Below are 72089 nucleotides of genomic sequence, written 5' to 3' on the forward strand. Positions count from 1 at the left end.
TGGTAGAACCATAATGTGGAAAATTGACTAGAGAGTTAGAAGGCTCAATGCTTGAAAAGCATCCCTAACTGTTTTCTATCTGATTCCGGGACGGAATCCTTTTAAGGAGGGGAGACTGTAATAACCCCAATTTTTGGAGATTTTTGAAACCCGGATGAATAGTAACTTTTGCTGACAATGCTGATTAAGAAAAATTATCAGACCACGATATATAGGAGTACTGTTATGGAAATTCTAAGATCGTATTAGTATTCCATAAAGAAAATAAGTGTATGTAAAAGCTGTCGGATTTTGAAAATGAGCACTTTTATTTTTCCCCGAGATTTCCACTAGACATTAAGGGATTTAAGGAATTAATATTAAAATGAAGGATTTTAAATTCAAGGATTATAAAGGAGAATTAATTTAGGTATTAAAAATACCAAGAAGATTTTATCAATAAAACCATTAAGGTATTTAACCAAACGATCAACGAGATTGAGTGATAACCGGACAAAGAAATGAATAACGACTCTTGTAAATACCTTTGCAAGTGGCAAGGCAAGTGAATGGTTGATCAAACAAGAAACCAAGTGATAGTTAGGAAGGAATGGCTAGTTAATTATATAGTTAACTAGGGATGATCTCATCTCACCACAAATCACCAACACATGGCAAATGGTGAGATCATCTTCCACTAACTCATTTGTTTATTATTAACCTAGCAAAATATCAAGACAACCCATCATTATCCACCACATTATTCCACCAACACAAGAAAGCAAAAGCATTTCCTCCCCCATTTCCATTGCTCTCGGCCAAAACAGAACCAGCACACTAAAACTGTTGTATCTCCTTCATTTCTCACTCAAATATTGTGTTCTATAGCTCATTGGAAAGGTATTGAGATGGCCTACAACTCTTGTTCACAAGTCTCATCCAAATAATCATGGTAAGACCCTCATTTTTACAGTTCTTTAAATCAGACTTTTAGAAACTTCAAAGCCTAACTTTGTGTTCTTGATTTCTTTGGAAAGATCAAGCTTGTAGGAGGCTCCCTAAGGCTTCCTAGCAACTTAACACCTCCCAAGGAAGGTATAAACTTCAAACCCTAGCCTTTACTTTATTTGTTAGTAAGTTTAATGGTTGGTTTTGTGAAACGAGAAGCATGGATTGTGATTATTAGTAGTTTGGTTTGATTTGGAAGTGTTTTGGTAATTGAAGCTTGATTATAGTTCATAGGTCTTGATTGTGGTTATTTGAGTTGAAAACCTTGGAGATTATGGACTGATGTGGTATGGTTTAGGTGAAGTTTTGTTGTATTGATGGTTATGAGTTGGTTGGTGGTTAATTGGAGTAGTTTAAACATTGGTAATCGCGTAAACATAGCCGTCGTAATGTCCGATTTACTTTAGACTTCTTTTGTTCATAACATTTGGACCCGAGAACTCCCTGCTATATTATGACCATTGCCATGTTTAGATAGTTCATGTTACGAGCTTCGTTTTGATATGTAGTTCGTTTGATTCCGATGTACGGTTTAGGAGAAACGACCATTTTAAGTAACGGCGTTTCGCGAACGAAACTTTTCCCCTCGCCTTACTTTGAAACATAGGTTAAAGACCAAAAAGGGTTAATTAGTGTATGAAACAATTATGGTAAGAGTGTTAGGCAGTTGGTAAGACACTCGCGAAGTAATCGCCTTAAAACTTGTAATGGTTAAATTATAAAAAATGGTGTTGCCGAGGGTACTCGAGTGACTTAAGAGAATCAGTAAGCGCAAAGCGAGCGTTAGAGTCTAAGGTAGTTAGAGTATAGATTTACAAGTGACTTTGGTTTAATTCCAACTTACTTGTTGTTTATAGGTTACCAGACTCGTCCCGAGCCTTTTATCACCCCCAGTCACTCAGGCAAGTTTTCTACCCGTTATACTGTTGTTGTGATGTATATATGTATTTGCATTATCTTGTGATAGATGCATGTTGGTTAATTAGCAAATTTTGCGATATATTGAAGCATGCTAATATGGTATATATATGCATGCCTGTTTTGTATTCTTGCCATATATATATCTGTTGGTTCAGTTGATAATACCTTTGCTAGAGAATATCGGTAATTTGCATATACCCTTAGTATAGGGACCCAAAGGTGAAAACATTTTCTAAACCCGGGAGTCGAGGATCCCGAGTAGATTTTATATATATATATATATATATATATATATGGTTATAGTTTTCAAAACTATTAATCGAATAAGGTTTATTCGATAACTTTATTTTATTAATGAATATTATCTTGAATATTCATTCGAGGACTTATGACTCCTTTATATTATTTATTGAATATTACTTGGATATTCATTTGAGGATGTATGACTCCTTTATTTTATTTAATGAATATTATTTATAATATTCATTCGAGGTATTATGACTCAGCTTATTATTTAATGAATATTATTTCGAATATTCATTCGAGGGCTTATGACTCAGCTTATTATTTAATTAATATTATTTCGAATATTCATTCGAGGGCTTATGACTCAGCTTATTTATTTATTGAATATTATTTCGAATATTCATTCGAGGGCTTATGACTCAGCTTATTTTATTTATTGAATATTATTTGAATATTCATTTGAGGATCTATGACTCCGATTATTTGCTGAGATATATTCTTTATTTTATTAAAGAATAAGGTGTCGATAATCAAACTCACTTTTGATTATTCAAATAAAGATAGTACTTTCGTATAGGTATATCTTTGGATATTTAATATTCATTTCAAGTATAAGTTTCAAAACTTCTACTTCAATTATTTTTATAAAGATTATTCTTTATGGAAATATTATTTAAATAATAATATTCAGATATTTTCTAATATATTGGGACTGATTTATTTTGTTAAATCAGCATCACTCCAAACATTCTTAAAAATGTTTTGCGAGTCTTCAAAATGATTTTTAAAAGTTAGAGCGGATCCCAAAACTCATTTTTATATTTAAGATCCTCCTTTCGAAGGGGATTTAAATACTCGCTCAAAATATGAGGGATCCGGCTCTGTGGTGTGTTTTATATTCGCAACAAGGTTGCTGTTTTGTTAAATGAATCGATTACTTACCCAACACTCGGGAAGTAAAATTCTTGGAACAAGTTAATTCATTAACAGGCATCGCCTGGGAAATATCGGTGAGTTCTCCTTTTCAAATAGATACGACTTCTTGGTGGATCCGTATCAACAAGTTTCTACTTGGGGAAAGGGGGAACGAGCTTTACATTTCAGAGTCATGGATTTCATCTGAACTAGGAGTGGCGTAAGTGGTCGAGTGGCGCCGGCCCAGCCTTATTATATTGGCCCAAATGGCCTGGAAGTTCCACTAAGGCGGTCCATTCCTTAGGAGTTCAGTGTTCGGTTGACAAGTAAATCCGACAGGTTCTCCTCTACATGTAGAAAATGGTGGGGTTGCACTACTATGACTGATCATCGTAAGTTGTCTTCCTGGCGCGGCAAACTCCCGTAATGAGTTCATCATCCAATTGGATATTTCTGCAACACTACCCAGAGTACTTCGATAGAAAGGCTACGGTTGGGCGATTGTTGAGTGTTGGCAGGGTCAAGTTTTCAAAATGATGTTTGCATCAAATGAAGTATCTCGTAACTTCATTTTATTTTGATGATATTTTAAAGATTTAATCTATTCAAATCTGGTCTTGTAGTCTCATCTACGTGATGAACTTTTGAAACTAATTATAACTTGAACGGTGGTAGTTCAAGTAGTATTTGGAAAAGATATAAGTATATTGGAGTATCTTGTAACTTCATCTTTTAAACATATATCTAGTAAATGATTATCTTATGCATGACAAAGATTTTCAGAAAAACGTTGAGACAAGGTTAGATATATGAGATCACCTTGCAACGATATTTTTATACAGTTATACACTGGAACTCTGTGTATATTATGCATGGAAGAGGACTTCCAAGATTTTGAAAAGTATATATGTATATATACTGAATATTTTGCGACTTCATCGCATTAAGATATCAAACTTGGTTAATTTCTTTTGACCAAGACTTTCATGAGTACTATGAGAAGGCTCATATATTGTAAATTATTATACATATTATTTTGGTGGGCTTGCTGCTCACCCTTGCTTTCTTCTTTCATCACACAACATCAGATAGACAAGATGAACAGGACCAAGCTCCCAATTTGCGAGCGGATAGGAAACGTTCTGCAGCTTCCTATATGCATTGAAGTCACTGTAGCTAAGGTGGGAACTACCAATAGACTAGGCTTCAACTTTTGATGTACCAGATTTATGTATACTTATGAATTGTAATAATGGCAAAGAAAATGTAAATTTATTCAGAAAACCTTTTAAGGTGTATTGGCAGATAATTGTGGAATAAAATGACTTGTGATTATTTTTGGATGTTCATCTCTGAGACTATAACGTGTGGTGTGTGTGTTTATTGTGGGGTCACAGTACAGAGTAGTTGATTAATTATTAAGATTGGGTGTTATTAAGGGAAATGGAACTCGTGACAACCCAGATCCCCGACCCCGGATTTGGGGGTGTTACACCTTAGTTTTGGGTCCCGGGGGTACTTTGTCCAATGAAGACGGGTCTTGGGAGGATATGGACCATTATTTTGTTCAGCATAGGAGAGACCCTAGGCCCCTAGGTTTTTATTACCGAGATTTATTTGAGGTATATGGGGGCCCAGAGGGCTTAGATGGGAGAGAGCCGTATGTTGAGGCAGCCATGTAGTTCTTTAACGCTCCGGGGACTAGGTATGAATGTGGCCCCGTGCAAAAGGAGATTGGGGAGAGGTATACTGACGCTAAGGTTGATAGTGCGCTTTGCATGCATTCAATCTCGGGGATGAGTATGAATGGAGGTGGTCGGAGGCCCACGAGAGAGTTTACCATAGGCCGGTAGGGGGTTATGTTGGGATACCACTAGAGCATCTCTGGGGTATGCGATTAGGATTACACCAGTTTACCAAGTCCCTCTGTCGGGATGTATATGGGATTCCCTTCACTCAGTTTGCCCCGAACTCTGTGAAGTGGATTAGTTGGTTTTTGGCTTTCTGTCATGCCAAAGATTATCTTCCCACCTATATATTCTTCCATCATCTTTTTAGGATCAAGAAATCTACTAGTAGATCGATATATGAACTACTTTTCTGGATTGAGGATTGTGGGTATCCATTTGACAATATGGTGTTCCCGGTGAGCATGCTGAATTCCCTGAAGGGTTGGAACCGGGAATTTATTTTTGTCCGGGGTGGGGATTTGGAGTTTATGCCACTCTATAAATTTAATTTGAAAACAGATAGGCTCGGACAAGGCGCTCTCGCAATGGTATCTACCTTCCGTGGGGCACTCCGAGGGCAGTGGACCCAGAATACTTTTAACAGTAATGTAAACATAAATATGGTCGGCTGTAAGTCCCTACTCCTTAACTTTTCCGTTGCATTTATTACTATTATTCTCTTCTTTTATCCGAGCGTAATGTTTTATTTGTTGTTATTTCAGGTATTCCGAAGTTGATACTGTATCCAAGTAACATGTCTGCACAATTGAAGGACTTGGCTGCGCGATGTAGGAAGATCGGGGGTCTGAACAGCTTGAAAGCTGGTAAGAAGAAGGTTGGTGAAGGTGAAGCTGGTGAAGCTGGTGATGCTGGGTCCGGATCAGGACAAACCATGGCTTCTCGCCCGGGGAGGACGACCATTAAAATCAACGAGCACTGGGTGAAGCTGGTGAAGGAAAAGGAGAAGGAGAAGGACAAGGCTCCAAGGAAGAGGAAGAATGCTCATGTGGAGAACGGGGAGGATGAAGCTGGGGGGTCCGGGAGCAGGGCTTCGAAGAAGGCTGCTACAGAGTTGGCTCCAGATACTCCGGAGACCCTTAAGGCACTGCTGGCTAGTTTTACTCCGGAAACTCGCCGGAAGGAGCTGTTTGAAAACTACGCCATGACTGCCGAGAGGAGGCGGTACCGGAGGGAGCCTCTCGAGGACTTTCTTGTTTTTAAGCCGGAGGACGTTACTGCTGTAAGTATTTGCCTTGTTTTTTTTGTACTTGTCTTTTTCTGTGTTTGTCTTTTGTAATTTTGACGCGTATTTGTTCACAGGCCAACTCCTGGATTGAGGCATTGTTGTTCGCGGGCCAAAGTTGATGTCGGGGAGGTTGCGAAAACGGAGGCAAAAAACTTAGCCAGGGAGCTGAAGGAAGCCAATATGAAGGAGACTGAGGCTCACAAGAAGCTCTTGGCTAACATCAGGGCACGACATGATCAGACCGAGGCTTCTGTCTGAGAGATGAGGGACGAGAACCGGAAGCTGAGGAAAGATTTTGCTACGAGGCCAACTGCATAAGAAGTCTTGGCCAGCTTCCGGGGAACTCCAGCCTATTTCGAGGAGTTGAATGAGAAAGCCCTAGAGAAGATCCAGATATGCTGGAGGGTTGCCTCCCAGTACCTAACTGATTATCCCGGCGGGACCATTGATGTCTTCCTGGAGAAGTACATTGAGAAGGAGACCCGGATGGAGAATAAAGCTAATGCCATCTTGGCAAGAGAATCCGGATTCAAGCCATCGACAATTGCTCCTCCTGTTCCCGTGTTTCCCCTAGCTCAGCAGCCACCGCTTTCACAGGAAGATCCCGAGCAGCCTCCTTCTCCTCCCTCCAAGCCCGCTGCCGAAGATTGATATGTTTGTCCTTCGTGCCATGTAATTTGAATTTGACGATTTTAAGTAATTCTGAACTAAGCCATCTGGATTTTTAAATTTGTATGTATATTGGATTCTTCAGGGGTTGGTTTCCTCGGATTCATTTATAATATGCTTTGTTTTCTCGCATTTACCTTGTAGGGATAAATTTTAATGTATTTGAAATTTTTTCCAAGTACATATTGTTTGTGTTTCTTTTTGACCCCGGGTTAGGGACAAAGGTTTTAGAAATTTTTGCAAGTACACATAGATTGTGACTTATTTTGACCCCGTGTTGGGGTAATTTTTTTTTTAAGAAGTACACACGGATTGTGACTTATTTTCGACCCCGGGTTAGAGTAAAATTTCATGTTTTAGAAATTTTTCCAAGTACACATGGATTGTGACTTATTCGGACCCCGGGTTGGGGTAAATTTTGACTTTTAAGAATTTTTTCAAGTACACATGAATTGTGATAAAATTTCGACCCCAGGTTGGGTTAAAATTTGATGTTTTAGAAATTTTTCCAAGTACACATGGATTGTGACTTATTTTGATCCCGGATTGGGGTAAAATTTCAGTTTTTAGAAATATTTTCAAGTACACATGAATTGTGACTTATTTTTTACCCCGGGTTGGGGTAAAATTTGATGTTTTTAGAGATTTTTTAAGTCATGTATTTATCTAAGTCATGCATTTGGGTGTGCACACAATAACAGTAATCAAACAAAAGAATAATATTGTTCTAAGCTATGGCATGCTCAAAATAAGGTTTTTTATTTAAATAGAATTAAGGTGGAGCTTACATCCCGGGTCGAATAGATACATATTTCAAATCACTTAATTGGGAGATAAAGATATAATAGTTCTAAGATAGAGATGATCCCGGAATGAGCACCTTTTAATCATTGGTAGAATTTCCTTAATCGAGCTCTGTGCCAGGTGTTCGGAACCTCAGTATCGTTAAGATAACATAGCTTGTATGTCCCAGGGCGCAACACCTCTTTGATTTTATAAGGCCCTTCCCAATTAGGCTGCAGTTTGCCTTGATTTGTTGAATTTGAAGCTTCAGTGTCCCCGAGTACCAGATCTCCCACTCCATATTCTATGATCTTGGCCTTCTTTGCAAAATAGAGTTTTGTCTTCTCTTTGTAGTTTTCCATCTTTTGCACATCCTAGTCTCTTACCTCATCTAAAAGCTCCAGGTTAGTTTTAAGGCCTTCAATGTTTGAGACTTCATCGAAATTGACAACTCCGTGGGAGGGTAATCCGGTTTCGACTGGTAGTCGAGCTTCGGTGCCGTAGGCAAGTTTGAAAGGAGTCTCCCCGATTCCTGTCCTGGGGTAGTCCTGTAGGACCATAAGACCTTCGGGAGTTCATCTGGCCAGGTCTTCTTGGACTCTTCCAATCTTTTCTCTAGGCCCCAGAGTATGGCCCTATTAGTTACTTCTACATGTCTGTTCCCCTGGGGGTGGGCCACAAATGCTCTTTTATGCTTGATGCTGAGCTCTTTCAAGTATGCTTCGAAATCTGATCTGAAAAATTGTGGTCCGTTATCTGAGATCAAAACCACCGGGATCCCGAACCTTATCATGATTGAATCCATGAATTTTATGCAATCTTGTTGATTGATGGTTCACATAGCTTTAGTCTCTGCCCATTTAGTCATGTAGTCAATCGCCACTAGGATGTAGCGTAAATCTTCTTTGGCCCGAGGGAAAGGACCCATGATGTCGATCCCCCAAACCGCGAAGGGAACTAGGGACAGTACTGACCCCAGAAGGCTTGGGCTCTGCTTCGGCACATTGCTGAACTTTTGGCATTTGCTGCACTTCTTCACATATGCCACTGCATCTGCGTGGATAGTTGGCCAGTAATATCCTTTTCTGATGACTTTGAAGGCTAATGCTTTGGCAGCTAAGTGATCTCCATAAATTCCTTCGTGAACCTCCCGGAGATAATATTTGGCTTCGTCCGGATCAACACAAAGTAGGCGTCGAGAAGGTTCGCCTATATAGTTGATTATCTTCAAGGAAGAAATGGGCAGCCTTATGTTTGAGGTAATGTGCCTTGTTCTGATCTTCTGGTAGGGTCCCATCTTTCAAGTAGGCTATGTAAGGATTCATCCAATTATCCGGGCTGCTAATGCACAAGATTTCGGCTCGATCTGTGCTCGGTGTCCTGAGCTTTTTAAAGTACACCGAACTGCTTAGATCTGAAGTGTTCTGTACAAGTTTGGAGAGCTCATCTACCTTGGAGTTTTCCTCTCTATTTATCTGCAGAATTGTTGTATCCAGGATGGTTTCCAGGATACTTTGCACATTGCTTGGTATTGTTCCAGCTTGGGGTCTTTTGCGATATATTCTTTATTGGTCTGTTTGACCACAATCTGGGAATCGCTGTGGATGATCAAGTTTGTTACCCCAAGAGATTTTTCTATCCTGAGTCCGGAGAATAATGTTTCATATTCAGCTTGATTGTTTGTTGCTTTGAACGTGAAAGTTATCGCTTGCTGGATTGTAAAGTCGTCTAGGCTCGACAGGATCAGGCCTGCCCCAGATTTGTTCGTTGTTGCCGATCCATCGACGTACAATGTCCACGTATTCTTCTCAAAAGTTTCTTGTTCGCCCTTGGATTGGTTTGTTGAGGCTGGTGGGGCTTCAGGGAAGGTGCATTACATGACAAATTCAGCCAAAGCCTAGGCTTTTATTATCGTCTGGGAGATAAACTTGATGTTGAATTGACTTAAATCTATTGCCCAGCCTGTAACGCCCTCCAAACCCATGTCAGAAGTTTGGGGCTCACAACACACACCACAATATTTAAACCTGTAAATAAAGTATTATATGCATTGACCCTTCTTTACACAACCACGGATCGCAACAGGTTAAAGTATGAAAACAAGCCACAACCTTAACTTTTATTACATCATACCAAATCCCAACTAGTTCAATGTACAATTGATAATGATATCGTTCGTACAATCTTGCATAACTTCTCTATAATATAAAGCTCCTGCTAGCTCGATTCAACTTAACCTGGAATCCTAGCTCACACACTGGACTGGGAATCCTCGTTACCAACAATTTCCTTTTCAACTGTTGAAAATATAAAAAGATTTGCAAGAGTGAGCTAACTAGCTCAGCAAGTCATAATAGTAATAAATGAGGTTAAACCATAACCAATTAAAATGATTCAGAAGAATCAAGTTTCGGAATAAACAATGATTAGAATTGGATATTCACTTTTCATTTTAAAAACCAAGGTTAGGCTGCTGATTAGTCACGCACTAACCCCAAGCAAGGCTCCCAGCTTTGCTCTATATACTGGATCCAATGCACGCATTAGCCTATTATGACCACGAATCTGGTCCATATTTATAAAACCATCCAATTTTAAAATAATGCAATACGATAACCAATGTAGATCAATAAGCTGAATCATAAACAATATTTATCTGGAAGCATAGGGTGATTCATAACACCATGAAGGCATAACAGGGAATTCGAAAAGATTGGGTTTCAATCAGGGAAAGATTCAAAAAGTAGAAGACCAAGGGTTCAAGGGTTCCAAGAATTGGTCTTCTGTTAAATAAGGAATAAGGGTTGGTATGTCAAGCAATACAATATCAGAAATCAGTATTGGTAGATATGTATTTGTGGAGTAGTATCGTATGTGTTTGGCTCGTATCTGAGAATTCAACAATCAATGGTTTATGAAGAATAAGGCTTATGGCTCAAGATCAATAAGAATCAGGGTTCAAGGTTGAATAGTTTAAAACGCTTGCAATATAAAACAGGATTTATTTTGAATACTAGCAGCATGTTATGAGAAATTTTGAAAATATTTGCAATATATCTTGAAGAAGGTTCAGGAGTACTTGCCTTATCATCGACGATTTCCACTTTACTTGTACTCATCTAACAGTTTTACTCATCAACCACTTTTTTTCTCTTTCTATGACTTGCTTCTATTTATCAATTACCAGTTTCCTTTTCTATGCCTCGCTGACTCTGCTAGGCATCACAAGTATCTATCAATTATTCATACTCATATTATTCTAATCGTCACATAGACGTCATAAGCTTTTATCTACCCTTCATTTCACCCAAATCCGATTTTTGGATTAAAAGTTATGACTAAAACAGTCAAACCATAACCACATAGGCATATGACACATCATCAGTTAGCACATAGCACGCAAGATATTCGATCAAAATAATTTTTCAAAGAAGATTCGGGGTCAAAATGATTTTCCAAGTATTTAATACGAATTTTTGAACATTTTTCAGAATTAAAACGGGTCTCCGAATCATTTTATAATTAAATAATAGGGTTTGAACACCCGAATCTGGCTTTAAAATAATTTTACAATAATTATCGAGCCTTGAAAATAATTTTAAATAATATTTTAAAGGTCGAAACTATTTTTCAGAATTTTTAAATCAAAAGAAATAATTAAATCTAATTATTAAATCAATTAAAATCAATTAATAATTAATTAAATTAATTAATCAATTAACATTAAATTAATTGATTAAGTGAAATAATTAAAAACTAATTAAAATTAATTAATAAAATAAATCAGATTTTATTTTTGAATTTATAAATAAATAACAAAATGATTTTTGGAATTTTAAATAATTAAAAACCATTTTATGAAATTAATATAAAAAGGAAATACTATTTGTGAAAAGATTTAAAACAACAATCCTGTTTTTGTAAGGTTTTGAAATCGAAATACGGGATTGGGAAGTTTTACAAACCACAGGGGGTTAACTTACACTTTCCCCCTGCCGCCTGTTCCGGCCACCGTGCCGCCACCGCGCCGTCACCGGCCGGTGACCGGCCGTCTTCTACCTGCACAGAATTCCTCCAGGAACTGCAGATTCAAAGAGTGGCTTCCCAGGAACCCGTTTATGCGGTTTAATTCACTAATAGACTCGTTTCTTGGCCGTGATTCGCGAGCGAAGCTCGCCAGCGGCGGGCCTCCTTTCCAGAATCCGGCGAGTGAAATTGAGGTCATTGATTCGATTTAATTATACGAATAGATTCCTTTCAACAAGATAAACACTCTGGTATACTCAGTTTCATCCCAGAATTCCCCAATCACAAACCCCCAAATTCCAATCAAGAACATTCATCGACCTAAATCATAATTTCTATAATTCGATAATCAAACCATGATATCTCTGTGATATGGAATCCAAATATAGTAGTATGATATACCAAATTGACCAGGACAACATGTTCTACCACATAGAATCATAAAAATAATCAAACAATCAGGTTTACAAAAATTTATATTTTCATTTTCAAATAATTCAAAATTAATTAAATAAATAAGAAAATCACCTTGATTCATGCATAAAAACGGATGATTGATTATGAAAGTACTTTTCGAGAGCTTCGTTTTGATATGTTGCACCCCTGAATCGGAGTTCGATAACGCCTTTGTTCGTACGTTTGATTCTCAAGAACGCGACATGAATTCGACATTTTCTCTGTATTTTATGGGGTTTTACTGACTGATTATGATTATATGAATAAAATGAAATAATAAAAGGGCTATATATATATTTGGAATATTGGTTCATTTTGGATCGTTAAATTAGTTACTTAGCCGCTAAGTAACTGCAAAAACAATCCGATTTGGTACCTGTATTGGATAATTATCCAAACCGGGCTTTTTATAAAACACTATATATAAGAATAACGTAATAATATCCCGTCTTTCGAGAATACGGGTTTTGTTGATTCACCGAAATGATTATCGTATCGAAAATTATGCGCGGGGCCGCGCACGGGTCAAACCGTAATCCGGATTGAAAAAGTCAAAACACGGAAAATGTCCGGAATTACCAGATTCGGTTAGGAAGGAGTTTTCGGAAGAGTTTCGGGTTGTAAAAACGTAAAAACGGTTGAATTCGGACGATTCCTGGCTTTATAAAATAATTTTGTAATTATTCAGAAAATATTTAATAAATTCATAAATTAATATAAAATCATATAACAACCCAAAAATTACGAGAAAAATACCGTAATTATCTATATTTTATTCTGGTCATAATAAAATTAACATACTTATACTGTATCACATATAAGCATTCACATATCCACACCAATCATCAGATAATTCACCAAAAATTGCATAAAAATCATATAAAAATTATTTATTGATAAAAATAATTACACGCGATATCCCAGATATTACACAGCCTTCCAGATTTATCTGGTTTGTGGATAATTTTCTGAAGTGGCTGATCTGTGATGTTCTTGATTTCTCGACCTAGGAAATTTTGCCTTAGCTTCTTGCTCGAGTGTACAAGAGCTAAGGCGAATTTTTCCAAGTTTGGGTACCAGGTTTCTGCGTCCTTGAGGACCTGACTTACATAATAGACCGGGATCTGGGTTCCCTTTTATTCCCGGATGAGGGCCGAAGAGACTGCTCTTGGTTCGGTCGCGATGTAAAGAGATATGGGCTCTCCGTGCTTAGCTTTTGATAGTATTGGTGGATTCATAAGATGTTGCTTGAATTTTTCGAAAGCTGAGCTGCATTCCAGGGTCCATTCTATTAGCTTTTTGTTCCGGGCTCCTTTCAACAACTCACAGAAAGGCAGGCACCTTTCCGCAAGTTTTGGGATAAACCTGCAAAGTGCTGATAAGCAACCTGCCAGCCTTTGAATGTCTTTCTGGGTTCGGGGTATCGTCATTCCTATTATTGCATTAATTTTTTCCTGGTTCGCCTCGATCCCCCATTCGCGGATCAAGAATCCCAGGAACTCCCCAGATGGGACTCCGAAAGGATATTTCTCCGTGTTCAACTTCATGTTGTACTTTCTTAAGTTGTCAAAATATTCTTTAAGATCTTTAATGTGATCCGGAATCGTGATCGATTTGGATATCATGTTGTCGACATAGGATTCCATGTTCCTTCCCAGATGGCTCTTGAAAATGGTGTTCATCATCTTTTGATAGGTGGCCCCGGCATTGATAAGGCCAAAAGGCATCATGATGAAGGCATATACGGCCCAGTGTATAATGAAGGCCGTCTTTGCGATGTCCTCCAGATTCATTTTGACTTAGTTGTTTCCGGAAAAAGCATCCATACTTAGCATAACATGACCTGAAATTGCATCAATCAGTTGGTCTATGTTGGGTAGTGGGTAGGAGTCTTTAGGGCAGGCCGAATTTAGACTTATGTAATCGACGCACATTCTCCACTTTCCGTTGGGCTTTTTGACCAGCACGACATTGGCGAGCCAATCCGGGTACTTAATTTCACAGATGATATCCGCCTTCAGCAACTTTTCTACCTCTTCATCAATTGCTTGTTGCCTTTCCGGGGTGAAGTTTCTTCATTTTTGCTTGATCGGCCTTTATTTTGGATCCACATCCAAGCTATGCATCGCAAATGATTCGTCGATCCCGGACATGTCTTCCGGTGTCCAAGCGAACACATCGGCATATTCTTTTAATAATTCAACGAGCTCTTTCTGAAAAGCCATTTCCAAGCCTTTACTAAATTTGATCTTCCGGGTGGGGTTCCCGGGCTCGAGTTCTACCTCCATTGTCTGCTGGGCGGGCTCGACCTTTGTCTTTTCTTTGATTTCTACAAACTTCTGGATCCGGGGTGGGGAATTTGAGCTTCAAATGAATCATCGACGGGATGGCCCGGAGCTTGGTAATTGTGGGCCTGCCGAGGATCATGTTGTATGATGACGCCACACTTATCACGTAGAACTTCATGATGTAAGAAACCTGATGGGGTGCATTTTTAAAAGTTATGGGAAGATAAATAACTCCCCGGATTGGTATCATTATATTCCCGAACCCATATAGGGGATCCTCGAGGTAGGGGTTCATGCGTAAGTGGCCGAGCTCCATATTGTTGAGTGTGTGCTCGAATACTATGTTAGCAGAAGAACCATTATCAACTAAAATTCTTTTTACCTCATTTTATGCCACATCGAGAGTCACCACTAAAGCCTGGTTGTGATCCAGATTGAGTCCTTCGTAATCCGAATAGGAGAAGTATATTGGCTCATCCTCGAAAGGCTGGATCATCATCACGTCATTGTCCATGTCTGGGCTCCGAGTTGGAGAGGCTGTTCCGCCAAAGACAACGTTGACCACATTATTGCTGCTACCCGGGGCCTTGTCTTTCTCATTCAGCTTTCTCTGAAGATATTGGTTCATGTTTCCTTTTTTTATTTGATCCTCGATGAATATTTTCAAAGAAAAATAGTTCTCGGTAATATGACCATGATCTTCGTGGTATCCACAATGCTTGTCCCGGGCCCTGTTCTCCGATGGTGCAAGTAAGGGTTTTGGGGGATAATAAAAGGGTTTACCTTTGACTTCACGCAAGATGTCAGTCCGGGATCTGTTGAGGGGTGTCCACTATGGCTCTGGTTTGGGTTCCCCTTTAGCTCTTGGTTTTCTTTCATTTTTCTGGGGTACCGAATAACTGTCTCGGGGTGGGGTTCCCTGGGACTGTTGAATGTAGCTCGACTGTCTATCGACCTTGAATCTTTTATCCAATCTGTATGACGAGCGACGTTCCGGGGATTTGTCATCGTCTTAGATTCTCCTATTCATCTTCATTGACTTGAGTAAATCATTTTCCTTTATGAACTTGGAGGCCAATAAATAGGCCGAGGCAAGGCTTTGGGGTTCTCTGTGGATCGGGTCTTTGACGTAGCCTTCACAGGACACCGGATGCAGGTTTCTTTGAAAAATATTAATTGGCTCCTTCTCTTCCAGTTTGGAGAGCTGGTTAACCGCTTCCTGAAATCTTTTGATGGCACATTTGTAGTTCAATCATTCGGTTGGCCTGGAACCTTTTCAAGAATACTTCTCGAAAATTTCTCCTTGAATCCACACTCCGAGATGGGATTCGGCTGAACCATTTCTGGGCTCCTCCCTTGAGCGTTGACGCGAAAAAGCGGCATCTTGTGAGATCATTGTAATCATAGATGTTGAAGATTTGTTCAAAGTAGTTCAAGTGCTCCTCGGGGTCGGCTAGCCCGTCAAAGGAATCGAAATTGAAGTGTTTGAATCCGGATTCCCTGGGAGTGGACTCCAGCTTTCTGGTGAAAGGGGTGGCAGCTACTCCTATCTCCATGTCGCCCTCGACCTTTCTCTTGAGATCGCGGAGAGCCCGGGCCATTTGTTCTTATTTAGATTCCTTTTTAGGTTCAGAGTCTGAAGAAACATGAATTATGTGGGCTTTCTTCTTTAACTTTGCTTCTTCATCTCTGATTCTTCTTTCAATGATTTCCTTGGCTTTAGCCTCTTCTTCCTTCCGAATTCAGTCCCTGAGATTGGCCCTTTTAATTTCATCCTGGGCGTCTTCTGGTGGCCTTTTTAGGTTCTTGGCAATTCGGTTCAGGACCTATCCCCTTGATTCTTCCGAATGTTCTTCCTGATCCCCTGGGCGGGTTTCAGGTTCAGGATTATACTTTTCCTTCCATAGGTTCATCGCTGCTTGTATCTGTTCTGGTGTCATGTTTCCCCAGGGATTTGCTGAAGTGTCAGCATACTTGTGAGCTGCTTTCTCAATGGTTATTCTTTGATCTCCTGATTGGAGAGGTTGGGATGGGGTCCGGGCTGTGAGGGGCCCTTCCTCCACATCTTCTTATTTCTCCGTCCCTGGGCGGGGCGGGCGGTGTCAGGATTGATGCGGAGATAACAACCTTACTTTTTCTTGTAGTCATGTTTTCCCAATAATACGCAAAGATTATAGTAAAAGATGGTGCAAGCTCGAGCAACAATACGTAAGTTTTAGATCTAGGTACGTGGTAATAACAACTATAACCCAAAAAGTGTCGTAATATTATGATAAGTATGGCTAAATAAGATCTGCTAACAATATTCTAAAAGCGCAAGTTTTTGGCAAAGTAGATCTGAAAAATCAAAGTAGTAATCTTACGGGAGTGAGATGTTCTGGGCTCCTGGGCGGAGTAGAGTTACTGAAAACGGACACCACTGGTCGGAGGTTCGACCCCTCCTTCTTGCGCCAATGGCGCCAATGATAATTTCAGATCACCCCGGGGTCTTCGCTTTCTTCTACCCGGACTCAGCCTCAATCTATGCAGAAATTACAGTATTAGTGGTGTAGCTATATGATGGGTTCCTGTAAAATAGAACCGGAGGGGGGTGGCGTACCTGCGGCACCTCCGACGTGAGAATGAAAAGGGGTATCGGAGAAGAAAGGATAAAATAGGAATTAAACAGATAGATGGTGGTGTGTGTATATGTGTGTAGATAGTGAGAATTTTTGTAACCCCCGATACATCTTTTGATCAGCCTTTTATAGGTTTTCCATTAGGATTTAGGGGTTTGTACCTTGGATCTGGACCGTTGGTGAGTTTTGGATTGAGGAACGCGTGAACGACTGTGATGGGCCAATGTGTTTCCGGATCCGGACCGTTGAAAGGTTCCAGATCCCGGCCACCTGAACAGTGGTGATGTTGCCAGGTGTCCGGGAGCCCTCAAGTCATTTATTAATTGGCCCAGAGCTCCTCTTATTGGTCGTAAACTAATACGGGCTATCATTACCCAACAAGGTTTTCTGCGGTTAATTTTCAATAAAAAAAACTAATGTTTGAATTTGCTAACAAGAATTCGAGACACACGTGTAGTACTATTAAATAACTCAGTTACTATAACTTAAGAGTGGCGTTGTCTTCCTATATTGGTACATGATGGCGTTGTCTTCGTATATTGGTACATGATCAAATGCCGTTGATGTCTAAATAGCCATCGGAAATACTACAATTTCAAATTTCAGATTGAAAAAATATAAAATAAATCATATTAGAATGACCTAAAGTGGTTATAAAAAAATTATGTTGAAAGTGGTTTAAATAAAAAAAATATTATTTTCAGAGTTAATTTTCAGAATAAAAAATTGGTGAAAAGTTAAAAATATCCCATAAATATATAAATAGTCCTTCAAAATAAATCGAGGTAAAAATAATTTAATATTTTGGTACCTTTTTAATAGAAAATAAAATTAAGGCCATGAAAATAACAAATAACATTTTCCTTGTAAATGGGGGTAACTTAACAAAATTCCATAAGAAACAAAGTTTCCACAAAAGTAGGGGTGAGCATTCGGTCGGTTCGGTCCAAAACCGGATCGAACCAAATAGACCGAAAAACCGAATAGTCATTTTTTCTTGGACCCAATCGGACCGAAGTTATAATATAGACCGGACCGAACCGAACCGAAATAATTCGGTTCGGTCCGGTTTTAGACCGAACAGACCGAAATTTTTTTCAAAAAGAAAATTGCATTAAAAATTAAATCACAAATTATAAAATTTAAAATATAATTAAAGTAATGTGACATGTAGAGTTATAAGAGTTTATAAATATAATTAAAAATTAAAAATTATAATTATAATTTTTAAGATATAAGTAAAATGTATATAATATAAAATTATAGTATTTATGATTTGGTCTATTCGGTCCGGACCGAAATATTTGTTAAAAGAACCGAACCGAACCGAATTTTATTTCGGTCTATTCGGTCCGGACCGAATAGACCGAATTTCTGGAAAAATTAGGACCGAACCGAACCGAATTAACACAATTCGGTTCGATTTTTCGGTTTCGGTTCGATTTTGCTCAGCCCTGCACAAAAGTAAACAAACATACGTACTTTGAATTCCTTGTGTTGTGTGTACCGTAAAGAAAGTTTCTTGGCTCATTTGGCACGCTGTCCCACCGACCTTATTAGGTAATGGGTCCCGCTTGGTTAGTTGGACGGCAACGGTTGTCACTCTCACTCACAATTCCTTTACCTAAAAAAATCACTACTATAACAAATTTTAATATGTTGTGTCTTTTCTTTTTCTTGGTCGTCATAATCTCAAATTGGTATAATTGATTGGGTAAATTGGATCATTAAAATAATAATATAAAATTTGAAAAATTGTATTTTGATGGTATTGATGGTTAGTTATATTTTAAAAATAGTATGTTATTAAAATTTATAATGTTATAAATAAAATATATTTAATTCAATATTATAATAAATGATTAGATTTTTTTTACACTTACAGGTAGTGGTTCAACAAATATAGGCAATATCAAGAGATTGACTATATTTATGAATAATGGGAATCTACTATTGGAGATAGATTTTTTTTACATAATCTCCATATTTTTTATTTATAGTATGTATTAATGATTTTTAGCTAATGATTACGATTAGAGATGCTCTTAAATCTCTGTTCCCGAATTTTTTAAAGGCAAGAAAGGAAATGATATAAATGTAAATTAATTTTATTTCATTTTTGGAGTAAAAATTTTAAAGTGAAAATTTGTTAAATTTGTATTTATTATTATTTGTTTTCGCTTTTTTAAAAACTCGAGAGCATCGTTGTGAACGCGAGTGAAACTACTTACCCTCCACTTAACTTCATTCGTTTTTAAAATTCGAGAACAAGGAATTAATCTTTGTGGCATTGCACTCGTTTATGTTTTTTTGGCAATTTTCTTGTATAATTTTTGATTTTCTAAAATTATTATAACACTTAAATTACGTGTGTTCCATATAATTAGAAGTTTAAAAATGTTGTTCCCATATTTAAAATTTTGGAGAATAACAAGAGATTGATGATGATGCATGACGTTGCATATTCACAAAAAAATAGATACAAATGGACACGGAGGACATAACAAGGGCACGGTGACATGTGTTATTTTGAAACAAAATTTTATATTTTGTATCATTAAAATATTTAAAAATATATAAAAATATTTTTCAAATTATAAAAATATAAGATACATTTATAAAATATAGTCCATATATATCATCGTGAAATTTAATATGGGGATCGGCACATGAGATAAATAAGGGAGGCATGATATTGACACGATGGCATACAATGAATCGCCGCTGGCTCAGTTTGAATAATTGGACAAGAAGTTAAAATAGAAAGATTAAAAAATAATATAAAACGTGAAACAGCTAAACATGATAGTTGTAACCTAATAGAGTTGATAACATACATACAATACAAATAATAATGTATAAATGTGTCATCAGTTGTCATTTATATTATGACTGTACAGTCTGTATGTGTAGAAACTACAGAGAAGCGCTCGCCTGACTGAGGGGACTAGGCCAGGGATGTTTAGCCGGCAAGAACATTACCAACACTCTCCTAATTTGCTCTTAAATATAATATAAATAATATAATTTTTAACAAATAAATATATAAATTTTTTATATTGAATTATAATAATACTCTCTATCTTGACTCCTAAATTATATAATATTCATATTCAAAATTTCATAATAACAAAAATATGAACAAAAACATGTGCTAGTAAATGTTTTAATAATAAAAAATATGTTAAGAGCCATTCAGTGACTCTTAAAATTGAGGAGAAAGAAGAGATTACTAATTATTTAAGAGTCACTAAAAACGTTGTTAGAACTCTATTTTTTATTATATTTAGACTTAAGAGGTTGGTTAGAGAGTTTATTGGAGATGTTTAGAGCATTTCCAATATACTCTCTATATAACTCTTAATTTCAAAAATAAAGAGTCGTTTACAGATTAAAGCTTCAACATGTTCTCAAATATTATTTATAATGTTAAGAATCTGTTCTCTTTTCTCAAAGTTAAGAGCTATTAGATGACTCTTAATTTTTATTTATTAATAAAATATTCATTCATTTCAATATGTGTCCCACTTTTTCTCTCTATAAGTTTAGATATAAATAAATTATAAATAGAGAGGGGATATAAACAATATGGTTAAAGTTGACTCTCTTACCAATGTGTTAACTTACTAAAAATATTATATTTAAGAGTACAGTGAGAGAGGTAATTGTTCTCACTTTGCCACCAATTATATAGTGGACAAGCTGAGTGAAAAAAATGAATTTAATAAGTTTCAGTCACATGTTTAATTCATCCGGAGTAGTTTAGAATGCATTTAAACAGGACCAGCCACTCTTGACTTGTCCTATGGTAAAGTATGATACGGGATTGACACGTATTTTAAGATTTTCGTAAAATATGATTTTTTAAATAATTTTAAATATTTTTTTTAAATAAAAATATAATATTTAAATTTTTATACAGAATAAAGAAAATTTTAAAAATAAATTATAGAATTATATTTTATAATAACTTTAAAATGTGTGTCAAACACGAGAAAAAAATATGTAATGAATCCGGTAAGATGAAGGGAGTAATAATTAGGACATCGTCCAATTTAATTTAATGATATTAACCAGTAGTTATTGCAGGGATGGATGTGTCCAGAAAGTATATATATTCCTAAAAAAACAAGCTCGTTAACGAGGAAGATAATTATGGGAATCGAGAACAAGAACAAGTGGTGAATAATATTAATGATAGAAATGGTTAAAGAATAAATGTTAAATTTAGAGGACTTTCTGATATATAGGACTGCAAATCAAGTGCTGGATGATTTTTATGATAGAAATGGTTAAATAATAAAATTTAAATTCAGAGGACTTTCAGATATGGCAACAGAAAAATCGAAATTTAAAAAAATTCGAAAAGATTTGTTTATAAAAAGAGTAGTGAGGTATGTGAAGTTGGTTCCTAATTTTTTTGGGATAATGTGCTACAACACTTGATGTATTTTATCCATTTGTCATATCTTATTGTTAAAAAAATTATCAATTTTACATGTTACACATACACATTCTCATTTTAAAATGATTTGTGAGTCAATATGGTATACTTAATATTTGCCTAATGATAATTTTGTTTATATCAAATTTATAAAATGAACGAAAATTTAGATAATTTTTTAATGTCGGCGAAATTTTGGAATCGAATTATTCACATCGTATTGAAATTGCATATATTGGCTTCCCCGCCAACTCAGCATCCCCCACAACTGAAATGATTCAGCATGTGTTTTAGTTTCCCAATAAAACAAGAAACAAAAATGATGGGCAGGTCATCCTACAATATGATGTCTCTGGGGATTTATAAGTATGATTTTTGCAGAGACATGATGATCATTTGCATATTACATATAGGTGGAGGTGTCAACAACCGCCCATGTTCCCTTGGAAAAAGTAAAATAACATAACGTTGCATTTGGTCTTCTGATGTTGTTTGGTAAAACAACTCATGTACAATCCCAATGAAATTAATACATTCATTTCTTTTTATCCGATAAGGCGCTAGCTAGCTCACACTACAAATTTGTATTTTTTTTCATGTTTTTGTGTTTAGATGTTTTTTCAGACAAGTGGCATATTTTTATGGACCAGACAACAGGCCCAAATACAGAGAGGGAAATGGACGGATGCAGCCCAAGTAGAAAAGTTTATACCATTCAACCCAATTCAAATGATTAAAAATTGAGTATTCCTAAACCTAATGTTAAGGTATCCAAATATCTTCCCCAAAATTTCACTAAATAACGTGGTCGATATATGACTTTTTTTAACTCGTGAAGTCTAGTAATACAGACGGAGTCCTATTTTATTATGAATTTTTCTAGTTTGTGTCCATGGACACCTGTTAGGAATTAGTATTTGATAAGGTGTCCATAAAATATTGGGAAGAACTGATTAATAATGATTGATCCCTGCATGCACAAAAATCTACATCAATAATTTTTTTTAAAACTCATCAATCACACTTTATTAGCATGTGTTCATGGGCTTATTAGAAAGGTTGTCAGCTATTTATGTGACATATCAGATTTGGGGAATGCAATCATCTCTTAATAAAATAATACTCCTTTCATCCCATTTTTGTTGTCACATTTGGATTTGTGTCGATCAAATTGACTTAAGTTTGATCGAAGTTTATTAATAATTTATAATTGAACAAAATAAAAAAATTACATCACCGGAAAGTAGATTTAATCTACTTTAATATATAATTTTTAGTTTTTTAAAATAATATAAGAGTAATGTTTAATTTTTGGTCAAAAATTGGTCAATTTGACTGCTATAAAAAGAAAAAGGAAATGTGACAACTAAAATGGAACGAAGGGAGTAACCGAGTTACTAAAGTGTAAACAATTATGAAATAGTCATTTAAGGTTATCAAATTATATTATTAAGGCTTCTTTTTTTCGAAAACCATAAAAATAATTCTTGTTTCAATGAATTGTACCAAAAATGTCAGTTATTTTTTTTCTTGCACAACTGTGCTCTGACTTTTGAAACTAGCAAATTAAATTTAGGATTTATACAATTATACCCGTCAGACAAATAAACAAAATTTGGGGATTTATGTTTTTCCTCTTTGTTACCTAGATAAATAGCATCACATATTAAAAGGGTTGTTTGGAAGAGACTTCTTGCAAGCTCAGTTAGTTTTTTTTTTTTTTTTTTTTTTTTTTTTTTTTTGCCAAATTTAAAGCAGATTTCATTAATGACTTGAAAGAGATTCAATCGGGACAAACCCCCAACTGATCATGCAACCAGGTTGAAAAACAAATAGAGCTAAATAATTAGCCATTTTGTTTCCGGATTGCTTAACAAACTGAATACAAATATTCTGAAAATTAAAAATGACGGTAATGGTTTCCCGGACAATCCAGCACGCATCTCCCCCGAAAACAGTAGATTCACAATTGACCCTCACATTAATTCGATTGATATTGCAATGTTCAGAGGACTCAGTTGCAACAACGGAGTTTAGAGGCCTCATATTATGAACAAATAATTTTTGTGAGAGGTGAGCGCATGTGATTTTCACCACCGTTCCAAACGCACCCCAGCTATCTACCTGCCGGACACCAGCTATAGACCTGCCGAAAGTGTTGTTGATGCGAGATATCCAGATCTTCCAATACATCATCCAATTCATTTTCAACACAAACACCACATCGCACAAAGCGAGACACACCACATCGCACAAAGCGAGACACATCGCATAAAGCGAGACAATCAAGCACGCCTTTGCATTATCTAAAATGTTTTATATTGCTAAAGTTGACTTGTATTCACCCCAGCAGAACTGAAGCTCCAACTCTCTGGTTATTAAGTACGGACAGGTACTTTTCAGGGTTTATAATTTCTGGGTTTTTGACCCTTTTAATTATTTATCAAATTGCTCTTTTCAATTTTATATATTTGATTATGTTTGAAATTAGTACACTTTAAAAAGACTGCCATGATTATTGCAAGAAAAAGAAAGATTTATTCTTGAATTTGTTATGATTCTTACTATATAATGTTAACTTTAGAGTATCTAGTGTTTGTGATTATGTACTAATCAAGTTTTAATTTTGTGGGTTCTGCTGTTTGAGATACGTAGGTCTTGGATATGTTTGAAATTGAGTGAATTGTTACTTTCTTGTTCCTAATTTGCGAGACAATGCGCTTCGAGTTTGGTTTGTTGCATTTGGATATGCTTACGGCTATGGATTTGATGGTTTATGTTATAGGAGAGTCTTTCCGGTTTATTGTCAACCTCTTATATGTATATGAAACTTTTTTGGGAAGACTGCATTTTCAATTTATGTTCATGAATGTGTGCTTACTCTTAACTTAATTTCTCATTAGTTGTATCTAATTTCGGCAGTAGATGATGAATAGTTAGATGAAACGGCTTTTAGTATAAAGTTTATGTGAAGCTATTGTTGTTAGAAGCTATGGTTTCAGATAGGTTGAGATTTGAGATAGTAAAAAGGTTTTAAATTGCTGACTCGAGCTGCTTGAGAGTAAGCTGTAGCTGAATTGAGTACTGAATTTGATCTGTTACTAGTGTCGTTGCTATTGTCATTCTTTTTCTTATTTTTTTTTTACTCTGTCTGCACTCTGCACCACAAAAGGAATCTTATTTTGACTTTTTAAGGTCAACATATGTTATGCTTCAAAATTGATGTTGTCATCAACTCTAGCTATAGCTGAGTACTTTAAGTGTTAATTTTATAGAATGTAAATTTATGCTTAGCATAATCCCAAATCACATGTTATTTGCATTGATCTTTTCAAGTAAAATTTTTACACGAAGGCATTTTATTCCTGGAGGAAGGAAAATCCGGACAGGTTTTGATAGTATAGCAGTTTGTCTACACTACAAGGCCAGTAGCTTGCATATAACACATCTTCAGATTCATGTCCTATGAATACTTGATGCTTTTCCATGCATATTATTTGTTTGCTATATCTTTTTCTGGCATGTTGATCATACATTGAAGTCATATAAATTGGTTGGAGCAAATACGAAAGACCACATTCTGCTATGGAGATCAAAGCAGTTGATGAAAGTCCATTGATTCTGGTGAAGCAAGGCGCTGAAGCAGTGAGTTTGACTTGGATTTCTTACTCTTAAGTTGAACATTACAATGTTACTCTTAAGTTTAACATTAAGATGTTAAGCTTATATTAAAATATGTATCTAGTTCAGATTATAATACGCTGATGTTTTGTCCAAGGTGTCTTTCCTGCACTCCGTTATTTTTATTTTTCTTGTATCTCTCTACAGAGAGTATATGATTCTCAATTTGCGGGGAGGAGGTGTATTGTAAAGGAACGTTTTTCAAAGAAGTATAGACATCCAACATTAGATTCAAAACTCACCGTGAAGCGTTTAAACGCGGTCAGTTAGTTAAATAGCTCAACCTATCACAATATTATGTTTTTTTCTGTGTCTAGTATTTAACTGTTTTGTGGTTTAATTTAATTTCATATATAGGAGGCCAGGTGCTTGACAAAATCTAGACAACTTGGAGTTTCCACTCCAGTTCTTTATGCTGTGGACCTTTCGCTGCACACTTTAACATTTGAGTATGTGGAGGGTCCTTCTGTTAAAGATGTATTTCTCGAATTTGGATTGAGTGGTGTAGTTAAAGACAGAATGGAGGACATTGCAATGCAGATTGGTGATGCAATTGCAAAGCTTCATGATGGTGGTGTTGCTCATGGTGACCTAACCACGTCAAATATGTTAATCCGCAGTGAGACCAATCAGCTGGTATAAATTTGTCATCCATTCATTATCTTAGCAGCTGATTTGTACTTGTTGAGCTTATTATGTATCCAAATTTATGGCCATTTGTTTCTATCAATTTATGAATTATGATTTGTAATCTTTATCTAGGTCCTAATTGATTTTGGTCTGAGCTTCACATCAACTCTTCCAGAAGATAAAGCAGTTGATCTATATGTACTTGAGAGGGCTTTGCTTTCTATGCATTCCTCAGTTGGAGATGTGGTAAGCTGATTTTATCCTTATCATTTATTAATATCTACTTGTCTCTATGGGTTTTGACTGCTGAGAAATGTGCAGCTAAGCTGGAAATTGATAAATATTGAATAAAATATTATATACCAGAAACAAAGATTTTTTATAATAGCATAGAATGGAAAAATAGCTAAGAGAGGTTTAATACAGAAATTTATAATGAATCATGGTTATATACTCAATACGTCCACTGTGCTTTCAACCCTCAGTCCCTATTAAACTAGTAATTGAGGCTGTGGAGTATCAATTTATCTACAACTGTACGACCCACTGGTTTTTTATGTTGAGCATAGATTTTTTTACTAGTATATAATATTTGGTATATGATATACTACCATTTGTCCATGACTCCTTGTCAATACAAATATGTGAAAGAGCACCATATTCGTCGCAATTAAGACATACTGATGTAAATAATATTTCATGGTTATAAATTATCAATCAGATGGATCAAATACTTGCTGCGTATAGGAAATCCTCAAAGCAGTGGTCAGCAACATTTAACAAACTTGCTCAAGGTTCTATCCTTTTTTCCTCATGGTCAATGTGATACCTCTTTTTCAAGATAATTATTTCAGTTGTTCATATGTCACTATCTCTGACATTAAATTATTATCTCTAACTTCTTCCAGTGAGACAACGAGGTAGAAAACGAACCATGATCGGATGAAAACGAATATGCCGTCTGCATCACGTTCATTTACTACATAGAGACATGTTTATGGAATCATGGCCGCAGTTCTAGTCTCAATTCCTGTATTTCTAATCTACTCTTAGTATATTTCGACTCCACGTTATCACTCCATTCAGTCTCAAGTGATAAATTATGCTTTATCCATAATTTGCTGTACTTGTGTTTTAACTTTTAGCTGTTGCTCCAATGAGGCTCCAACGAGCGGGAATATGTTCCTTGCCTCAACTGCTAATGGTCTGCAGCATTTACTGCAGTTTCCTGAAATACCGAAAGAGCCATGTCTTGTCATGTGCACGATAATGTTTGATCGAAAATTAGTACCTATCATCTCGTTTTCCTGGTCCTTCCCCGGTCCCATCACCCTTGTGCCTTTCCAGTTCAGAAATGAATGTTCCCTGCTAGATTCCTCTTTTCATAAATGATAGTCATATTCAGAGTTTGATCATTACATATTGTTATGCTTGAAGAGCTGATAAGATTACCAATGCATCCACTAGCATATAATCGAATCCTCTCATTTTGCTATTCGAATCTTGTCATGACAATGATGAGAGAATGTACATACTTTTATAGCTAAACATGAAAGTTGTTTTTACTTGCATTTTACTTGTTATAGAAATCACACCACCTTTGATTCATGAAGAATCTCTTTTGTTTGTGCAGTTTAAAACAACTTTATTAAAAGTCTTGGGGGATATGAATGGTGGGGCATGGGAGGAATGTTGGTTTATGTGGGGACCTTTAACCATATAATCCCTGCAAGTGTGACAAAATTTCTTAATAGCTAATGAGTGGGGTATGTGCAATGGTGTGAACCAAATGCAATGTTGTAGAGGATAATCAGCTAGGCTTGCAAGTTTATTACGATAGCAAAGGAATATAATTAATCTTTTGACATGTATTTTACTCGTGCTTCAAACAAGCTCTCGTTCCAGATATCAATTATGAATAAGTGATATTCGTGTGTAATGTTAATTAGAGTATACTAGACTCTAGAATCTTGAATGTTGACTCACTGAATATTCAACAGGGAGGATTTGTTTTAACTTGTGCATCTGCCGTCCATAATACTATGGCAAGCTTTTTTGTTTGTCAGAGACACACAAGTAATTTAAATTCTCAAAGAAACCATGCCTACTATTTTAGACTATTTTTTTTTAATAGTTTCAGTTAAATTACTTGTACTTGTTTAGAAGATAATAAACTTAATACTATTTGGTATATAATTTTAATAAAAAAGATGTTTTATTTTAAAGACTTAAATGACCTTTTCTGCAGTAGTTGAAAATAGAAAGTGACATGATAATTGTAGCATTCAATTAACAGTAATAATAATTCAATTGTTTTGGTGAATTTTGTAGACTATGTAAAAAGCTTCACATCAGTGGAATCAAAGTCTATCCATCAAAATAATTCAATACATACAAGTTACAATTTTTAGTGTGTTGTCCGAAAATTTCAACATATAAATCATGAATCACTATTTTCCTTTTTTTAAACCCATCAGTCCACAGGAAATGTCATACGTCAATGATTAAATAAAGAAAATAATTTGTTTTCACGTATTTTAAAAAAAAATGTTAGGTTCCGAAATATCGTAAAAGGGGTTAAATACGGTACTCACCAAATTAAAAAAAAATCGAACCTTTTGCGGGTAATTAATTTAGTTTTGATTAGTGGTTCCATATTTTTGAGGTGAATAGTACTTAAGACAAAAAAAGTAACGAACACAAAATAATCGTGGAAGTATATATTCATATATTATTCCTTGGGTGTGTTGTTATACTCCGATAAATAAATTAACCGGTTACAATCAATAATAATAATGTTCTTGCTTCTACAAAAATATACAAATTAAATCCTATACAATAATCTAGCTTTTTATTTGTCTAAGGATATAATTACCGGATAACGATTATAATGCCCTTTATGAATATACAAGAGTTAAATCGGGCATTATAACGTTTTTCCGGTGAGAAGTTTAACAGATATACAATGTGCTTGAACTTTTCTATATCTCTTTATTTCTTATTTTATCAGCTCTAGTTGGAGAAAAAGATAAACATAACAATAATTTTGATAGTTATCCTTCTGCTTCTTTGATGTAAACTTTATATTAAAATGAATTACGTGGCTAAATATTAACTAAGTAAATCTATTGTTAGAATCAATAATGTTGTTACTGAGAGTTAACTTACGTCCAGGAGAGTTTAGCACTTGGAATATTAAAGGTAGGACTTCACTTGCACATATATAGGTTTTGCCTTGGTTTCTACGTAAAAGTTGCGACTAGAGGACAACCTAAAAGATTTGTGACTTTGTTTAAGTGCTAGGTTGCGACCTCTAACAACCTTGGAACCTCATTTACAACCTAGAAAATCTAGTAGTAACAACTTATGCCTTGAAAACATTTCTGACTTGGAAGCACTCTCAAGTGAAGACTCCAAGCATCTAGGATAGTTAAGTTGTGACCCTAACTCCTGTTAAGAGTGTTAGTTGCGACCCTAGCTCCTTTTGGAGGTGTTAGTTGCGATTACAAGGAACAATATGTATTTTTGAGATAGTTTCTTTTCCCATTTCTTCCTTGTTGCTCCTACTCGGTCAAAACCAACTCTTGTACTTAGATTTTGAGCTATACTTCAAGGTTATTGCTCCTTCTAAGAAATAGAGTGTCTATGATGACTCCTACTACAAGCTAGTGGTCATTTTGACTTAGTTTCTGTAGAACGCTTTAACCCTTAAGCTATCCCGTCTTTAAGTTTTCTTTCTTAGTCTTCTTATAAACCATATATCTTGCATATCCAGATACGAATACTCACTTAACAATCTTCCTAATGATAATATTACTTATTTTTCTTTCATGAATCACTGATACCTAGTGTAATGGTCTGTTTCACAGGTGACTAGTTCTGCTCTCAGGTCTTCGTACTATAATCTTCTCAAATCATTGTTAAGCTTGCAACAACCTTATCACTTCGAACACTGACTGTGAATAAACAATTGTACTTTCACTAGAATATTTTTCGATACTCAGACAACGTCTTCATTGCTACTACAATCTAGAATACTTCATTCATTGTTCTTCACTAGCGCTTGAACTTATAAATTAACTCATTTCAGTGAGTATAAATTTAAGGCTGCAACTGTCTTCTTTAACCTCTCTCTATATCATATCTTCAATTCTTCAGATTCATATGCTTCGAACACCGTCTATCTTCAATCAATGTTAATACACTAAAATCTTCCGGTGACACTTTTACATTGAATTTTCAGCACTTCTGAAACTCTGACAGTTTTTAACCTTTATTCTTCACTGAGGCATGAACATATTAATGAACTTTTTCACTGACCTGTAAACAGACTTCAGACTTTTTTCTAATCTTTTAATTTTTTGTATTTGCATTGTATTCATTTATTTCTGATTTTTTGTGTAGACGTAATATTATTACAAGTCATGTTCGAGTGTTCAGTTATTACTGTTAATACAGTTTCACAATCTCACCAACAAAAATAATTAACTGAATGCCCTTAAACGCATAATTCTTATTTTTTTCGTAAAATGGGTACGGGTTATTCATAGCGCTCAATTTGGTGATAATGATGTAATAAGGAATATCGTAAATTGCAAATTACGTGAAAAAAATCAATAATTCGGATGAAATTTGAAACTTGTATTATAAATTTTTATTGGTCACTTAAATTACTACCGTAGTGTATTAAAATGCATGGTTATACTAAATAGTAAATCTATTTGTATCAGTAGCAGGAAATTAGCAAGTGTACCATGTTTTCATCATCTTTAAATAATGAAATGACACTATGAACAATAAGAACCATGATTTGCTAAACAACCAACCATCTTGTTTGGTTCGAAACACTAAAAATTCTTGATGAACAAAAAGAACAAGACCCAAAATTTACATTGAAGACTCCGTTACCATTCCCCCATTTAACAAATTAAAGCCACCCCCTTGTATGTATTCTCAAAAGCTCTGCACTTCTCGCAGCCCAACGCCTATAAAACAATTTCTTACGTAAAACTTGCGATTTTGAGAATAGAAATGCTAATTTACATTCGTGTGTTTCTTGGAGTTGGAAGTAGGCAATTTTGCATATGCCATGCACTACAAAACATAAATCTGTACTCTAGCTTCTTCCGTCTCCTCTATAATTCTATACATACATATTTATTTAGATGTATAATTTTTCTTTTCTCGTTTGTGTATTCACTGCACTAGGCAACACAACACTGGTTCCCTGCTAAATTTTGATCACAATTTACTCTTTTCCAGATGTTTCTTGTAATCTAATTTAAATTTTATCTAATATCTCAATATTATATGAAAAATGTCACCTTCACATGTATATTTTATTATTGTTGTGCAATATTTTAAAACTTTAGATAGTAGTTTCAATAAATTTTAGAAGATATGATAATTTACCAACACCATCAAACACCCATCCACTTGTAAAAATAAGTTAAGAAAACATATGATATAAGATGTATTAGTGCAAACACCAAAAATGTTACCTCATTTTCTTTATCTCTAGTTTGTCTTTACTTTTATTAATTTTCTGACAAAAGGACAGGGAGATTGTATACAGATTTATGTTACATAAAATTTATGAGGGTGTGTGTAAACTGTGACATACCTTTGTCACCCTCTCTTCTCAAGCTTTAGATCACATACTCACACTATTTACTACTACTTCCCTTGTACTACTTGATTTCACTTGCATTAACACAACACACACACACTCAGAGAGAGAGAGAGACACACACACACACACAAAAGCCTATAGCTAAGGCCAAAGGAAAAAAAGAGCTTCTTAAACTCATGCACCTTTATTTATTCTCTTTCAAATTTTATCACTGTTGTTCTAATAACAAGGTTTTGAGGTTTTATGTCTCCTGCATTGTCTTCATTTACCACCACTAGAATCTTATACTATTACTTGTACACACTACTCTTGAATCTTGAGTCCTTGTCCTACTCTTTTTGTTTCCTATAACAATTTCTTGATATTCTTGATTCCTTGTCGTAAAATAAATAAAAATCCCAACTTGGAGTATGGTTCTTTTAATTTGACTCTTGTTTTGCTTACCCAAAAAAACAAATCTTGAAACTGGAGTTTTGTTTGGTTTCATGTTAACTGGCCTTCCTCTTTAAAACCTGACAAAACAGTGTGATATATCTTCTGTGTTTTTAAAAAATTTATAGCAACTACTTTTCCCATTTGTTGAAGAAACGCCTATGATTTATGTATGAAGTTGCGGAAGAATGAGATATGGGAACTCCAAGAAAAGCAAGGTTTGTTTGAAAAAATGCCTAATTTCTTCTTTTGTCACCTTTAAATTGAATTTGCGGGGATGCTTATTACTAAAATTTTGTATTGGTTGTTCAAGAATTCATGGCCTAAAGCATTGGTCAAGAAATGGTTCAATATCAAGAGTAAAGCTGATGATTTTTATGCTGATGAAAGTATTGTTCATGAAGGTGATTGCTTCACATTAATCTCATTTATATACCAGTTTATCATGTGTGATGATTTACTCGTTTAAAATTTGGTGACTTGCTGTTCCATAATCTACATCAATCACTGCTTTTTTGGTACTAAAAACAATATGAATTATATCTGAATCAGTCACTTTTGTTTGTGGATTGAGAGTTGCTCTTTGTTTTCTTCCCCTTTTTCGATATGCAAAGATATTGTTTTTACTACCTTTGGGTCTACACCATATTCTCTTTGTTTGTTTGAGGTGTTTTTGAACATGTGGCTTGATGCAATAGCAATACCCTGAAAAGTTGATCGCAGCTCGTAACTAATTACATTTATTTTTTTCAGGCAGTGATGAAGAATGGAGCAACAATTTATCAAGGAGAGAAGCATGCAGTATGGAGAAAAGCAGAACAGGTTAACTGTCAGATATTCATTTTTTCTTTGGTCCACAAACCACACACTAGTTATTTTGACATATCCAGACTTATCAAGTAGAAAGGATAAACAAAGTAGTCTGCTTTTTTTTGCATCTTGATTGATTGATCTTCCTTCTTTTTTCTCCGTTAGAGAGATTAAGGAGGCATTCTGAGTATGTACCGCGAAGTAAGATTGATCTTGATGCTGCCCAAGTCACAGATGTCCAAAATTATAGGTATAATTTTAATTTATTTTCTCTATTATTTGGTGGTATTGTTGCGAGTATTGGTTACTATTGCCTTCCTCTATCAATGAAACTTCAGGATCTTTGTAGCTACATGGAATGTGGCTGGAAAATCACCTCCAAGTTATTTAAGTCTTGAAGACTGGCTACACACTTCGCCTCCAGCTGACATTTACGTTCTTGGGTGAGTTTGAAATTTCATATTGTGTCCACATTTTTATTTGATATCTGTAGTTGTTGTTTAGAATTTTATTGGTCCCATTTACATATAGGTTTCAAGAGATAGTTCCCTTAAATGCTGGTAATGTGTTGGGCACCGAAGACAATGGCCCAGCTAGGAAATGGTTAGCACTCATCCGAAAGACTTTGAATAATCTTCCTGGAACTAGTGGCAGTTACAACCCACCCTCACCAGTTCCTGACCCAATTGTGGAATTAGAAGCAGACTTTGAAGGATCAACAAGACCAAAGGCCTCATCTTTTCTTCAACGTCATTCCTTCCAATCTAGTCGTAGCATGAGAATGATGGGCAACGACATGTCAATGCCACAACCTCGGCTTGATCGTCGATTCAGTGTCTGTGACAGGATTATGTTGGGGCAGAGAACATGTGAATATGACCCAAATGTAATATGGAGTGGCAACTACGATGAGATAAATGATGATCCCCCCTGCAGTATTCACTATTCGCCAATGTCATACACTGAATCTACCTGTATGGAGGATAGAGATAGATATCAAGTAAACTCTGGATACTGTTTAGTTGCCAGCAAACAGATGGTTGGGATTTTTCTCACAGTATGGGTGAAGAGTGATCTGAGGGATAATGTTCGTAACATGAAAGTGTCTTGTGTAGGTAGAGGATTGATGGGTTATCTTGGAAACAAGGTATATCCTGTGCTTTGTGCAAAAGCCTAAAGAACATCGTAACAAAACCTTTGTTGAATTCAGGTTTAACATTAACAACCTTATGTCTTACAGGGTTCCATATCAATTAGCATGTCTTTGCACCAAACGAGCTTCTGCTTCATCTGTAGTCATTTAACCTCTGGGCAAAAGGAAGGTGATGAAGTGAGGAGAAACTCTGATGTCTTGGAAATTTTAAGAAAAACGAGATTTCCACGAGTTCTTGGCATGGGGGAGAACAAATCTCCTGAAACAATTCTTGAGCACGAGTAAGGCCCTTATCTAGAAGTTATAGACCGTCCTTAATCATACTTTAGTAGTTATTAGAACTTTAGTAGTTAATAGGTTTATTCTACATTCTTAATCATACTGGCATCCATCCGTGTAGTCGAATTTTATGGCTTGGGGATCTGAACTATCGGATTGCACTGTCATACCGTTCTGCTAAGGCCCTTGTCGAGATGCATAATTGGAGGGCTTTGTTAGAAAATGACCAGGTAACTTTCGCAAGTTAATACATGAAATGTTTTAAGCATTTTGAAGTTTCGTTTGGATTTATATATTTTGTATTTCTCAGCTTCGAGTAGAGCAAAGTAGAGGGCATGTGTTCGAGGGGTGGAATGAAGGGAGTATATATTTTCCTCCTACTTATAAATATTCTGATAACTCAGACAGATACGCAGGGGATGATAGGCACCCAAGAGAAAAACGAAGGACGCCGGCATGGTAAGACTTATCTGTAGTCCATGGAACTGTGACGATTTAAATTAATGTAAGAAGAGAAATATTGTGACCATAGTATATCTATTTGAAAACTAATACTGCAATTTCATGTGCAAAGGTGTGATCGCATATTGTGGTACGGTAGAGGTCTGCATCAAGTGTCTTATGTTCGTGGGGAGTCTCGTTTTTCGGATCACAGACCAGTTTATAGCATATTCTTGGCAGAGGTTGAGTCTGTTAATCCTAGTAGAATCAAGAAAAGCATGAGTTGCTCCAATTCCCGAGTTGAGGTAGAAGAGCTACTTCCATACACTAATGGATATGGAGATCTGAATTTCTTATGAAGAAGACCGGCATCTCATGAAATTTTTCGCCATGATAAAGATCATGCAAAATCACAGAAACTTTCCGCCTGTGCTTTCAAGAACACAGAAGTGTAACAACACAGCATAGCAGGTAATGTCCAATTACTAACACTAGAGAAGCATCTAATTTATAATTGGTTTTAGTAAGATTCATGCAACTCTTACTTACCCATCACTGGTATTCACTTGCACAGTTAATGTTACTATTGAATTGTGTAAACCATGGATTCAGCTGATCGTTCCGTTAGTTTTTTTAATATTCTAAGGTCAATCTTTTTTATAACATATATCATATCATTGTAAGTTTTCTTCTGGTATTTCAGTCATGTCTATTGTTTGTCTTCACTTTACACATGCAGGTTCGGCCAGCAACGTGTTTCTCATTTTCTTTCCCTGCTATTTACTTTGTTATACGGTGAATAATAAACTTAATCTAAATTTACAGCCTTCTAACTTCTTTCATGTTTTCTCCACAGATGCCAAAATAGTAACTTTCCAAGAACTGCTGAAATTGCTATCCTAAAAAAACTCACAAAATTTTGATCAGCAACTCCTATTCAATCACCTTCCAGTTAAAACATCGTTTCCAACTCTGGTTAACTAGGTGAGTAAACATAATTAGATTTTATTTTTACTCGTCATCTGGATTAGTTGTATGATAAAACTTTCTAGCTGGTTTTTGCAGGACGGGTAGCTGTTGATGTACATTAACTCCTTCGTGGACACACAAACATGTAGATTGTTTTGGATGAATTGACATTACATATATTAAGAAAATATAGGTAGGATACAAAATAAATATTATTAGAAAGGCCGAATCCAGTACCAAATCCCGTTATATAGGTTGCACTCAGTGCACAACTCTCCCTTGTTAGGGTCTAGTAAATATAATTATCTTGTTGCGAACGCAGACATCGAGGTGATGTTGAATATGAAGCTTCTTTTACTGTTACTGAAAAGATGAAATTTTACTGAAAAGGAAAAGGGATTTCCTGTTAATGGTCTCTCAAGTTTCGTTCCTGTTATGCATCTTCTTTTAGCATAATCTGAAATTAAAGCTGTGAAGTAAAGCATATATCACCTTGCACTTTCTTTGATGCATGCCAGGTTCTTAAAATCGAATGTATTTTGGAGGGACTTAGATTTGAAAACTTGGTTGCCCCTGTCAGTATACTCTGCATCTTTACTTTCTACACTCTAATAGTCTACTTGATGCATATTCTTTCTGATATACATGAACCTTCACTATTGAAGGATGGATTTTTAACTTCTATCTGTTGTGATCTGTTTCTACTCTCTAGTTCTCACGAGTCACAACAGATAAGCTTATTTCCTCTAATAAAAGCTTATTTACAAAACTGAAGAAACTGATTTAACAAAATCAGTTTTCAAGAAAATCATCGTAGCTAATAACTACCCGCAGATCATTTATTCTTTTCGATAACAAATTGTTTAACATTCTTTGATCAGTCATAATAAATGGTTAAGAATTTGTCAATCTAATATGACTAGCAGTTAAAGATATGATACATTACGGCAATCGACCATAATTCTGTATTCGAAAAAAAACCAAGAAAAAATCCCGGTATTTTGAATACAAGAAAAAGAAAAATGTCACTTTCTACCAAAATTGAATTCAAGGCATTTGTTACCTTGACCTCAAACATTTGAAACTACCAATAATTGGATGAACAAAGAAGAAAGAAGGAAATTTGGAGAAAAAACTGAAAATGCAGGGTCCTCTGAAACTTCAGAAGGGCCTGGGGTGGCAGAGATGCAACTAGTCTTTCCATAAACAGTACACATCAGAAACAGAGTCCTAAAATTGCAATTATTGGTCTACATGAATACATCTCTACTCTACTTGATATTTTGACATTTTTTGTAAAATATAAAATTGAGTAACTTAAGAATTAAATACACAAATTTAATTATGAAAGATAAAAGAAAACACACTTAATAAAAGGAAAGAGAGGTTACATTTTTTATCTTAAGTTTATGAAAACGCAAAATTAGTGTTCTAGAGTGGCTAACCTGGGATTTACGTATCCCCATTCCCCGATTATTATACCACAGGACCTTTTAAATTTCTGTGCCACCACCGGACTTCAATTCGAGACAGCGACACCTGAACCATTTTACAAGCAACACAATAATGGACGTAGAAAATGATATTCTGAAGTGGAAGTTTGGATCACTAAGAAACACAAAACTAATTTTTATTTTTTACACAAGGCAGAACCAATACTGTATCCAAGTCAAATACCGTAAATCAACTTGATGTACTGCCCAAAATTGTTAAAGATGCAATGCAAACATGTACTAGAATGCGTGCATCTCGTCAACCACAGTACCCAGCTAACCAATTTGATTGAAGAAGAAGAATAGCTCAAATCATGCACACATGAGAAGTTTTTAAATACATAATCCACCAGATGTCTCTCACTTTAAAAAGTAGCATTTATGTACACAAGTAACACAACTCATAAAAATAGAAGTTACCAACAATTACTTGCTTATCTAGTCAAAATAAATGTTGGCTTTCACTTGATAATAATACAAGTACTTCCAAACATTCAACTGAGTTGAGATCAATAATAAACATAGTTTACTTACTTATTAAACCAGCAAACTTAAATTGTAGTAAACCAGTAAAATAAACTGTAACAACCCATAGAAGTCTACCATTAAAGACCTACCCTATTTCCTAAATCCAACTAGAAAGCACCTTGGGCTAAAGTGCGGGCCATTCAGAAAAATTTGACAGCTTTGCACCGTTACAATTAAAATACTAAAATCTGCAGACTGGAATATATATATATATAAATACATCTTGATGTTTTAGTAAAAACACACTTCAAAGTGCAAACTGTGCAATTCTTCTCTTAATCCGACACTTTCCGTTTTCGGGTTTGCTTCTCCTTCCCCTTGTCCACTATAATCTGGCTCTCACGACAAAGAGGAGTGCAGAACGCATGCTCACTGCATTGCAATATACACACTCCAACAAATTAGAACTGCAAGAATTTTATTTCGTTCTCTAGCATGAGGAACCTAAAAAGAAAGCGTCAAAACTACAGCATATAAGCAAATGAGCAGCCAACTTACAGATCCTTCATATAAGCTTTGCACGTATTTGTGAAGGCTAGCATACTCTTAAAATATTGAGCTATCATGTGTCCCAAAACATGGACTAGTTTATCTTTAACTACCAAAGCGTGACACATGGACGAATCAGAAGATCCAGTTTATCCAATGGATCGACCTTGTCGAGATCAAGGATAAGAAACAAAGTTTATAATTTTGCCATCACTCACATCTTCAAATTTAAGAAAATAGCCTAATATTAACTTTGAAAAAATTAGATGGATAGTTTACAAACATCAAATCAATACCTATTCATTTCCTTTTACTTTGTTCAGATACAGCAATATTTCATAGATGACATCAATTTTAAAGCTAAAACACAATATAGAAAAAAAGAAGTATAGGTGTCATTTCAGCTTAATATGATAGGACCTTCATCAAACACATCTAGTTACTGATTTTTTTTACCTAAGTTCTATGGACGCATTAATAAAATTATAACAAAAACTACCAAACAAATACTAAATGTACTACACTGATTACGCTTACTAAGGTGACACCTATTATTCCACACAAAACAATCAACAAGTTGAAAGTCCAAAAAGATTAAAAAGGTAAAAACTTATTGTAATCACGACAAAACTAAATTTCCAATAAATACTCGTAAATATTTAGACATACATAAATAATGTCACACAGCAAGTCGATTACAGAGTAACTACTAATTTTTCGGTAATAAGGTGAAATCACCTGCATCAAACAGGATACACAATCAAACATAATACTCACATTACGGCACAACAAATATAAGTCAATCAGAAAAAATCTATTAATTTAAACAAAGACTACCACTCCGACAAGTTTAACGAGAACAAAGTGAAGTTACACACACGATATAAGATAAAACGAAAGACGGAGAGTTATAGCACTACCTATACGTAAACACCTCCATATCCCCAAAAATCCTGCTACTACAATAAAAGCATTTCTCGAGAAATCCTCCGTAACCATGGCGCCCAACATTGCGATGTTGATCGTAGTTGATGACGTCAGTACCAGCTAATTTTGAAGATGTTCCGATGCGTGATCGTTTTACCATTTTAATTAGGGTTTGAGAGTTTGAAATTAGGGCTTTTGATTTGGGGATTTTGAGCCAAGTTTATTCAGCTTACGCTATTGTGGTAGTATTTATACTCTTTGTGGACCCACCCGGGTAATTTGTATTTTATTTGATTTATGAATCTTTTTTAATCGGGTTGTTTTTACAATGATAGGATAAAGTAAATTATTTTCTTTATATTTTTTTTGCGTAAATGGATGTATTTCTAATTGATTCTTAGGATAATTTTTTAATAGAAAATATTAGGGAAAACAAAATTTTGGCAAAAAGTTTTATATACTTTTTTTTTTAATTTTGACTAAATTTTTGTATAAAAGATATTCTATATCTTGATATATACTCCATAAAATGGATAAATTGATTTAATTTTATATTGAATAGAAAAACATTGTGCATTTGGCACTTATCCGGTAAACAATAGTTTTAAGTAGTTGAAATTCAGCTCAATTCATAGCTGAATCCAATTGGATTATTGGATTAGATTCACTTCTCATACGCAAAATTATTCTTAACCAAGCTGTGTTCTTCTTCTTCAGGTGCATTTGCATTGTGAACGCTCCGTATCAAAATATGTTTCCCATTTTGACTTTTGTCACTGTTCACGTTAAGCGATTAACTATTAATTTACGATTAATCTATAAGATCAAACATAATCATGAGTGATCTTATTGTATTCGTGTTTATGAGTACTTTAATACAGTGAAGTTTTTATATTTAATATTAATATAAAATTAAAGATATTAACAATCAAAAATGTAATGGGAAAAGTATTTAGAGACGGAGGGAGTAATATTTTAAAACTATGCAACGATATTATTTCTTTCTATTGCACGGGAAACTTATATACAACCCGTCAAAACAGAAGCAGATGATGAGCAATCAAATTCAGATCCTTCATATCATCTACCTACTTATTAGCACAGTCTTTTAGAACATCGCTATCAGTCTCTAAGCTGCTGCATATCGGAGATATGTGTCTAACTTGGACTAGTTTATCTAAACAAGCCACTTAAAACATCATTTTCAACTCTGGTTAACTAGCTGACAAATATGTTTATTATTTTGGATAAATTGGCATTACATACATTAGAAATATACAAATAGGACACAGAATAAATATTATTCATTGCAAAGGCCGAACCCGATTATGCACAAGAAACATATTTTTAGGGAAGGATATATCTACTGATGGTTCTCTACTGAAGTGCTATTGCAGAGGAAAATTGAATGACATGGCACTAGATCTATTTAAGAAGATAGATAAATGCAACTTTTTGGTCAAAGGGATGAAGAACAGACACGTCCCTCTGAGGATCATTATCTGTACTTGTTTAAAAGATATTGAGGCAGTGGAAAGGGTTTTTGAGGAGATAAGGTATAAAAATGGAGAGGTGCAATCTGATTGAATTTGGACAGCATTTAGTAACCTGGAAGTAGCTAGGCTGGTGCTGGACTATATGAGAAAGCCGAATCAACTCTTAGAAAATTAGAGGAAGACAATTGAAAGATGAGGAAACACTGTGGCCCAGAACCATTTCATAACCTAATAAGCTTGTATGCTGGAACCTCTAATCTAATTAAGATTTTAAAATCTGGAAGCACCTTGACGTTTAAAGTAACAACCAGAGTACTCTAGCAATGCTCAAGGCATTTGCCGGATTGGACAATGTTGATGGCTTTAGATCGTTTAATATTACATAATTTAACCCTCTGATTCTTAAAGTTTAACCCTAAAATTTATCAGGAAAAGAAATATAAAACGAACTAAAAGAGAGTTTAAACAACTTAGAGAAGATAACAATTATATCAACCATAACAAATGCACACAAGAACATAAGGACCAGACAACATGACATAATTTGTATCATTATAATGGAGAAATCTCGATGATGGGAACATAAAGATAATATGATCATAATGCAGCGATACACATGGTAAAATTCTTCCAGTTTTATAAATAGGAAGTCAGAACAAACCAACCACCTAAACAGAGACGACAACCATAAACTAACCAACTAACCAAACAGTAAAGCTAATTGTTCCAGTAAACCAACCAAAAAAAAAACCTTTTGCAGAAGCCAGAAAATTACCTGTTGCTTACACGATGAATCTTCTTCATCTAAATCACCATAGAAAATTCTTCTTCTTCAGAGCTGTCGTCAGTGGAAGCAACTTCCTGAATTATTCTTTCTGCATCCAGATGGTCCATATAGCAGATGCAAACTTTTAACGACTGTGGATTTAAACGGCTTCGTTTTCATTTAAAACTCCACCACTGAAAGAAAAGGCAGTTTCCAAAGCCTGTCTTACTACCCTGGGGTGGCAGAGATGCAACTGGTCTTTAAGGGTCAGATACAGAGTCCAAAAATTGGAAATTATAGCCCTACATCTCTTACACAGAAATTATTCATCCATTATATAACACAGGACCTTCCAAATTTCTATAGTACCCAGACTTCAATTTATGACAGCTGACACCATAACCATTTTAGAAGCAACACAAGTACAAAAATGCAAGTGAAAAAGTGTATATTCTGGAAAGTACAGGCCAACAAATTATAGAACCTGTTCATTTTTTTTACTATTTAGTCTTTACAAAGTTTTTAGGTTACATGGAAGATCAACAAAGGGAACCTAGAACCAATTGAACGTCAAAATACATTAGTACAGTTCCTTTATAAATCGAGGAGAACAAGTAAAAACCATAAGAAAAGGTAGGGGGTGAGAGGGGGTTAGCAACAAAAAACAATCTGGTAAGAGATGAAAGGACGCCCCAACACCTTGAGCTTAAATTAATCATTAATACATTGTATGTCTATAGTCTAGTTAAAATAAATGATGGCTTTGACTTGTATTAACACCCAGATATAATGTAAGTATATGCATATAATTATAAGCGTTTCAGAACATCCAAGAGATTTGAGATAGATAACAAAACATAATTCAATTACCTAAAAATCGAGCAAAGTGAATTGTACTAAACCAGCATAATATATAGTACCAAACCCATTAAAGTCAACCATTCAATACCTATTCTTAATCCAACTAAAAAGCACCTTGGGCTTAAATGCAACCATTCAATACATATTCTTAATCCAACTAAAAAGCACTTTCCACTTAAATGCAAAAAAATCTGAAAAAATTGGCAAACTTTATACCATTACAATAGAAAAGACTAACAGCTAGAGGCCGAATATATATTATCTTGATGTTTTAGTCAAAAACGCCTTTACACTGTGATTTTCTTCTCTTAGTTTAACATTTTCCGTTTTCCAATAAGCTTTTCCTTTGCCTCGTCCTCTGTAATCTGGATCCCACGACAGTCAGGAGTGCAGAACGCATTCTCACTGCATCACATTATAAACAGTAAATAATTTAGAACTGCAACCATTCTACTTCTTTCTCTTGTACGATGAACTTAAACAGAAGAGAACACGTTAAATATAAAAGCATATAAACAAATGAGCAATCAACTTACAAATCCTTCATTTAGGCGTTACTAATTTATCTTACCTTAACTTGTATGGACCAATTCTCCAAATTCTTACAAAATCACAAAACAAAATATTAAATATACAACCACTAATACTAAAACGAAAGCAAACTATATTATCACTTATACTTTTAATAAATACACATATCTCCATATATATAAAACTAGTATAATGACAATTAATAAAAGTTTTTCGATAACAAACTATAATATAACCGAAATAACAAATATCATCTAATCATTAGAACTAAAATAAGCCCTCCACATATATTAGTCCCAAAGCAACCAAAAAACGAGAAACTAGGACAAATTGAACATATATTAGTCCCAAAGAAACCAAACAAACGACAAACTAGTACGAATTCAATAACGGGCAATGGCATCAAATAGAATAAAAAATTAAACAACATAGAACTCATCATAACCATAAACCTTCAACAAATACTCACATTACATACATCAAGTCAATCACAATTAATAAAACTACTAAAACACGATACAAATTTTTCGATAATAACTAATAATCACAAACAAAAATATAAATAAAAATTAAAAAGAAAAAAGGAATTTGAGCATTTTACCTATACATATACACAGGTATATTCTCGGAAAGCCTCCTCTTACAACGAAAGCATTGCTCGAGAAACACTCCGATTCGATCAATTCCATAACCAACAAAATCAGCACTCTTAGGAGACTCCAGGCTGAAAACTACATTACTAAGAGGTCCAGTCATTTCCGCCGAGCTATGCTGTCGCGGCGAGGCAACGTAGTTAATGACGTCGGTGTCGACTAGAGTCGTGCCGATTCGAGTTCGCTTCACCATTTTTAATTAAAGCCGTCGACAGATAAAATCAGGGTTTCAGCTTTGGGGTTTTGGGGTTTTTTTTGAGTATTTATAGTGTTTGTGGTCCCCGATTCCATATTTTATTATTACCTACTGATTTTATGATTAGGACTAGGACTAGGACTAGGACTAGGACTAGGAGTATCATTTTTATCGCGTGTTTACTTTTTACGGTTGGTTTTGATGGTAATAAACAAATTTACAGTTGTGCATAGAACAAAAATCTTGGGTATAAAAACATTGAATTTTATGGTATACTTTTTGTTTTTTCAATAAAAATATTTTATTTTGGGTGAAAACTAATCTATGATTATTCTTATAAAGCTTATAATATTTTTTTTTAATATAGTAAGGGTATGAATTTTTTATTTGAAGTATACTTAATTATTTATTAAAAATAAAGTTATTATTATTCATCTAAAAAGAGAGTGACGAGATTATCTATATTTATAATAATAATATATTTTTTTGTCGGATATAATAATAATATACTGTAATTGAAATAACTATAAGTTATTAAATTGATATCCAAAATGCTTCAAGTCATATACACTAGTTGACCATAAATTAATTAATAATGCTGAACTTTGATTCTTATTAAAAATGGAATTTCGAAGACTCTTATCCTTTGGCACTCTTATCCTATCCTAATTGTGGTTATCCTCATTTTTACCCGCACATCGGGATGATACGGAGACAATCCATATATTTCGTAATCTCATTATATACATCTGGTGGCTTGTACTTGAGATAGGATTGTTAATATCCGCTTCGATCTCATCCGATCCGAAATTAATTAAATGGATATGCATTTTCTAAAACAAAATTCTTTAAAAAAAAATTGATCCAATAAATATATGATATAAATTTAATACGATCTGATCCTATATATATATATCATAAAATATTTAATTATTGTAATCAATACTATATTATATAATAGAAGATTGAACTGTCAGTTGCTACTAGCATTTCTAGTCTCCAACTCTACTTATACAGGGGTATATATAGTGGTAGTTGTTTGTATTAGTTTTTTTAACTTTTTAGGTTTTTTTGGCAAGTAATAGGAGTACTTTTTAGGTTTTGTTTGTTGTTATTGTAGTCTCCATGCAGAATGGTTTTTTTTTTTACAAAATACAAACTATTTCTCCGGTATCATTTATTAATAAAAAAATTTAATTATGAAAAAGAAAGGATGGAATTTGGTAAAAAGAAAATTATGTGCAATGATAAATCAAAAATTTTAATATAAACAGATTGGAGTTCCAATCCGAAAATTCGTGATCTTGCGGATCTAGATATAGATCGGGCAGTAAAAAGTCCGACTACAATCCGATCTGAATCTAAATCCGGTAAAATTAGATAGATCATGATATAGATCAAGACCGATCCAATCTAGATCCCATCCAACACTCTACTTGGAACATTACCTTTTTGTCATCACTTTAATATTTTTCTTAATTTTAATATACAAGATATATACAGGTGTTAATATTTTCAAAATCAATCCCAAAATCGATTACAAATGTTAAATTGTTACTCCCTCTATTTTTATATATTTATTGTTTGACTTTTCTAAATACATTTCAAAGTATTTTGACCGTCTAGTAAATATAATTATTTTTAAAATTTTATTTTTCTAAATAAAAATATATAACTTATACTTAAATTCATAATTTTTTTAAAATAATTATTTTAACTATACGGTCAAATCACTTTAAACTATGTACACAAAAGTCAAACGACAAATATTTAAAAATAGAGGAAGTACTCGTACTTCATTCGTATATACTTATTACTTATTAGTAATAAGTTTCACAATAAATACCTCAAACATCTTTCGAAAGTGTTTTTTAATTTTTTTGAATATGTGACATTTCACATAAATATAATGTGTGTACGAGACAACTGTTCGTAATTTGTTTGACAAATATGCCTTTTGGCATTACAATTGACAATCTATTCTAATATAATCAGTCGAACAAACCTAAAATCTGGACCACTTAGCTATTCAATCGTGCATCAAACCTAAAATTTCAAACCCAAAATTTGGGATAACATAAAATAAGCTCATAAGCACATGAGTTATACAGAATTGCGGTCCATATTTATTATATACGGTAAAGTAAGTAGTTTAATTATTAAAAAAAAGTTATACATTTTGCTATTAGCATTACAACAAAACTAGCTATTTACAACGGTTAACTTACGACGGAAAAAGGTACGCGCCTTACTTACGACGAAATTTTGATTATGTCGTAAGTTTTTATAACTACAATAGTAATCCGTAGTAAGTTTATTATTTTATTATTAAACTTACGATCAAATGTGGGAATCAGTCAAGTCAACTCTGAGATATACATTACGACGGAATTTATATTTCGTCGTGAGTTGAAATATTTCATTATTATTCCATTATTAAATTTATTTACAAAAAAGGAAAATAAAAATTTAGTTATAACGTTTAACTATAAATTACGACAGAAATTCTGTCTTCGTAAGTAGTATTTACGACGGAACTATTTACGTCGTAAGTTTCCCACCTTCCACATTAAATGCCACATGCTAGCTGTTCAAAAATAATATTTTTTTATTAAAACTTACGACGGAAATGGATGTCCGTCGTAAATATGTGCAAAATATCACTGTCCCTTTTGGAAGTTCACTCTTTTCACTTATTTTTTCTCACAAAAATATCTCTTCATATCATTCAAAATACATGATGACATAACAACAACGAATTTTATAATCTTCAATGCAAGTATTATATTTTAGTCTTCCTTTATATTGTTTATATGCATTTAAATGTGTGATTTAAATTTTTATGTTTACATGTTTAACATATATATAGGTGCTTATATGTTATATACTTAACATTTTATTTTCATTTGTAGATGTCTTATGATACTAGTTGGATCACTAAATGAATTATTCTCGGTGGTTATGGTTTTGCGGAAGAATTTAATAAAGAGGTTAAAGATTTCTTGGCATTTACAATAAAAAATAGCAAGGAACCGAATGATCTGGAACTTTTGATTAGATGTCCGTGTAATATATGTAACAATCAACTCTTTCAACTCATTTCCGATGTCGAGTTTCACTTATATGCGGTCAATTTTCTTGAGACTTACACCACATGGCATTATCATGAAAAAGAAGGTGGCTCACGAATTTAAGAAATGAATGATCGCGAAGATGTATTTGATGAATATGAGATGTTGAGGGATGCCTTTAGAGGGGAAGATTTTGGATATGTCAATAGTGTCCACGAGGAGCCGAAGAGCAAGCACCTAAATTCTTATACAATGTGAATAATGTCGGAGAACCAAAATATCCGGGTAACATCAAGTACACACAATTGAAGTTTGTCACTAGATTACTACATTGGAAGAATCATAATAAATATAGTGATAAGGCATTTGATGAGTTACTCCTCTTACTTGGAGATGTGTTTCCGGAAATGCATAACTTCCTTTTAATTATTATGGTGTTAAGAAGATGGTCAAGAAGCTGAACTTGGGATACGAAAAAATACATGCATGTGAGAATGATTGTATGTTGTTCTACGGTGATGATAAAAATTTGGAAAACTGTAAGTACTGTGAGTTAAGCCGATACAAAGGTGCAACTAATGGCGGGAGTGATACCATTCCGAGGAAGATCTTAAGATATTTTAAGATCACTCCTCGTCTATAGCGTTTATACATGTCTACCCATACAACCCAACATATGAAGTACCACAAGAACAGAATTGTGACTGAAAGGGTTCTTAGTCACCCTGCAGATGGAGAAGAATGGAAAGAATTTGACAAGAACTATCCGGATTTTGTAGCGGATATTCATAATGTAAGGCCCGGTCTTGCAACTGATGGATTTCCCCCGTACAGTAATGCTACTTCTACTGTATACTCAGTATGGCCTGTAGTACTACTTGTGTACAACCTTCCGCATACCATGTCCATGAAGGATCCATACATGTTCATGCTACTTGTAACGCCCCCAAATCCGGGGTCAGAGGATTTGGTCGTCACTATAAAATCTCAATCCAAATTAACCTGTTTAATCAATAAACAAATGCCAGCAGAAAATATTTAGCAAAAATAACCCCAAACTAATCCAAGATCTTTTAAGGTTATAGTTCTAGAAACAAGATATCCAAATTCCATAAATAAATTTTTCACTTTCTTTAAAAACTCTTTTCAATAAATTACAACTCAAAACTAAACCCACTAGTATAACTTCGAAATGAAGTATACTAGGCCCAACTATAAAATAACACAAGTATAATATAATATACTATAAACAACTTTATACAAAAGAACTTACACTAGTCCGTAAACCCTGGACCAACCACCTTCCAAAAACTTCTTCTTTGCTTCCTCGAATTACGCAGTTAAACAGCGCAAGCTAATCCTCACTGGAGGTTAAATTTGAAAACAGGCAAGTATGAGCGGAAGAAATACTCAGCAAGATCATTATAACATATATAGGGTCTTCTGATATAAAATCGACATCTCCATTAGAGCATAACATTTAAAATCATAATTGCTGAATCATAAAATTTTAGTTGAGGAACCCCAGAATTGGTTCCTTAATTGTATTCAAAACCATTTTGTTATTTTTGAGCGAAACGCTTCAGCAATACTTTGAATCTTGACGAGAATAAAACTCGTAAAACAGTGTTTACAGAAATATCGTAAACCACAATAACATGAAACAATGATTATGGATTGAATCATAAACTTTACTCAAAATCGAACTCTTGAAATTAATACTTATTTTTCTGTCATATCAAATTATATATCAGTACGAACTTTGATGCTCACAATATCCCATACTGAAGTCAACATCAATCATCTATACTAATACCACCTTTGATATTTAACAACAACGTAAGTATCAGCATAAATCAGAATCTGAATCAAAACTGCATTTTACCATTATTCCAAAATGAAAACAGTTGATAAGTCATTTATTCTATGATTATCAAAAACAATAAAGAAATTTAGATATCAATTTAGATTGGAACCAATTATATTTCATGTTGTTTCCGATGATCATTCGCGAAACAACACCGGTATCCCGCAGCCATACCGTAAGTATAGGTATTGCCTTTATCCCGTAGCCATACGGTACCTATAGGGCGCCTGAAAAGGAATAACAAGCCTTGACAGATATTCCAGCTGGACCGATATCTCGATCACCTACGCTGTAACCAGTAACCAGTAACCATTCCAATTTTAAAACCTTTTTATTGAAAAAGGAACCGAATTAATCGACATCCTAAATAATTTTATTCCCCCATTCACGTGGGCAGGAATTCTCGCAACAAAATCATCTTTCTCAAAATCTAAAATATTTATAAATCCAGTAATTTGATAAGTAAAATCACTTAGCTATTCTGAACATAGAATAGCAGAAGAGTATTTGCATAAACGGAATCATTTAACTCAGCGATATATAAAACATTTATCTATACCGAACTGAGAATAGGAAAAGCTATACTTGCATAAGAAGATTTAAAATAAATATCACCTGAACAATAAGTGATGATAGGGATACTTGCCTTTGGGTTTTAGCAGTTAGTCACACTCGTAATGACGCATCCATTCTGACATTCTGTCTCAAAACATCTCCGTCTTTCTTTTCAACACTTTACGGATATGTTGCTCCTGCGATTGCTAGAAGCCAGATACCCAATACCATTCCATCTTACTCTTTATCCAACGTCTTGTCCTGATCAACTCCAATGATCCGCATCTATAATTAAAAGATATAGCTTTAATCGTCTAAATGATAATAACTCGACGAACTGCGCGTCAAAACCCTAATATCTACCCATACGATAGCCCGCACATAAAGAAGACAGTTAAACACAAGTCTCTTGATTCACGAACGCACGTAATTCATATAGCACATATACACATAAGTCACGTACCACATAGTTCATATCACATATGACTCATTTCGTCAAAAGGTTCGACTCAATACGTTTAAAACTGAAATCGGATCAAAAATATGATTAATCGATCAAAAATCGACTCAGAATGATTCGTAAAACAAGCGAATTTTTGAAATCAAAGGATTTGGTTCTCGAAAGTATTTTTATTGAATGCGGAATATTTTTTTGAGTCTAGAGGCGTTCGTTTCGTATTAAACGGACGAACGGTTGATTTAATATGAATTTTTGAATATTTTTCAGAATTAAAACGGGTCTCCAAATCAATTTATAATTAAATAATAGGGTTCGAATACCTAAATATGACTTTAAAATAATTTTATAATAATTATCGAGCCTTGAAAATAATTTTAAAATAATATTTTAAATCTCGAAACTATTTTTCAGAATTTTTAAATCCAAATATATAATTAAATCTAATTATTAAATCAATTAAAATCAATTAATATTTAATTAAATTAATTAATTAATATTAAATTAATATTAAATTAATCGATTAATTAAAGTAATTAAAAACTAATTAAAATTAATTAATAAAATAATTCAGATTTATTTTTGGATTAATAAATAACTAAAATGAATTCTTGGAATTAAAATAAATAAATGAAAATAATTTTTAAAAATATACATTTCCGGGTGTAAATTGTAAGTTTTTCAAAACTTTTGGTCGTAAAATTGGAAGTGTCACAGTTGCAAAATTAGGTACAAAATCCGAAACTTGGAAAAACAACGGGGGCTGAATTGTAATTTTTCCTCCCCCGTCGTCTTCTTCGACAACGTCACCGGCGGCAACACCGCCGGGCGACTGCGCAAGCCCAAAATGGCACCAAAAGCTGCAGGACTCAAGTTTACAGTACTAGGGCCTCATTTCAGTCAACAAATTCAACCCTACGTTAATGATTTGGCCGAAAATCCAGCCTAAGTTCCACGTCGCCATCGATTTTCCGGCGAACTCGAATTATAAATCGTCAGTTAGTCCCGATTATATCAATCGTTTTCTTGTGAAACGATCTATTCGATGGTTTCATTCGATTTAACCCAGAATCAACAGGATAGAAACCCCTAAAAATCAATTAAAAGCATTTAACCAATATAAACCCTAATTTCATGATCCGAAAATCAAACTCAAATTTAACCATGTTATTGAACTCAGTTTTTGACATATAATATACCAAATTAACCAGAAAATTATTATCTACACGATGAAATCATCAAATCATATCAACAACATCAAGAACAAAAATTCATAATTTAATTCATAAATAATTCGAATTAAAATAATTAAATCAGAAAAATACCTTAATTTCTGCATAAAAACGGATAATTGATTATGAAATTACTTTTCGAGAGCTTCGTTTTGATATGTTGCACGCTTGAATCGGAGTTCGTTAACGCCTTCGTTCGTGCGTTTGATTCTCAAGAACGTATCGGTTTCTAGGGTTTTTCTCTGTATTTACTATATTTTTACTGGTTGTAAATGAATAAATGAATAAAATGAAATAAGAAATATGCTATTTATATTTACGGAATATTGGTTCGCTCTGGATCATTTTGGATCGATAAATTAGTTGCTTAGCCGCTAAATAACTACAAAACGATCCAAAAATAGATTACGTAGCCGCTAAGTAACTATAAAAATGATACAATTTAATATTAGATTTGGATAATTATCAAAACCGAGCTTTTCATAAAACACCATATACGAAAATAATGTAAAAATATCCCGTCTTTCGAGAATACGGGTTTTGTTGATTTATCGAAATAGTTATCGTACCGAAAATCTTGCGCCGGGCCGCGCACAGGTCAAATCGTAATCCGGATCGAAAAAGTAAAAACACGGAAAATGTCTGGAATTACCAAATTAGGTTAGTAAGGAGTTTTCGGAAGAGTTTTGGGTTGTAAAAATGCAAAAACGGTTGAAGTTGGACGATTCCCGGCTTTATAAAATAATTTTTTGTAATTATTCAGAAATTAATTAATAATTCATAAATTGTTAGGTCACACTTTCACTGTAGAGGGGGTGAATACAGTGTTTATTACAATCAAATCAAACTTCAAGAACTTATGTAACAGAAAACAAACTTTATTGAAACAATAAACTCTGTTACAATCTGGAACTGTTATCTCTCAGTGATGAACAAAATATCACGAGAGCTGCTAGGGTTATAGTAAATAATATTCTCGATAATGATAACACTTATAGTGTAAACCCTATGTCTGTGTTTATATACTACACAGTTACAAGATAATCGCTAATTGATATGGAATATAATTCTGCTTCCTAAAATATATCAATCAGATATCTTCTATTCCAAGTATTCCATTCTTCATGGAATTCCTTCTTCATGCATATCTCTTCTTATGTTTATCTTGATCTTCTTAACTTCAATCAGCTACTGTCCTTATCTGATCGTCCTTCAGCACTTAAGTTCTGATATCTATCTCCTGATGCTTATCTCCCGATAACATAAGTACTGATATCCCTTAAGTTCTGACGTCCAGTATAAGTACTGATCAGTTAAGTACTGATTTGTTCTGTTCAAATAAGATCTGAAATCTAAACATAAAATATATTAGCCATGACATTATCAAATATATCTAACAATCTCCCCCAACTTGTAAATTAGCAAAATATACAAGTTTAACAGATATTTGATGATGTCAAAAACATTAAGTACAAATGCATGAGAAATAGACAAGATAACTACAACTTACAGTCCTTAAAGCTTTTACCAATTCAACTTCTGATAACAACTTTAGTCTGTATACACATCAGAATTTAAGTAGTTGTAGATCTTTGACTTGGCTTCATCATTTTCTGATCTCTCTGATGTCAGGAGTTGTTCTGAGATAATTCTTCAACAAACATTTCTCAGCATATCTGAGTTCATCAATCATTCTCCGTTTGACATCTTTAAGCTCTGCAGTATCTTCACCAGTTTGAAATATTGCAGCTCTGAGATCATTAATCTTTGCTCTTCTCAACTCCCGATCTAGTCTTATGACATAAGCTTTGTTAGACTCTAGATTGAATTCAAGCCCCTTAATACCAAGATATGTTCTGATCTGTGCAGTATTAGGCTTCATATCAACAATATCACCATTGTGATTTCTGTACTTTGGAACATATCTGCTGTCAGACTTAACAGAATAAAGCCTTTTCTGTCTCTGAATCTGTTCCTTTAAGTAGTTTGCAGCAGTCTCTGTTATTCTGTCATCCACTTGAAGTAAGAAAAGCACATGCTCCAATTCTTCAAAATACTTCAAAGGAATGGCATTTTGTCTTATATGATAAACCCTACCATCTGTCATGAAATACAACATGATGTATTCTTTCAAGTAGGTATGGTAAACCATCTGTACAGATTCTAGTTGATTCAATCTCTCAGGAGTTGCTCCAATACCTGGTTCACTCAAGGAAGTTGGATCATCGGTAGTGTTGTGTACTCTTCTTTCATCAGCACTTCCCAATCCAGTTTTATCTCTAGCTTCCTTTCCAGTAACTACTCTTGCTTCAAAACCACTTGGAGTAGTCTTCAAAGATTGAGTTTATTTTGCTTTAGTGAATCCTGGTAGGAGTGTTTTAGATTTATTTTCTGATATCAAGTTAACTTGAGCACTGTCAGAGGTTACTTGCTTCTTCTGAATATCAGAACTTACAATTTCTTGACTCTGAACAACTTGAGCCATGTCAGAGGTTGTTTTAAGAACTTTTCTTGAAGTCAGAGCAAGATCATCTTTTCCATCAGTAATTTCTTCTTCCTCAGGAGGTACATAAGGCTTGATAGGTTCACCAACCTTTTCTTTACCCTTGGATCTTGGATCTATCTGTGGTTGTGATCTAGCCAAAGTTTCTTCAGTATGTATCCTTTCTTTGATCATAATTCCTTTAGGTTTTGGAAGTAACTTTTTACCAGAAGCTTCAGATTTAGATGTGACTTTCTCTGATTTAAGTCTGGCTTCTTCTTCCTTTAAACTTTCCAAGTCCATCCCTGGATTTTCTTGAAGAAATAACTGTCTTGACATTTCCTCATCAAGATCTTGAAGTTCATCAGAACTTATCCTTTTACCAGCAGCAGAACTTATTCTTTTCCCAGTATCAGAACTTGTTCTGTGACTAGCTTGTCTTGATGTAAACCTTCTACCTTGACTATGACCACTACCCGTTCCAGAGTTTCCTTGGTCATCTTTTCCATCATCCTTTCCTTGCAGTGACTTGTTGGTTTTGCATTTGGACTTAATTACCTTCTCCCCCTTTTTGGCATCAGCAGGTAATAAAAGAGAGATAAGTAGTTCCACTGAGGTCTGGATTTCAGTAAGTTGCGATTGCTGAGAAGCTTGATTTGTCAGAATTTGATCAATCTGAGCTTGTTGCTTCTCTTGAGTTTTCTCAATATAAGCAACCCTGTCAATGGTAGGTTGGAAGAACTTTTTCTTATCAATTTTCCAAACTTGTTCCTTTTTGATAAAGTTCTCCTGAATCTTGTGTAGCTCTGCATGAGTGTTGGAATGAAGACCTTGTAGATGTTTAGTACTCAATGCAGTGACTCTAAGCTTGGTTTTAAAATCATCAGAATGTAACATTTCATTAGCTTTAGTCAAGTGCTCAGCAAGATGTAAAGCATTTGGAACACATGAAACTGAGTTCCATTCCTTAGTCCACTCCTGACCTGCAGGAGTTTCACTCCAAGGTACTGGTGCATCCCTGATAACAAACTCCTTTACCAGTTCAGACTTAGGAAGAGTCAGTGGAGGAGTATGTCCTGAAGGACCTGCTTCATCAGCATCTACAGTTGTAGCAGCCTCACCAGTATCTCCAACATTTGCAGCATCAGAACTTAGAGAATCAGTATCTTCTTATAAGATAACTGTGTGAGTAGCAATGAAGGCTTCAACATCCTCTAATTGCTGATCTGATACTAAGTTCTGATCAACAGCCATATCCTGATGCTCACCTAAAATCTGATCATCAGCATCTTGATGCAGAGAAGGTGTTAGTGATAACTCAGGAGTTTGAACAACATCAGTAGCAGGTGTTGTGGAGGGATTAATTGCTGTTGGAGCTTCTAAGAAAAGTATTTCAGGAACAACCAGGTTCTGAATATCAATTTCAGCACTTGTGCCTGGATCAACAAGAGACATAGAAGGTGAATTAGCCTTGTCAGATACAGGTTCCTGAGATGGAGTTGATGGAGAAGAAGTGACTGGAGAAAATTCCTTGTCTTGTGAGATCAGAGATTCCTGATCCCCTTCCTTAGCTGCTTCCTCCTCATCATCTGAAACTGGCCTTTGTGCCCTCTGTTTCTTGTACTTCCTTGTTGATTTGGATTCCTTGGGAGTTTCAGGAACCGTCATATGTCTAAGCCTCTTGAGAAGCCTAGAACCCCCAATTACAGAATCCTTCTGAGAAGTTGCCTTCTCAGCTTCATTTACCACAGGTTCTGAAGAGGGAATCTGATCCTCAGAATCTGATTCATCTCTCAAAGTAATGCTTCTCCTCTTTTGAGGTGTTTGAGGAACAGTCTTTGTTCTCTTTGGCTTAGAGGATGTAGGCTTCACAGTAGGTGCTGAAGAAGAAGGTTGAGCAGTCTGTGAAGTGGAGAGATAGGATTTGAGATAAGTTCTGAGGGTAGGTTGAGTAGAATGAGAGGTAGGTACTGAGGTTGATGGATTTTGGTTATGGTGAGTTGGTTGAACATTTGAGTAAACAGATTTGTAAGTAGCAGGATCAGCATTTACCAGAATCTGTTTCACAGACTGAGGAATCTGTAATTGTCTCACCAGTGATTTCTTTGTGTCAGCATTTATCAGGTCGTTAAAGTACCTTTTTGCAACCTTAAAAGGTGGGGTTTGAGTGCTGACTAACTGGGGTTCAGCAGTACAATACGTATAAATAAGTTGACAGAATCTAGCAAAATAAACAACATCTCGATCCTCTGTCATCCTATCCCCAATAAAACCAATTATTCCAGTTGCAAAATCAAAATGAGTTTGATGGATAATAGCATACCCGATGTGCTGACTCAGAATTGGGATGGCATCAAAATTTGAACACTTGTTGCCAAAAGCCTTGGTGATGCAATCGAAGAAGAAACTCCATTCTCTTCTGATATTAGCCCGTTTCAACTGTCCAAGTTTCGTCAGACTCTTTTCATATCCCAAATCAGTCATTAACCCCCGAAGTTCTGATTCCTCTGGTATAGAGAAGGTACAATCTTCTGGAAGATGTAATGCTCTTCGTACTGTACCAGGAGTGACTACATAGGATGAATCACCCACTTGGAAGATAATACTGGGAGTTCCTCGTTTACCACCATCATCAAAAACTCCAGTCCTCCAGAACCGCAAAACTTGTTGACTTGAAAATAATTCAGGCTGAGTTAAGGCGTACCCAACCTCACTATGTGCAAGAAGATCTTGCACAAAATGCAATTCAGATGGAGCTTCAGCATGATCAAGAATTGCAGCATAGTTGTTTGGAACAAACTTTGCTCCATCAATGATTAAATCCTTTGGTGCCATGTGAAAAAAAATATTGAAATTCAAGTATGCCTGTTAGGTGTTTGAGATAATGGCTGTATGAAAAACCAACGTGAGAAAGAATGAGAAAGAGAGTAAAAGTAAGAAGAGAGATAAAGTATAAAGAAAATAAAAGATTAAAGAAATCTTCTCTCTGTTGTTCTTATACTCTGAAAAAAATGTTACCGTTGGACACCTGTCAGACATGCAGTAATAACGGATAGTTACTGGGCTCGAGAAAACAGGAATGATTACTTACCCAGTTGCCTTGTTTCAAGGAAAAACCATTTCATTTATCAAGAGACACAGTTTTAATTCAAAATTTAAACCGTTAGCACTGATTAAATTATTTTTCACTGCAACATTAATATTCTGAAAATGAATCATGTTAAAAATGACCGAGATAATTTCGATGAATAAGTGCTGACAAAGAATCAGAACTTAAATAAAGACAAAATTTAAATGGTCATCAGAATATCAAGCAGGATTTAACAACACAAGATAAAATAACTCAGAGACAAAATCTTGAAGTAAAAACAGTTTTCATTAATATATCAAGTCAATACATATATGAAATAGAAATTACATCAATACAAGATTTTCCCTAAGCTTCTAATCCTAACGTCAACAGCTTTAGTCCTAGCTAAGAAGCCTGACAAAGCTGAGGATGAAGAAGAACAGGAAGAAGACGAGATTAAGTCATCTTCCTCTTCCTATCTTCGACAAACAAGATAGCGAGTCGAATGATTCGCTCTTGCTGACGGATAGCTTCCCGCCTTTCCTCCTCCAGGCGCTCCAGATCGCGATGGTAATCCATCTCGAAGAATAGAAGGTGAGCCAGCACCTCCTGTGGGACAGAGTCCCAGATTTCCTCAGGAATGGCTGTTATATGCCACTCCTGCTGCCACTCGGCACAACTGAGCTCCATTGTGAAGGTTTGTGTGTTCAAAAACATGTTGTATCGAACCATTGTGTTTTTGACAGAAGAAGGAGGATAAGTGTGTGAGAAGAATGTGATGGAAAGACTGATGTGAAGTGGTTGCATATATAGGCAAGAGAATGCCAAGAGACGCAAAGATATTTAATGCTGACAGGTAGAATTAATTCTACCTCGTCTCCCTAGACTTTGAAAAAGAATAACAGTCATTGGAAAGAGGAATCATGGTCTAGACCGCACAAGACACAAGAAACAGTGGACTGTTCAAGTACAAAACCATTAATCCTAATCATAGTGACTATTAATCTTCCACTTCAACATATGCGAGTACAAACTGAGACTGTTATTAAATTTCATTCAAAGATAAGCCAAGTAAAGGATTAGACTGAGAAATCAGAACTTAGACCTATACCAGAACTTAACAGTCATCAGAACATAATTTCTTAACTCGAAAAAGGAATGCTCATCTTAGTAAATACTCATACAAGTTCTTAGTTATGAACGTCAGAACTTAATCATCAGAACGTGTAACTAGAACTTGTCCTCAGAATTTGTGCAAAAATGACACAATGACTGTTTATCTAAAATAACATAGACCACCACAGAAATTTTCATCATTCAGATGGAGTGATTAGTGTGTGCATTAAGCTAAATAACAGAAAAAGACTAAAGTCTGATATACTTCAGTACATCTTAGAAATAAGTCATAATTAAAATTTTGCTAAAGAGCTGTCATTATCCTGAAACCTACTGATAAATGAGTTCATGCATGAGTCCACCTCAACTGTTTTTGTGCTAATTTTATGCATCTTTAAAATTCTCTTTTACAGTGGCTTCTCAGTGTAAGTGAGTCACGACTGCTTATCAGAATTTATGCTATTATCAGAGTATTTCTCCAGTAATCATAGAGTGTGAAAAGTCACCAAGAAAATATTTTGCTTTTCTAATGCATATTTACTTAATACCAGCAATGCACTTGGGTCGTCCCTTTCACATTTTTACTCTAGATCTCAAAGGAGTACCTGATATTATTCTTTTTTTTTCTTTTTGATAAGTGATGTTTATCAGCACTTAGTACATTCAGCAGTTTTACTAGAATCAGAACTTAAACAGATGAGTAGCATTATTCTAATTTGGGACTTAGTAATAAGATGAATAAAGTAAACTAAACTAAGCTCAAGTATCAGAATTTGCTTGTGTCATAAGATTTCCACTGAAATAATTACTTCTTCCATGGAATCATTTGTTTATTGAAGACTACTAGGTCAGTATCTAGCACAGTTATCCTCATAGGATTGAATAGTTACTGAAACAGACATATCACTTATCAGAGTTTAGAAACATATATCAGACAACAGTCAGTACTTAAAGACATTTATCAATTAATGCACAGAATATACAAAGAGATTAATTCTGTAAATACTGATCATAAAGTCTGATAACATAGAACAAGTTTAAGCAGATTTAGAGAAAGAACCTGAAATCATTCCAAGTTCATTTACCAATTTTGTAAAGGTAGCTTCACACAGTGGTTTTGTGAAGATATCTGCTACTTGTTGATCTGTGGGAACAAAATGCAATTCCACTGTACCTTCATCCACATGTTCCCTGATGAAATGGTACCTGATGCTGATGTGCTTTGTCATAGAGTGTTGAACTGGATTACCTGTCATAGCAATAGCACTTTGATTATCACAGTAAATAGGGATTTTGAAATATGTTAACCCATAATCCAGTAACTGATTCTTCATCTAGAGAATCTGTGCACAGCAGCTTCCTGCAGCAATATACTCTGCTTCTGCAGTTGATGTGGAAATTGACTTTTGTTTCTTGCTATACCAAGAAACCAACCTGCCTCCAAGAAATTGGCAGCTACCACTTGTGCTTTTCCTGTCAATTTTGCAACCTGCAAAATCTGCATCTGAGTAACCTATTAATTTAAAATCTGATTCTCTAGGATACCATAATCCTAGATCAGCTGTTCCTTTAAGATACTTAAAGATTCTTTTTACAGCTGTTAAGTGAGGTTCTCTTGGATCTGCTTGAAATCTTGCACAAAGACAGGTAACAAACATGATATCTGGTCTACTAGCAGTTAGATAGAGAAGTGAGCCAATCATACCTCTGTAATCAGTAATATCTACTGAATTACCAGTATCCTTATCCAGTTTTGTTGCAGTGGCCATGGGAGTGGATGCACTTGAACAGTCTTGCATTCCAAATTTCTTCAGCAAGTTTCTGGTGTACTTAGATTGACAAATAAAAGTTCCTTCTTCACTCTGTTTGACTTGAAGGCCCAGAAAATAACTGAGTTCTCCCATCATACTCATCTGATATCTTGACTGCATTAGTTTGGCAAACTTTTTGCAAAGTTTGTCATTTGGAGACCCAAAAATAATATCATCAACATAAATCTGGATCAAAAGTAAGTCCTTGCCATGGTTGAGATAGAACAGTGTTTTGTCAATAGTTCCTCTGTTGAATCCACTTTCCAGAAGAAACTGAGCTAAAGTCTCATACCATGCTCTAGGAGCTTGCTTAAATCCATAAAGTGCTTTATCAAGCCTATAGACATAATCTGGATGTTTGGAATCTACAAAGCCTGGAGGTTGTTCAACATATACTTCCTCTTCCAATTCTCCATTGAGAAAAGCACTTTTCACATCCATTTGAAAGACAGTAAACTTTTTGTGAGCAGCATAAGCCATGAATATCCTTATGGCTTCTAATCTAGCAACTGGAGCAAATGTTTCATCATAGTCAATTCCCTCCTGTTGAGAATATCCTTTTGCAACCAGCCTTGCCTTGTTCCTTACAATTATGCCATCACTGTCAGTTTTGTTTCTGAATACCCACTTTGTACCAACAACCGATCTATTCTTAGGTCTTGGCACTAAGGTCCAGACTTTGTTTCTTTCAAATTCATTCAACTCTTCCTGCATTTCTTGCACCCAATCAGCATCTTGAAGAGCTTCTTCCACTTTCTTTGGCTCAGACTGAGAGAGAAAAGAATTGTAAAGACATTCATTCGAAGTACCTGTTCTAGTTCTGACACCTGCCTCAGGATTTCCAATTATCAAATCAGGTGTATGTGATTTTGTCCACTTTCTTGCAGATGGAAGATTTTCTCTAGAACTGGATGCTCCCCCATGATTCATGCTGTCTTCGGTTTCATTTTCTGATGCTCCCCCTGAAACTATGCTCTCTGAGTTGGATCCTTCAGTATTTGGATTTTCAGTACTGTCAGTACTTGGCTTATCAGAACTTGACGAATCAGAATTTGAAGAGCCAGATGTATGTTCTGATGCTTCTTGAGATGTGATAATATCTTGAGTATGCTCCCCCTGCATTGGTGCATCTTCCTTTGACGTAGTCACCACAGTTTCAATAACATCAGAGTTTAATCCATCAGAATTTACAGTATCAGGACTTGAGGTATCAGAATATGAATCTTCATTTTCAAATCTCAGCTGATCATGATCAATGCAATCTTCAAGTCCAGTGATCTTCTTGTCATCAAAAGAGACATTGATAGATTCCATGACCACTTTTGTTCTCAAATTATAGACTCTGAAGGCTTTTGTAGAAAGTGGATATCCAACAAAGATTCCCTCATCAGCTTTTAGATCAAACTTGGATAGCTGTTCAGGATGAGTCTTGAGAACAAAACACTTACATCCAAATACATGAAAGTATTTGAGATTTGGCTTCTTGTTCTTCACCATCTCATATGGTGTTTTTCCATGCTTGTTAATGAGTGTTGCATTTTGAGTAAAACAAGCAGTCTGCACAGCTTCAGCCCAGAAATAGGTTGGAAGCTTTGCTTCTTCAAGCATTGTTCGTGCAGCTTCAATGAGAGTTCTATTCTTCCTTTCAACAACTCCATTTTGCTGTGGAGTTCCAGGAGCAGAAAATTCCTGCTTTATTCCATGATTTTTGCAGAACTCTTCCATTATCAGATTCTTGAATTCAGTGCCATTATCACTCCTCAAAATTTTCACAGAATCTTTGATCAATTTATCCAGATGTTTGACATGATCAATCAGGATAGATGCAGTTTCACTTTTTGTGTGCAAGAAATACACCCATGTGTATCTGGTGAACTCATCTACTATGACCAACGCATATTTCTTCTTTGCAATAGACATGACATTCACTGGACCAAATAGATCAACATGAAGCAGATAATAAGACTCAAGAATTGATGATTCAGTCTTGCTCTTGAACGAAGATTTTCTTTGTTTAGCCTTCTGACATGAGTCACAAAGACCATCAGGAACAAACACTGATTTTGGCAGTCCTCTCACAAGATCTTTCTTGATCAGTTCATTTATCTTGTTGAAGTTTAAATGAGAGAGTTTCTTGTGCCAATTCCAGCTTTCTTCAGTTGAGGCTCTACTTACTAAACAGATTGCAGAACCATCAGAACTTGTTGAAAGCTTAGCTTCATAAATGTTACCACGCCTGAATCCCTTCAGAACAATTTTTTCTTTAGATTTACTAACTATTTCACAATGTTCTGCAAAGAAATCAACATGATAACCTCTGTCACAGATTTGACTTATACTCAGTAAGTTGTGTTTAAGTCCTGAGACCAGAGCTACATATTTAATGATGACATTCCCAAGATTGATATTGCCATATCCCAAAGTTTTTCCAATGTTGCCATCTCCATAAGAAACACTTGGGCCAGCTTTCTCCACAAAGTCTGATAGCAGGGCCTTATTTCCAGTCATATGTCCTGAACATCCACTGTCCAGAACTAAAATATTTTTCCTGTTGCCCTGCAATCAAAAAGACCACTAATTATTAGTTTTAAGGACCCAGACTTGCTTGGATCCTTTGGCCTTTTTAGGTTTGTTAACATTTGCAGCGGATTTAGCATCAGATTTTATGTTAACAGTTTTCTTATCAGAACTTATACTACCAGACTTTGAATCAGAACTTACACTAGAAGGAACAACATAAACTTTCTTTAAAGAAGGTTTTATTTGATAATAATCATAGTACAAACTATGATATTCCTTACAAGTATAAATGGAATGCCATAAACTACCACAATGAAAACAAGGATCTTGTGGTTTGTATCTAACAGACTGACTCTTAACTCCTGATTTTGTAGATAAGGAGTTAATATTCTTATTCTTCCTGCAAAAAGAAGCCAGATGGTTAGAACTTCCACAGTTATGACACGCTTTCCTAGGAGCATCAGGAACAGATTTATAGTTATTGCTTTTATTTACACCTTCCTTTCCATTCCTGTTTTTCCTAGGTGATTTTACCTTGTTTGCATTCTTAACATCTTTCAGCTTATGCTTAAGCTGCTTCTTTGTCATTAAGCCTATGTTAACTTCAGCTGTCTTTTCCTGTTTTAGTTTGTCAGAAGCTAATTCCTTTTTAACTTCTGATTTCTCATTTTCAGATTTTTCAGTTACAAACTTAACAGGTTTTAACTTCAGCTTTTGCTTATCAACAGGCTTAATTTCTACAGTTCCTTTTTCATTTTTATTTTCTCCATAACCTAAGCCCTCTTTCCAGTTTCCACTGCTTAGCAAATTTTGAGTTGTTTTGCCAGAGTTAGTCCAAGTTCTGATAATCTCTCTCTCCTTTTCTAACTCAGTTTTTAGAGATTCATTCATTTTTAGCACTTCATCCCTAACATAAAAAGCATCATCTCTATCCTGCTGAGTTTGATGGAACATGACTAACTCTTTTTCTAAGAAATCATTTCTTTTCCTAAAAGCAAGATTTTCAGAAGTTAATCTTTCACATGTTAAAGTTTGATCTCTATAACTAACAAACATGGTTTTAAGATATCTTCTCAACTCATTAATATCATCAGTATGAAAAGCATAAGTAGTCTGAGGTACCTTTGTTTCAGCAGCTTCAGAACTGCTCTCAGAACTTGATTTATCAGCATTTGCCATCAATGCATAGTTCTCCTCACTTTCAGAGTCTGAGGTGTCTGTCCAGCTTTTCTGCTTTGTGACAAGAGCTTTGCCTTTGTCACTCTTGGTCTTCTTGCAATCAGGAGATATGTGGCCTTTCTCACCACAATTATAACATTTAACATTAGCGTAATCTCCTCTGTCAGACTTTCCTCCTCTTCCTTCAGATCTTCTGAAATTCTTCTTATCAGAACTTATGTCTTTTCTGGAAAACTTCTTTCCCTTCCTGAACTTCCTGTATGCAATCTTTGTGATTCCTTTCACCATAAGAGCACACAGCTTCATCATCTCCTCATCAGCATCAGTTTCAGGCAAGCTTTCAGAATCTGAGTCATCATCACTCTCAGAACTTGATGACTCAGTATCAGACTTTATGATAAGAGCTTTACCCTTGTCTTTCTTTGAGGAAGGTGGTTTGAGGGATTCCTCTTCAGCCTTGAGAGCAACTGTCCTTGACTTTCCTCCTTTTCTCTTGCTTCTTTGTTCCATCTCAAGTTCATGAGTCTTGAGCATTCCATAGATTTCATCAAGAGTTGTTTCATCAAGATTGTAGTTGTCTCTTATTGTTGTTGCCTTCAAATCCCAACATTCAGGAAGAGCTAACAGGAATTTAAGGTTTGTATCTTCAAGATCATACTCCTTATTTACTAATGACAAGTCATTCAAGAGTTTGACAAATCTATCATATACATCAGTCAATGACTCATTAGTCCTAGAGTCAAAGTGTTCATACTCTTGAGTGAGTATTGTCTTCCTGTTCTTCTTAACTGTTTCAGTTCCTTGACACCTTGTCTCCAGTGCATCCCATATCTCCTTAGCAGTCTTGCAGTTGATTACCCTGTTTGACATTACATTATCAATGGCACTATGCAATAAGTGTCGTACCTTGGCATCCTTAGCAATAGATGCTATATCTTCAGCAGTGTAATCACTCTTTTCCTTTGGTACGGTCTTTGCTGCTTCACCTGCAACTACAACAGCGAGCTTGGTAGGTTTGTGAGGCCCTTCCTTGATTCTATCAAGGTATTCTGGATCTGTTGCTTCCAGAAACATGGTCATCCTTACCTTCCATATGGGATATTCAGATGGTCTCAATATGGGAACTCTGATAGTCTCATATCGACTCTGAGTTGATGTCTTTGATGATTCCTCAGTTTTGGTAGGCTTAGTTGGAGTTTCTGTGTCAGACATGATTGTGTTTGGATCTTTAACTGTATGTGTGTTAACAGAAGGCTCTGATACCACTTGTTAGGTCACACTTTTACTGTAGAGGGGGTGAATACAGTGTTTATTACAATCAAATCAAACTTCAAGAACTTATGTAACAGAAAACAAACTTTATTGAAACAATAAACTCTGTTACAATCTGGAACTGTTATCTCTCAGTGATGAACAAAATATCACGAGAGCTGCTAGGGTTATAGTAAATAATATTCTCGATAATGATAACACTTATAGTGTAAACCCTATGTCTGTGTTTATATACTACACAGTTACAAGATAATCGCTAATTGATATGGAATATAATTCTGCTTCCTAAAATATATCAATCAGATATCTTCTATTCCAAGTATTCCATTCTTCATGGAATTCCTTCTTCATGCATATCTCTTCTTATGTTTATCTTGATCTTCTTAACTTCAATCAGCTACTGTCCTTATCTGATCGTCCTTCAGCACTTAAGTTCTGATATCTATCTCCTGATGCTTATCTCCCGATAACATAAGTACTGATATCCCTTAAGTTCTGACGTCCAGTATAAGTACTGATCAGTTAAGTACTGATTTGTTCTGTTCAAATAAGATCTGAAATCTAAACATAAAACATATTAGCCATGACATTATCAAATATATCTAACATAAATCATTATAAAATCATATAACACTCCAAAAATTACCAGAAAAATATCACAATTATCTATATTTTATTCTGGACATATAAAAATTCAAATACTCAAATAATATCAAAAGAATCCAAAATCAAATGAATAAAACTGAAAAGATTTCAAAGCTGATATTTCTGGAGAAAAATGAAATCCAGAAAACAAGATTCTGGAATAAAATGATTAAACGAGTGTTAGGGAATATATCCTCTAACAGATACCTCTTTTGAGAGAGGTCAAAAGAAATTATAGAAAGAGAAGGTATTGCCAAAGTCTTAATACTTATCTTCAATTTAAACTCTTCTGTTGACTCGCCATCTGATTCTAGACACTTCTTCATGTTCCACGGATATCGATAATCTTCATCGTCGTCGAATTGTAGTAGCCTCGGAAGATTCCACAATAGAAGTTTGCAAGCGCCCGGAGTTTTATCGAGCTAAACACAACCATCTCAAACGAATGCGCCTATCTTAACTTACTCGTTAGTAATATATCCAATAGTCCAACATGAACTCGATATGAGCTCAAACGTCCTCACATAGATATACACACTACTACACACTACTACACATTCTCGTTTCTAGTTTACTATAACCTCATCTCTGATACCAACCTGTAACGCCCCCAAATCCGGGGTCAGAGGATTTGGTCGTCACTATAAAATCTCAATCCAAATTAACCCGTTTAATCAATATACAAATGCCAGCGGAAGATATTTAGCAAAAATGACCCCAAACTAATCTAAGATCTATTAAGGTTACAGTTCTAGAAACAAGATATCCACATTCCATAAATAAATTTTTCACTTTCTTTTAAAACTCTTTTCAATAAATTCCAAGTCAAAACTAAACCCACTAGTATAACTTCGAAATTAAATATACTAGGCCCAACTATAAAATAACACAAGTATAATATAATATACTATAAACAACTTTATACAAAAAAACTTACACTAGTCCGCAAACCCTGGACCAACCACCTTCCAAAAGCTACTTCTTTGCTTCCTCGAATTACGCAGCTAAACAGTGCAAGCTAATCCTCACTGGAGGTTAAATTTAAAAACAGGCAAGTATGAGCGGAAGAAATGCGCAGCAAGATCATTATGACATATATAGGGTCTTTTGATATAAAATCGACATCTCCATTAGAGCATAACATTTAAAATCATAATTGTTGAATCATAAAATTTTAGTTGAGGAACCCCAGAATTGGTTCCTTAATTGTATTCAAAACCATTTTGTTATTTTTGAGCGAAACGCTTCAGCAATACTTTGAATCTTGACGAGAATAAAACTCGTAAAACAGTGTTTACGAAAATATCGTAAACCACAATAACATGAAACAATGATTATGGATTGAATCATAAACTTTACTCAAAACCGAACTCTTGAAATTAATACTTATTTTTCTGTCATATCAAATTAGATATCAGTACGAACTTTGATTCTCACAATATCCCATACTGAAGTCAACATCGATCATCTATACTAATACCACATTTGATATTTAACAACAACGTAAGTATCAGCATAAATCAGAATCTGAATCAAAACTGCATTTTACCATTATTCCAAAATGAAAACAGTTGATAAGTCATTTATTCTATGATTATCAAAATAATAAAGAAATTTAGATATCAATTTAGATTGGAACCAATTATATTTAATGTTGTTTCCGATGATCAGTCGTGAAACAACACCGGTATCCCGCAACCATACCGTAAGTATAGGTACTGCCCGTATATCGTAGCCATACGGTACCTATAGGGTGCCAGAAAAGGTATAACAAGCCTTGAAAGATATTACAGCTGGGTCGATATCTCGATCACCTACGATGTAACCAGTAACCAGTAACCATTCCAATCTTAAAACCTTTTTATTGAAAAAGGAGCTGAATCAATCGACAGCCTAAATAATTTTATTCCCCCATTCACGTGGGCAGGAATTCTCGCAACAAAATCATCTTTCTCAAAATCTAAAATATTTATAAATCTAGTAATTTGATAAGTAAAATCACTTAGCTATTCTGAACATTGAATAACAGAAGAGTATTTGCATAAACAGAATCATTTAACTCAGCGATATATAAAACATTTATCTATACCAAACTGAGAATAGAAAAAATAATACTTGCATAAGAAGATTTAAAATTAATATCACTTGAATAATAAGTGATGATAAGGATACTTGCCTTTGCATTTTAGCAGTTAGTCACACTCGCAATGACGCATCTATTCTGACATTCTGTCTCAAAACATCTATGTCTTTCTTTTCAACACTTTACTGATATGCTGCTCCTGCGATTGTTAGAAGCCAGATATCCAATACCATTCCATCTTTACTCTTTATCCAACGTCTTATCCTGATCAACTCGAATAATCCGCATCTATAATTAAAAGATATAGCTTTAATCATCTAAACGATAATAACTCGACGAACTGCGCGTCAAAACACTAATATCTACCCATACGATAGCCCGCACATAAAGAAGACAGTTAAACACAAGACTCTTGATTCACAAACGCACGTAATTCATATAGCACGTATACACATAACTCACATACCACATAGTTCATATCACATATGACTCAGTTCGTCAAAAGGTTCGACTCAATACGTTTAAAACTGAAATCAGGTCAAAAATATGATTAATCGATCAAAAATCGACTCCGAATGATTCGTAAAACAAGAGACCTTTCGAAACAAAAGGATTTGGGTCTCGAAAGTATTTTTATTGAAAGCGGAATTTTTTTCTGAGTCTAGAGGCGTTCGTTTCGTATTAAATAGACGAACGGTTGATTTCATATGAATTTTTGAACATTTTTCAGAACTAAAACGGGTCTCCGAATCATTTTATAATTAGATAATAGGGTTCGAATACCTAAATATGACTTTAAAATAATTTTATAATAATTATCGAGCGTTGAAAATAATTTTAAAATAATATTTTAAAGCTCGAAACTATTTTTTAGAATTTTTAAATCCAAATAAATAATTAAATCTAATTATTAAATCAACTAAAATCAATTAATAATTAATTAAATTAATTAATCAATTAATATTAAATTAATAGATTAATTAAAGTAATTAAAAACTAATTAAAATTAATTAATAAAATAATTCAGATTTAGTTTTGGATTAATAAATAACTAAAATGAATTTTTGGAATTAAAATAAATAAATGAAAATAATTTTTAAAAATATACATTTCCGGGTGTAAAGTGTAAGTTTTTCAAAATTTTGGTCGTAAAATTGAAAGTGTCACAGTTGCAAAATTAGGTACAAAATCCGAAACTTGGAAAAACAACGGGGGCTGAATTGTAATTTTTCCTCACCCGTCGTCTTCTCTGACAACGTCACTGGTGGCAACACCGCCAGCCGGCTGCGCAAGCCCAGAACGGCACCAAAAGCTGCAGAACTCAAGTTTACAATACCAGGGACTCATTTCAGTCAACAAATTCAACCCTACGTTAATGATTTGGCCGGAAAATCCAGCCTAAGTTCCACGTCGTTGTCGCCGTCGATTTTCCGGCGAACTCGAATTACAAATTGTCAGTTAGTCCCGATTATATCAATCGTTTGCTTGTGAAACGATCTATTCGATGGTTTCATTCGATTTAACCTAAAATCAACAAAATAGAAACCCCTAAAAATCAGTTAAAAACATTCGACCAATATAAACCCTAATTTCATGATCCGAAAATCAAACTCAAAATTAACCATGTTATTGAACTCAGTTTTTGACATATAATATACCAAATTAACCAGAAAATTATTATCTACACGATGGAATCATCAAATCATATCAACAACATCAAGAACAAAAATTCATAATTTAATTCATAAATAATTCGAATTAAAATAATTAAATCAGAAAAATACCTTGATTTCTGCATAAAAACGGATAATTGATTATGAAAGTACTTTTCGAGAGCTTTATTTTGATATGTTGCAAGCTTGAATCGGAGTTCGTTAACGCCTTCGTTCGTGCGTTTGATTCTCAAGAACGTATCGGTTTCTAGGGTTTTTCTCTGTATTTACTGTATTTTTACTGGTTGTGAATGAATAAACGATTAAAATGAAATAAAAAATATGCTATTTATATTTACGGAATATTGGTTCATTCTGGATCATTTTGGATCGATAAATTAGTTGCCTAGCCGCTAAGTAACTACAAAACGATCTAAAAATAGATTACTTAGCCGCTAAGTAACTATAAAAACAATACAATTTAATATCAGATTTGAATAATTATCAAAACTGAGCTTTTCATAAAACACCATATACGAAAATAATGTAAAAATATCCCATTTCTCGAGAATACGGGTTTTGTTGATTTATCGAAATGGTTATCGTACCGAAAATCTTGCGCCGGGCCGCGCACGGGTTAAACCGTAATCCGGATCGAAAAAGTCAAAACACGGAAAATGTCTGGAATTACCAGATTAGGTTAGGAAGGAGTTTTCGGAAAAGTTTTGGGTTGTAAAAATAAAAAACGGTTTAAGTTGGACGATTCCCGGCTTTATAAAATAATTTTTTGTAATTATTCTGAAAATAATTAATAATTCATAAATCATTATAAAATCATATAACACTCCAAAAATTACCAGAAAAATATCACAATTATAATAAAAATTCAAATACTAAAATAATATCACATATAAACACCCAAACATCAATTCCAATTATCATATAATTCAATAAAATTCACATAAAATCACATAAACAATTCCAAATAATTATAATAATAATATTTGAAAATATGGGATATTACAGTACTACTAGTATCCGGGCCGAATGATCCTGGGAGGAATCTGAATGTCTATCTTAGGCCTTTGATTGATGAGCTTATTAGTTTATGGCAGGTTGGTGTGCAGACATATGATGCTTCTACGTAGACCAATTTCACGATGCGGGCAGCCTTGTTATGGACTATCAGTGACTTTCCCGGGTTGGGTATGGTTAGCGGATGGTCAACCCACGAAAAGATTCCTTACTAAATATAATACACATCTGTAAATGAGCAGCCTAGATTCCATGAAGTACAGTAAATAATTTATATTAATGTTTAGTTACTCTTTTCTTGTTTTTAAAGTTCACACCTTTAGTTTATTTACATGTGTTTTTTATGATTTATGTATGTATATGCCAAGTCGACTGTGTTTATATGTTTTAATTGTTGCTATTTTTTAAAAAAATTTAAGGGAGGGGATGAGAATTGAACTTCATACCTCTTTTCCCCAGCAAAGTGATATGAATGATTTCCTTTTAGTGTTTACAAAATTTATATTAATTACTTCAGGGGAAAATGACAAAATGAAAAATATTTATCATTTATTTATCATGAAATTGAAAATTTTGATTTGACTGGTTATAAATTTCCTTAACAGGATTATATGGAGTCACACAATGGAAACCTGGATCATCTTGTTGTCAATAAGGATTGCCACACTTTGAAAGATAATGAGAGAAAGGGCAATTGGATTACTGAGGACGCCAAAAATATTATTGTAAGTTCTTTCTACAGACTATCAATTTATAGTAGCGTCAGCTTCTGAAAAAATGAATATCAATTCATAGACTATTATATTGGAAGTTGAAAATGAATACCCTATAAATGAAAATAAGGTTCTTTTAATCCAAGGTTAACTGTAGTTTTCGAGTATCCAAAGTCGAGATTTGAGAGTACATAACTTGTTCTGTCTATGCACCAACTACAGTTGTATATATTATATTAAAATGCATGTTTGTGTATTTGTACACAAATAATACCAAATCACTAAGTTAACAAAAGAAGGAGTATACACTTTTGTGCGATTGGGTGTTAAACCATCTGTAGTTAACAATAACAAGAATCCAACATATTTAATATGTTTAATTTTAGGCAGTTCAGTACATGCATTTATCCTATTTATGTGTTCTAATTCTAGTTCTCTACTCGTTTGTTGCAATATGGCCATCTTATTAATCTTGTACGATATGAAATGCTTTATTATATGAGCCAATCTTTTTTGAACCATATATTATGCCCTGCCCATATATAGCAAAATTATGTGCTAAGGCTAATTTATACACAGACTCTCTGATCTTCATAAATTATTAAATTTATGTTTTTGAATTTTGATTTTTATTTAATTATAAAACTTAGTAGAAAATAGTCCATGCCTCAATAATCTCTAAAAAATAGCTATATATCTAAAATTTTAAATTGTTAGAATTTTTTTAACCTGAACGTATATTATATTATAATTCTCTCACTCTATTGAATATTTATTTTTGGGTCGAAGAAGGTGATGACATAAAATCGAACTTAAAATCTGCGGACCAGAACTTTGATTCAATGTTTAATAATCAGGTCACACTAGAACTTAAGGTTATACAGTAATAATAGAATATATTAGTATACATGCCCTTACAAAATTTTACACTAAAAAGCTCATTGCACACCTCTATATTGACATATTTCTATGTTTACTTTTTCTTTGCTTTTGTTTTTAAACTCGTACTCTCCTAGTACTACTGCTCTGTTCAATTCTCCCTTGTTTCATCAATATACTTGACGGTTCATGTCCACTTTTTTTTTGGTTTAAAGCATGATAATAATACTTAATAAGCTAATTTCTAAAAGCAAAGAACAGACACTAGCATGGAAGTGATTAATTAAAATGGATGTGTATTTGCATAAAATAATACGCCCCTAACCATTCAATTCCACTATGAGTATTACTGATGTGTATAATTGCCGGCACAATTATTCTTTTTCTGATTCAGTGTCTAATTCTTTTATTTATAGGAGTGCTACATTAGCATATGCGAAAAGAAAGGAGTTGATCCTAAGGTGACCCAAATTCAGAGTTGGGTAGAGACGGTGGGTGGAGTTCATAAGAACGTGATTTTTGGACATCCACGGGTTCGAGCCTCTGATATTTAAGGTATATTTCTTTTATAGACTTGAAATATTTAAAATACATGAGTTGTTACATATAGTTTGTTCCCAATGATAACATATCGACTTTATGTTGTTATAGAGCCTGTTGCACGTCCCCACGTCCTCAGAAAGGAGAAGGAAGCTCTGGAAGACCTGCCTTGACTCGCTTATAAGATGAAATGTTCATGCGTGTCGTGGATGAGACCTTGGCCCCGGCTCGAGCCAATCCCGAAGAGTATATGTTGACACCCGAGTAGATTCGTCTCTTAGCACAGGGAGTGGTGGAAGGAGACTCCTCACTACCTCCGAACCATCCTATTACTTGAGAGACGCGTCAAGCTATTGTTAGGGTTACGGTGGAGGTCCTAAATAGTATCTATAAGACCGACATACCAGAAGCTGCCAAGGTATGATCATTATAATTTTTTATTTAGTTTTCTTAATTTTTTTAATGCCTCGTCACTTGAAATCACTCCTGAATAATTGTTGAAAGCTAAATATTTACTGTCATTCTACTAACGTTATGTTTTCTGGATACAGTAACCAAATTTTATCTTTTAATAATTATCTACACCGGCTAGCACAAAAGTTATTGAAAACATT

General features: G+C 34.7%; 3 protein-coding genes and 1 long non-coding RNA gene across 5 annotated transcripts; 2 read left to right on the forward strand and 2 right to left on the reverse strand.

The window, feature by feature from the left end:
- Nucleotides 1-23570: 23570 nt before the first annotated feature.
- LOC141689994 (uncharacterized) lies at nucleotides 23571-26944 on the forward strand. The gene is made up of 7 exons (XM_074494556.1): nucleotides 23571-23721; nucleotides 24871-24974; nucleotides 25158-25271; nucleotides 25368-25646; nucleotides 25773-25886; nucleotides 26362-26434; nucleotides 26549-26944. Exons 2-7 carry the CDS (start codon nucleotides 24915-24917, stop codon nucleotides 26584-26586), a joined length of 678 nt encoding a protein of 225 aa, XP_074350657.1. The 5' UTR covers nucleotides 23571-23721; nucleotides 24871-24914; the 3' UTR covers nucleotides 26587-26944.
- Nucleotides 26945-31276: 4332 nt separating this feature from the next.
- On the forward strand, nucleotides 31277-35766 carry LOC141689993 (type I inositol polyphosphate 5-phosphatase 4-like). Of its 2 annotated transcripts, XM_074494554.1 has the most exons (12): nucleotides 31278-31922; nucleotides 32018-32108; nucleotides 32458-32526; nucleotides 32680-32764; nucleotides 32853-32957; nucleotides 33046-33661; nucleotides 33755-33948; nucleotides 34068-34176; nucleotides 34257-34405; nucleotides 34521-34858; nucleotides 35244-35371; nucleotides 35453-35766. In XM_074494554.1, the coding sequence occupies exons 1-10, from the start codon at nucleotides 31893-31895 to the stop codon at nucleotides 34744-34746; spliced, it is 1674 nt and encodes a 557-aa protein (XP_074350655.1). In that variant the 5' UTR covers nucleotides 31278-31892; the 3' UTR covers nucleotides 34747-34858; nucleotides 35244-35371; nucleotides 35453-35766. The 2 variants fall into 2 exon arrangements, with proteins under 2 accessions (XP_074350656.1, XP_074350655.1); XM_074494555.1 differs by lacking the exons at nucleotides 35244-35371; nucleotides 35453-35766 and adding an exon at nucleotides 34962-35236 and having other exon boundaries at nucleotides 31277-31922.
- Nucleotides 35767-37321: 1555 nt separating this feature from the next.
- Nucleotides 37322-39060, reverse strand: LOC141692767 (uncharacterized). Its single transcript, XR_012562904.1, has 2 exons — nucleotides 38787-39060; nucleotides 37322-37749 (listed from the first exon to the last, which is right to left on the reverse strand). It is a non-coding gene; the product is annotated as an uncharacterized LOC141692767 (long non-coding RNA).
- Nucleotides 39061-41587: 2527 nt separating this feature from the next.
- On the reverse strand, nucleotides 41588-43393 carry LOC141693899 (FCS-Like Zinc finger 2-like). Its single transcript, XM_074499086.1, has 2 exons — nucleotides 43049-43393; nucleotides 41588-42321 (listed from the first exon to the last, which is right to left on the reverse strand). The coding sequence occupies exons 1-2, from the start codon at nucleotides 43291-43293 to the stop codon at nucleotides 42225-42227; spliced, it is 342 nt and encodes a 113-aa protein (XP_074355187.1). The 5' UTR covers nucleotides 43294-43393; the 3' UTR covers nucleotides 41588-42224.
- Between the last annotated feature and the right edge of the window lie 28696 nt (nucleotides 43394-72089).

Source organism: Apium graveolens, chromosome 10 (assembly GCF_009905375.1).
Source record: "Apium graveolens cultivar Ventura chromosome 10, ASM990537v1, whole genome shotgun sequence".
In the NCBI taxonomy this organism is placed as follows: domain Eukaryota; kingdom Viridiplantae; phylum Streptophyta; class Magnoliopsida; order Apiales; family Apiaceae; genus Apium; species Apium graveolens.

Coding starts and splice junctions, on each gene's coding strand:
- LOC141693899 (XM_074499086.1), bottom strand. CDS start 43,293: ATGGTGAAGCGAACTCGAATCGGCACGACTCTAGTCGACACCGACGTC. Junction 42,322..43,048: donor ATACCTGTGTATATGTATAG/GTAAAATGCTCA, acceptor AATGTGATGCAG/TGAGAATGCGTTCTGCACTC.
- LOC141689993 (XM_074494555.1), top strand. CDS start 31,893: ATGAGATATGGGAACTCCAAGAAAAGCAAG. Junction 31,923..32,017: donor GGAACTCCAAGAAAAGCAAG/GTTTGTTTGAAA, acceptor TGGTTGTTCAAG/AATTCATGGCCTAAAGCATT. Junction 33,662..33,754: donor TGGGTTATCTTGGAAACAAG/GTATATCCTGTG, acceptor TATGTCTTACAG/GGTTCCATATCAATTAGCAT.
- LOC141689994 (XM_074494556.1), top strand. CDS start 24,915: ATGGAGATCAAAGCAGTTGATGAAAGTCCATTGATTCTGGTGAAGCAA. Junction 25,272..25,367: donor CCGTGAAGCGTTTAAACGCG/GTCAGTTAGTTA, acceptor TTTCATATATAG/GAGGCCAGGTGCTTGACAAA. Junction 26,435..26,548: donor ATTTAACAAACTTGCTCAAG/GTTCTATCCTTT, acceptor AACTTCTTCCAG/TGAGACAACGAGGTAGAAAA.